At 38.8% G+C, this 72,089-nt stretch overlaps 3 protein-coding genes across 3 annotated transcripts; all 3 read right to left on the bottom strand.

Annotated features, from left to right (window-relative positions):
* Positions 1-5,729: 5,729 nt before the first annotated feature.
* LOC110803863 (GDSL esterase/lipase At5g45960) lies at positions 5,730-11,738 on the bottom strand. Its single transcript, XM_022009406.2, has 5 exons — positions 11,411-11,738; positions 10,882-11,012; positions 7,057-7,290; positions 6,449-6,710; positions 5,730-6,109 (listed from the first exon to the last, which is right to left on the bottom strand). The coding sequence occupies exons 1-5, from the start codon at positions 11,706-11,708 to the stop codon at positions 5,916-5,918; spliced, it is 1,119 nt and encodes a 372-aa protein (XP_021865098.2). The 5' UTR covers positions 11,709-11,738; the 3' UTR covers positions 5,730-5,915.
* Positions 11,739-30,372: 18,634 nt separating this feature from the next.
* On the bottom strand, positions 30,373-33,473 carry LOC130463009 (uncharacterized). The gene is made up of 4 exons (XM_056832022.1): positions 33,301-33,473; positions 32,867-33,019; positions 31,319-32,590; positions 30,373-31,057 (listed from the first exon to the last, which is right to left on the bottom strand). The coding sequence occupies exons 1-4, from the start codon at positions 33,471-33,473 to the stop codon at positions 30,373-30,375; spliced, it is 2,283 nt and encodes a 760-aa protein (XP_056688000.1).
* Positions 33,474-34,100: 627 nt separating this feature from the next.
* LOC110803856 (uncharacterized) lies at positions 34,101-35,720 on the bottom strand. Its single transcript, XM_056832023.1, has one exon. It carries the CDS (start codon positions 35,718-35,720, stop codon positions 34,101-34,103), a length of 1,620 nt encoding a protein of 539 aa, XP_056688001.1.
* Between the last annotated feature and the right edge of the window lie 36,369 nt (positions 35,721-72,089).

A 72,089-nucleotide genomic window follows, 5' to 3' on the forward strand; every position in this document is an offset into this window, starting at 1 on the left:
AGCCTACCACACAACCCGCGCAGGCCTTGCGGCCCACACAATCATGCGTAGCTCGCAGCCCACGAGCGCGCGCGCCATGCCTTGCTGGGCCTGGCCTTGCGCTGGGCCTGGCGAGGTATTGGCAGCGTGTGTGTTGGGCGCTTGGCTTGCTGGACGCGGGTCTGGCTTCGTGTGCCTTCGTCTAGCAAGTCTCGTCCGATGCTAATTCGTACGATGCGCTTCCGATTAAATTCCCGATTCCGGAATTCATTTCCGATACGAACAATATTTAACATTTCCGATTCCGGAATTAATTTCCGTTTCAAACAAATATTTAATATTTCCGTTTCCGGAATTATTTTCCGATTCCGATAATATTTCCGATTCTGACAATATTTCCGTTTCCGACAATATTTCCGATTCCGGCAATATTTCCATTTCCGATAATATTTCCCGATACGTACCATGTTTCCGTTTCCGACAACATCTACGACTTGGATAATATTTATATTTCCGATAGGATCCATATTTCCGTTTCCGACAATATCATCGTTACCGGAGTATTCATTTACTTGCCTTTGACGATCTTAGCTCCCACTGAAACCAGGATCCGTCGATTCCGAATATCCATAGATGGAGTATTTAATGCCATTAAATACTTGATCCGTTTACGTACTATTTTTGTGACCCTACGGGTTCAGTCAAGAGTAAGATGTGGATTAGTATCATCAATTCCACTTGAACTGAAGCGGCCTCTAGCTAGGCATTCAGCTCACTTGACCTCACTGAATTATTAACTTGTTGATTAATATTGAACCGCATTTATTAGACTTAACATTAAATTCATACTTGGACCAAGGGCATTATTTCCTTCAGGTGATTCGTCGTATACAAAACCACAAATAATATCCGGAACGATATTAAGTCGCGAATACGAAGAGCAGCCCACGAGTCGAATGCGCGAGGCACTCAAGGCCCATGGGCGCTCGGCACGCAAGCGACGCAACCACAGCAGCGCTGGCCCATGGCCGAGCAGCTGCGTGTGCGCGCGCGGGCCAAGGAAACAACACAGCAGCAACTGCGCGCGGCCCACGGCCCAGCAAGCTGCGTGCTCGTGTGTGTGTGTCGCATGGGCTTGCTGGCCGGTCGTGGCCCTTGTGGCTTGGCCGGTTAGCAAGGTTATTCTAATAACCTTCTAACCCAAGTTTTCCATAATACAATTCAGTCATACTCAAACCCTAGAGACTCAGAGAACCCTAATTCCCTCTGTGCCTCCAAAGTGAGTTCTTCCCAAAAGCAAACACTCTTGATCGATTGTCTAAGCTACGATTATCTAGACGGATATGATCGTGTCGGTGAACCAAGTAGAGGAACGACAAGTGGAGTTCTAAGTTCGTGTTCGTTGACAGATTACTGAGGAAAACACGCTTCAAACGTAAGTATGCTTAATCTGTGATTTATACATGCTTCCTGGGTTTGGGTATCGTTTCCGCACATGTTATTATGTTTAACTGTATTCCCCTACACCTACAACTAATGTAGCATTGCTCTGCTCCATTTTTCACTTGTAGGTCATTAGTATAGCCTAGCTTCCATCGTTTGAGTTATTACTGAAGTAAGAACCTCAAGCGGTATATGATACCAAGGAAGTTTGATTGCTAGGTTACTTTTCTTTAAACATAAACTTATAGGTAGAAAGGGAATCGTAAATTCCTTTCACTTGTTCCTTGTTTTCCTATTTCTTGTACCCATTCTTATAGTCTTAAGAATTGAATTCTTTAGTATTGACTTTTATACCTTGTTAGACATGTCCAATGTCACTCCGACAAAGTTCTTACCATTTTATTTATGTTGAATATTTTGCTTCAACTAAATAAACTTACCATAAGGTTCTAAAGTTCTCTAAGTTTCGATCTATTCGAATTTCTAGTAGATAGACTCATTCGAGAATATTAAATGGATAAAAGATATTAGGTTGTTAACCATTGATCAAGTTGATTGTTAAACTCAATGCTTTATGATCTCAAAACTACATTGTATTTTGAATTCACAAGCACCAATCGGTTTTCCATTCGACTTTGATACTCGAAAACAACCATAAAAGTCTCTATAAGAAACATACATTTAAATTGCTCATTTTCTCTCATTTCCGTGAATCGTTCTTGGATTTACTACCAATCGAGGAAACTTACTGTTACCTTTCTAAAAGGATTTACTGCAGTGCAAGATATTTAATTATAAACATTAGTTAAAACATACATTGAAGCGTTATTTTGGAATGTTACCTTTTAACTCAATTTTAAAGTTTGGAACTTAGGGCTCTTACTATGTTGGTTATATTTTAACTTAACTAAAATCCTTAATCATGCAACATAATCAAGCCACAATCTCATGCATGATATTAAGACATATTTAAAGTAATAAATAACTTAAACATGTATAAGATTTAAATGTGATATAGTATGGCCCGACTTCATCTTGAAGCTTCAACTTCAAACTCCGTCTTGAAAATGGATTGGAAACTCCGTCTTGAATTTCACCGTGGGAGGCGCTATTTCTTCAAATAGGATATGCTATAATTAAACTAATTACAACTAATTGATGGTACGCATACCATATTTAAATAAAAACTTTGGTGCATTAGACCAATTTTACATTCAAATTAATGGTACGCAGACCATATTTACTATCCTATTTGGGCCATATATACTAGTCACTTTCCACAACCTGCAAAACAGTGCCTTTACAACATACCATTCATCCATTCATTTATCAATGAATGGCCCACTTAGCAAGTTAGTAGAAAAATATGCATCACATAAACATTTGCAGCAACTAATTAAAGGTTCCAACAATCTACAAATTATTCAACCTTATTAGTTCTAATCGAGTTGTTTTAACCTTAAAGGAATAAAGACCTAATTAAGAGTTTAATGACTAAAAGCTCCCACTAAAACCAAGAATTTACTTGCTTTACTAATTTTAAACATAAAATTCTATTTCCTAGTCCAACCGGAAACTTACAAATTTAATGAAAATTTAAAGCTCAAATAAAATAATATTTAAATCCTTTAATTTTATTTTCAGTTGAATAAAATTAATTAATTATAATTTTACCAAGATTTTAATTTTATTAAAATAATTAGTATAAAATAAATTATAATAATTAAATTAATCAAAATTAAATTCCGAGAAAAATTAAAATTACGAAAAGAAATTAATTTAAATCTTTGTTCAACAGAAAAATTAAAACGAAACTCCCCAACAAACCAAGGCAAGGCCGTAGGCCAAAGCCCACGCCTCACCCAAGCAGTACAGCAGCAGCGCCCATGGGCCGCGTGCACGAGTGCAGCGCCTATGGCCTGCTCCGTCGATGGTCGTGTGGTGCATCGCAGTGAGCAACGCAGCAGCCAACGCTGTGCTTGCTCCTGTGCGCTGGGTCGTGGGCTAGGCGCAGTGGCACGCTAGCTCCATTGCTCAGCGTGATGCTCGCCCTGCCTCTTGCCTTTGCGCTTGATGCTCGTCGCCTTGCTCGATCACTCGCACGGCACACACCGCACAGGCCATGTGCCCGCGCGCGGATGCTCGTGCCTTGCTCGCTGCCTAGTACCGCATGGGCGACGAGCTCCCTTGCTCGTCGTCGCATGCCCGCACCATGCAACACCCCTTAAGGGTAACACTTAGCTTCCATTGCTTCGTGCGTGCAAGATTGTGAACGATTCCTAAAAATAAAAACTTTTATAGTTAAATTTAACGACAAATTAATAATATATTAATTTCACTAGATTTAAGCGAAAAATCAAAAATTTATTAATCAAATTAATTTCCGATTACATTATTTCTTAGGGATTAAAATCTAGGTCATAAAATTTTAAAAATTTTCAACTTTAACAAATTTCATGGTGGTTTTTAATCATAGATGCTAATTAAATTATCAATTAATTATGAAAATCAAAACAAATTCTAAATTAATTATAATTACGAATTAGGTTGTATAATTAAAAAAGTTAGACCTTAAAATTGTTAAACATATATAGTAGGTTAATCATAAATTCAAGATTTACATACAAGATTCGCAAATATTTAATTTAACATCATAAAAATTACAAATTTTGCATTCGAAAAACTAAAACCTCCGAAAAGTCATAGGTAGGCTTCGAATTTGGGAATTCTGGGTTCGGCATCAAATCGTTGATTTTTGTCAAAATTTTAAAACGTCATTTACATGAGAAATTCACTATAAAAACATAAGATTTCTACCATTATTGACAAAACTGCCGAAAATCCTGCGAACATATAATCAAATAATCGAGTTTGCTTTTAATTACAATCACAAAATTAATCACTCCTTAAATTTATTGCAAATTTATAAAATTTAATCAATGTTAACTATAATTGATTATGGAATTAATTAGAGGCTCGTGATACCACTGTTAGGTTATGAATAATACAAATAATATAATTCATGCGGAAAAACCATAAAGCCAGGGATCCAAATTAATTGCCACATAGTCAATTAGCAAAAGCAGAAAGTGCTTTAATACATGAGGTAAAACACTACGAACTACTGCTACGCTACTAAGTCTAGGACTACACTAAGCTTTATGGCTAAAAGCTTTGGAAATCTACGAAATTAAGAAGTGTTTTGTTTGTGTGTTGATGATGTCTTTCTAATGTTGTTTTTGATGTCTTTCTAATGCTGTTTTTGATGTCTTTCTAATGTCTTTCTAATGATGTCTTTCTAATGCTGTTGATGATGTCTTTCGAAACGGTGAAGAGCGGTTTGCAGGAGAGTGGGATTCATTACCGTAACTGCTTGGATGGGTGAGAGAGAAACCGGATAAAAGTAGCCACATCAGCCTTGCTCTTTTCCGCATTTCTTAAATCCCTTGTAACTAGCGCTGGTATTTTTCTTCCTCTTGGCTTCACATTTCTGTTGGGCCTTTTCTTTGTTTGGCTCCTTTACTTCTTTATTTCGGACTTATATCTTGACTAAGCTTGACTTGACCATTGACGCTTTGTTATTTTAGGGTCTTTGACCTACCATATACCCTTGCTAAAGGCAGATTTTAAAATGTGTACAACAGATATACGGACCAGGTCTTAGGAAGAAAGGAGTTGATAGTATAAAGCAACCCAACAATCAATCTCAAGAAAATGGACACGTGGATGGCAATCTATCAGGTGTCAAGGATCATGCAAAAAGAAAGATTTTCTTTGATTTTACTCCATCTGTATTTTTTTTAACTTGCATCACTTAAAGCGCCACACTTGTCAGCACATCATTTGACCATTAAATATCTCCAATTTTGTATTTTGTAAAAATTATAAAATGTGGATATTATTAAAATATGTATTGTGACTAGTCCAACAACATTTTACATAAAAATATTTGATTATTGTATATTGGTAAAAAATTCAAGTCAAAATTAGTCCATAAATCATGATAAAGTGATACAAGTAAAAAATATAAAATGTGGATATTATTAAAATATGTATTGTGACTAATCCAACATCATTTTACATAAGAACATTTGATTATTGTATATTGGTAAAAAATTCAAGTCAAAATTAGTACATAAATCATAATAAAGTGATACATGCCAAAATAAAAAAATTACGCAAAATAGAGGATGAATGGGCTTTTTATACGAAGTATGAGAGAGGAGAAGATGTATTAGTAAAACTGGGCCTTTGGTACATGAGTTCACGACTGGCAGATCCGCTTTCCCTGGCCCACACAATAACGATTGTGTCGATCTCTTGGTTGTTTATTCATAGTAGTATTATGCAATTAGTGAATTACGTACAATAAACAATTATGTATCATGCCGATGTCAAAAAAAAAAAAACACAATTATGTATCATGATACTAGTTAAGGGGATGAGATTACAAAAATATTGTTCTTTCTTTTCACAAAACGGCCTGCATTTTTCTATCTGTGAAGTATAAAATCAACAATTGGGCGAAGAGCCTCGAAGAGGAAGTAGTATGATCTTTCGGTTGGATGAACTGCATCCCAAAATAAATATTTCGATCGATCATCACATATTGGTGACAAGGAATTACATGCGAATGCTCCTTCAATTAATCCGGTTCCACAACATCCTCTATCAACGACCTCAAAACCTACATCAATCACAAGTCATGAACTCATATACTCCATCCGTTTCAGAATAGCCGACACTTTTAACTATTCAGAATAGTAGTTTCTTTTACTAACATAATAAAGACAAAATTTATCAATTTAAATATTATTAAACTTTTACAATTTTTGCTAGTATTATTTACTTACAATAATGATCAAATTAGTCATTGACATGTGTGCAAAGTTAGCTATGTCAATTATCTGAAACCTGTGAAGGTATGACATCAAATTAAGACACTTTATACGTACTCTCTTTGTCGAAATTAATATTGAACGTATAATGACAAAGACATGAAGAAGAACGTAACAACGTAACTAACCATATTTTTCAGGATTGTCGATTTGGTCTTGTAGAGGTGCAAATATTTCTCCGTAAGCAATAGTTGTATATGGCTGGGAAGCTTGCATGTTTTTCAATTCATGTTGGAGTATTTGGTTGTAACCGATCGCAATTGAGGACAAAGATTCAATACAACTCCGCGGTTGATGTATTAAAGAATGTGCAGTTATGATTATGGGTAGACAACCCACTGGCGGTAGACCCACTACCCCTATCAATCTTGCTCCTCGATCTATTATAGCCTACACATAAGTTATACACAATGAGTTTTAGGTGATATCGGCTTACTCTACCAATTGAATGAAACGTTAATTTTTAAAAAAATGAACAAAACGTTTGAGTCTCCAAAGCACCCCATGACATACTTGTTTGAATTCTTCCTCCCCCATTTTTAGTTTGTATTGTTCTTCTGACTCATTCTCACTAAAATATTTTGGTTGATTAGCATAATAAACATATAAAATATGTAGTAGGACACGAAAATTACATATTACACGAAAATTACGTAATAGGACACGCAAAATGTTAATTTTGTCTTACAAGTGCCCCGTGTGTACCACTTAATATAACATTCGTTTGGTAGGTTACCTGTAAGAACCATTTGCATTGTTGAAGCATAAACTGTTGGTAATTTGCGACATTGTCAGGCTGTAAAGGCAAAAAGTCGGGCCCATATGTGTAAATAATATCGTTAGTTCCGCAACTAATCACATATGCTGCATTCTTAATGATGTACTCCATTCTTTTCTTCCCAACTACACGTTGAAGTTTTTTCTTGTATTCATCAAAGTATTGTAGTTGTGTCGACATATCAACTACTTTCTGCATACAAAAAAGTACTTAGTAACAACAAAAGTTATGTGAAGTTTTATGTAACGAATTATTTAAGTACCATCATGTATTAATCATGTTCACTATATTATGCTAAATGTGAATGATACAGACTAAAAACCTCAGAATATTTGTGATGGCATGTCATGTGGTCATACAACAAATTAAATGACTTTTGATGATTTTATGTTACATGATTATGTACGTACGTTACTCTTAAGCTCTACTCCCGGGAAATAGGTGGAGAAGGAGTTAATTGGTCTACCAAATAAATAGCGGATTTTAGGTAGGGATGTTGATTGAGTAAGTAATTTACTGGATTCGGATTGAATGAAAATTTATCCACATCCATCCAATTTCCTATTTGATCAGCTTCACATGAGTCCACCCGTCACTTGTTTAACCCGTTGCTAAAATTCATATATATCTATATCATCCAGCCCGGTCCTAACATATTGTGGGCCCTAGGCGAAATAAAAATTCAGGGCCCCTTATATAAATGAGAAATTGTACTTTTTAATTAATTTTTCAGTAAAAAGTATTGTGTAAACTAAAATAAAGGAGTACTCCCTCCGTCTCTTTTTGTTTTTTACGTTTTCCTTTTTGGGTGTTTCAAAATGTTCTTTACATTTTCTTTTATATTATCACATAAATGATTTAATATTTTTTCAAAATTTGTGTCAGTTATTATATTAACTAATTAAATCCATTGGGTCATTTAATCCCTCACACTTTTCCATAAAGACATTAACTTTTTCTCATTTTCCCAATATCAGAATTTTGATAATAGTGAAAACATTATAAATAAACGTAATTTTCCTCGTTTACATAAAAAACTTAGAAGAATCTCAATGCACATTAATTAGTCGTTAAAACGCGTGCAAAATACCAAACGTAAAAAACAAAAAGAGACGGAGAGAGTATAATTTTATGAAGTACGTACAGAAAAAAAATATAGCAAACTACTAAAATAATCATAAAAAATTTAAGACAAATATTACTCCTATGTAGTGCGATAATTTCTATGAATTGAAGTACTTTAGTGTTTATAATTGAAAATGATGAATAACATTATGGAGTATGTTAGAGCATGTACATTGGTTGGCTTTTTAAAAGAGCTACTGGAGGACTCTCCCCTCTCTATCTACCACTATCTCTCTACAAGACACACTCAAGAATTCATTCTTAAAAACACCCAACATTGGTTGGTTACTCAAATGAGCTCTCCATTATCATTTTTACCATTTAGTGGTCCACAATTAATTGTGTTTTTAACCAAAGTTACTATCCAATTTTCAAAGTTACTCCCCACTTTTCTACAAGAATCAACTCTTGAAGGGCTCTTGGGCAAGAGCTACATTGAAGTAGCTCTCCATGAAGAGCTACTCAAGAGCCCCTCAAATACCACTCAAGAGCCCCAATGTTGGCCAAGAGATAGTTCTTGTTGGAGAGTTACTTGAAGAGCCACTCCAAGAACCCCAATGTACATGCTCTTAAAAGAAGAAGATCCTTACCCAATAAAAAAATAAAATAAAGAATCTAACAAAAAAATAAAAATATAAAGAGGACATTCCGAGCATTTTAAAAACAGTGCGTCTCCTGTGAGACCAGTCACACCATCAATTTGATGGTGTGACGAGTGCGAAACCAATAGCGTACCTCCCCTAAAACTATATAAAAAAAAAAAGTAACAGATCTAAACTATAGAAGTAACATACCTAAATTAAAAAAGTAACTCATCTAAAATTATATAAAAAAAAACTAACATGTCTAAACTATAGAAGTAACATACCTAAACTAAAATTGGACCTCCCCTAAAACTATTCCGTATAAAAAAAAGTAACATGTCTAAACTATAGAAGTAACATACCTAAACTAAAAAAGTACCTCATCTAAAATTATAAAAAAAAGTAACATGTTTAAACTATAGAAGTAACATACCTAAACTAAAAAAAATACCTCTTCTAAAATTATTAAAAAAAAGTAACATGTCTAAACTATAGAAGTAACATACTTAAACTAAGAAGGTATCTCCCCTAAAACTACTCCGTATAAAAAAAGTAACATGTATAAACTATAGAAGTAACATACCTAAACTAAAAAAAGTAATTCCTCTTAAATTATATAAAAAAAGTAACATGTCTAAACTATATAGAAATAACATACCTAAATTAAGAAGGTATCTCCCCTAAAACTACTCCGTATAAAAAAAGTAACATGTATAAACAATAGAAGTAACATACCTAAACTAAAAAAAGTACCTCCTCTAAAATTATAAAAAAAAATAACATGTCTAAACTATAGAAATAACATACCTAAATTCGCAAGTGTGAACTGGTCTCACCATCAGTTGATGGTGAGGACAGTCTCATATAAGAATTTGGGTTTTAAAAAAACAAAGGTGAAATAGGAAAAACAAGATAACAAAAACAGAAGAAGAATCGAGCCCAGTACTATTGATGTTTCCATTTCCAAAAAATTATCAACACCACTAGGACACAATGCACTATATGCAAATGTTGTTGCTAATAAAATAAATAACTATTTTGAACATTTCATATTTTGGGGTCTTTGTCAATTTTGGGCCCTAGATAGACGCACTCCTCACTTACCCCTTAGTATCGAGCCTGATATCATCTGCGGATGAAACAGGTGAATTGGAAAAATACCGGATGAAACAGTTGGTGTACCCAATAAATGTGTGTACGGGGTGGTTCGTGGTTGTGCTAATTCTATATTTCTAGGTCGGTAAGAGATTCTCTATCATTCTATGGTTTGTAGTGTGTCATTTATTTCGACATGCGAATTATGTATTTGGATAACACATTATTATGGGCCTACAAGTTTCTGAAACAGGTTGTAAGTTTCAGTCAGGGGTCCATGTTTTGGCCATGCTAATTAGAGCCAAGGCCCAACTACAAGTAAAGTACAATAAGTAACTTTTTTTTCTTAATGAGAATTAGAAAAAGAGATTAAGCTAGGCTTCAATAAGCCTTAAAAAGATATTTATGACGATTATTAATTCTCTTCCCTCCAATTCTATTGTTTAAACACGTACAGTATGCTATAAAGGGTGCTTTTAAAATTTCACTCTTGAATTTCATTATTTGTAAGAATCAACTCATATTATACTTTGCATTCGATCAATTTTATAGTACGTCCCGTTACTCATTAAGATGTGTTTATCTTTAGTAACACATGCACACCTTAATGTACATTATGAAATATTTAGATCAATCTAGAAAGTAGTAACAAGTACGGAGTAAGACTATTTCCTAGTATTTGTGTTTTAACGCAATTGCATTCTCTTATTTACGGCTATAAATTCTTTGGCATGAATGAGAAAATGATATAACTTTCACCTCAATAAAATTTTACAAAGAGAGAAAATACCAACAACTAATTATAAAGTTCAAGGAGTTATTTTGATCCCACTATCGGCACTTAGTTTAAGTGTGAAACTTGTATTAGTCTGAACTCTCCTCCTACGTATTGGGTTGCCCAACACGTACTCTAATAGGTTACGAAATTGATCGGGATTTTGTATCGTAGAGAATGTACGAAAGACAGAAATGTACTTACATTTCTTTCTGCTGTAAGTGGATCATAACCCGTACCCGCTGAACCAAAGCTTACTCCGGTAGTAAGATCCTCCAAACTAAGATTCGGGTCCAAATAAGCAGGGACATATTGTTTGACACCAATATATGAAGCTGCAACACACATACAAGTATATATATATATAAAACCAATTTTGCAATACGTACTAACATTCCGTTAGCTAACTTAATTGATAAAGTCTTACGTAGATGTAGTACATACGTATCTCATTACATACTACTACATCCGTTCCGCAATAGATGCATCATTTCTTTTTTCGCGTATCCCAACATGCTTCTTTGAACATTAATATCTCTAATTGCATGTAAGTAAAAATTATAAAAAAATTGATATTTGGAATACTCACATTGATACGAATTTAACAACATCTCACTTGACTATTTTTGTTTTTACATAATGTAAAAAAATAATTATCAAAGTTAGTTAATAAATATTGTCCAAAAGAGAAACGATGCATCTATTGCGGAACGGAGGAAATACATGTTATTACCTATAAAGTCTGTGGGAAGCCTTCCATTGGTGAACCTTCCCGGGGGAGCCTCTTCCGGCAAATCAATACCGTAAGGGGGGAAATTACTTCGAAAAAGGGTTTTTATGAAGTTGTTATTGCCTGGATCAACGGTTGAATCCCCAAAAATGTATATTGCTGGAGCAGATAATGAATCATTGGATGCCTTTTGTTTTGATAGATTATGTGCATTTACTATGGTTTTTGAAGTGGTGGCCAAAATAAGGAGAGGAAGTAAGAAATGTAGAGAACTACTACTATATTGCTTACACAACGACATGCTGAATTTAAGATGTCCTTGTATGCAACGTAACTTATATACTTGTATTTATGCATAGGTATCCTTTCAAGGGTAAGTATCGAGTATTTATGTAGGTCTTCATACGGAGTATATTTACCAAGTAATTATACTTGGCGTAGTTACTAGGAGTTTCACTTTATCATCTTAAGAAGGTTACGAGGTTCGATCCTAATCTATACTAATATATTAAAAGACATTTATGAACGTATATGTGCCACGTAGATCCCTCCTTATTACGCCACATCACCACTACCAAGTATCATGACATGTAGTTGACAACCAAAAAGCATGTAGCTAGGATTGAACACTAAACCTCTTGAATTAAAAGTTATCATTTTTACCATCTTAGCTAGCCACAATGATGTTATATATTTCTATTTAAATAATAAATACAACCTTTTTAAAATGAATAATAATGAATTAAAGGCAAAAAAAACAAAAGGGATTTAGTTACTTAACTTATAAATGTACAATTCTTCTCTTCTCAACTTAAGCTTAAAAAATAAAAAACTTAGGGTAATGGAGTGTAATTATGAGTGCGGAAGAGGGAAATATTGACAAGAGTATAATAATCAACTAATTATGAAGAAGAGAACTCGACTTTGTTTTGATTTTCGGATATGGGAAGGAAGTTTGTTGATCGGCCACTGATCTTGCATGGAAATAAGATAATAGCACCACATACCCACATATTTAAAATAAGTAAATCTCACTAAAAGTAAAACCCGGAGCAACGCCCGGGCCACAAACTAGTTGTACTATTAATTAACGTCGGAAAATTCCGTCACTGAACCATTAGTAGCGGGATTTCATGTCGCGAACCCATCATAAAAAGGGACGTTATTGATAGAAAGTTTCGCCGTTAGCACGTCGTAAAAGACTTTTGAGACGGTTATTAATTCCCGTCTTTATATGGGTACGGAATTTTTTAACTTTCATTATTGGATAGTCATTAATGATCCAAATTCTAGTAGCGATAGTTCTTAGAAGTGGGGTATTATGTTTTTATGTTACCAACATACTATACTAAATTACTCACATATTGTGAATTCAACACTTTGTATCTCAGTTAGACGTGATAAAGTTATGTGATTCAAATAAACCAACCCAAAATAATCTAGCCAAGACTCTCAACGTTAACAATAATTAGACATGATACCATGTTTTTATTATTTTTTGTAAAAGAAATCATAGACTCAAATTAAACTATTCTCACACCAAAAATGAAACGATGAAATGATTCATTTATAGGCGGATCTTTAGTATGGCCTGCCTCCCTCCCCCTAAAAAAATTTGATAGTACATTTTTAGTTCTAGCTAGCCCCTCTTAAAATTAGAGTGTAAGTATATAAATTCCGTACTATACTGCTTAACTTTTCTACTAGCTCTTCCAATAATGAATAAGTCATTATGTATACATCAATAGCAGATTCAAAAATTCGAGATAGCAGGGTCACTATTTAAAAATTGATGAAACTTTCACTAAAATTATGTATTTTTTAAAAAAAAAATTGAAATTTTAACTATAAAAAAGAAAAAAGAAAAAAAATTCAAGTGGGGTCAAGGACCCCCTAAGAGCACCGTGACTCCGCCATTGGTATACATGGTTGATTGGAATGTTCAATACGCTATCGACAACATCATGATCAGTCGATGATTGTGTAAGAATTGAAATTGGTTGCTATGAAGCATACAACCACATTGGGGCTTAATTTATTACGCCATTCTTGATTAAATGAGATCGAACAAGATCATATGCACCATGCATTATTTTTATGTCCGTTGAACAAATGATAACATGTACCCTTAAACAAAAATGATCAACAACAGCTTTCACAATTGGATATATATATGACGTGGCCTTCCCATAATCTCTCTTTTGTGTCTCCTCTTTGTGAGTGGGTGAGGAGGGGAATTAAATCTCCATAATTGTTGGGCCAACAATGTATATAACCTTGCTCAACCTCCCCCAAGACAACTTCTAAGGGGTTACCTACGTTCCTTTAGGGGCGAATCTAGAAATTTATAAATAGGGGTTCTAAAAAATTAATGATTTATTTTATAATTTTTCGTATTTGATTCTTTCAAGGAATTAAAGTTGAAAGGTAAGTAGTTAAAATATTATAAATGCTACTCCCTCCGTCTCTTTTTGTTCTTTACGTTTTCCTTTTTGGGTGTTCCAAAATGTTTTTTACATTTCCTTTTATATTATCTCATAAATGCTTTAATATTCTATCAAAATTTGTGTCCAATTATTATTTTAACCAATTAAATTCATTGAGTCATTTAATCTCTCACACTTTTCCATTGAGACATTAAATTTTTCTCATTTTTCCAATATCAGAATTTTGATAAAAGTGAAAATATTATAAATAAACGTAATTTGTCTTGTTTAAATAAAAAAAATAGAGGAATCTCAATACACATTAATTTATACTAATATATTAAAAGGTGTTCTTGAGAACGTATACATGTCACGTATTTCCCTCCTTATTACGCCACATCACCATTAATCAATAGTGGAAAAACGTTTAATTGCATCGCTGCATTTGCGTCGCCATTCTGAACATGTGATGCAAAAGACAAATATATTTTCGCATAAAATTTAGTCATTTGCGTCGCAGCTTTGTTAAGCTGCGCGGCAAATGACTCTAGGATGCTCCCATAGTCATTTGCGTCGCAGATTAGTAAAACTACGACGCAATTTAATCAATCAAGTGCGTCGCAGCTTTACTATTCGGCGAGGCAAATGACTCTGGGAGCATCCTAGAGTCATTTGCCACGCAGTTTAACAAAGCTACGACGCAATGTGTATTTTTTTTTTCTAATTCGCGCTTCACTATTCTGACTTAGGGTATTCGACAAACGAATTGAAACATTGCTTCTACTTCCCAAACGAAACCAACACTGCTTCTACTCCCAATTCCCAAACGAAACCAACACCAACACCAACACCAACACTGCTTCGTTCTCACCGGCGGCCGTCGTTCACTGCCGTCGCCCACTCCTTCAGTGCGTTCCCCTTGCGCTGCACTCCTTCCTGCTTCCCCTGCGGTTCTGCCATTCCCCTAAACTCTGCGGTTCCCCTAAACCCTGCTTCCCCTGCGGTTCTGTCGCTCCCTGTTTAGATCCGCCGCCCACGGCAGTCGCCCACAGCATGACCGCTGCCCACGGCAGTCTCCCACAGCACACCCGCCGCCGCCCACTCCGCCTCCATTGTTCATTGTCCTTTCTCCTCTCTTAGGTATTGAATTTTAAATTTGATATTTATTGAATTTTAATTGTGCATTTTAATTTTAATTGTAGACATTATGATTGAATTTTAATTATGCATTATAATTGAATTATAATTGTTGATATTATTTTTGTCTCAGATTTTTAATATTGATTGATTTTGGCTTTCTGGGGTTTTATAAGTTTTTGTTAATTTTGATTGAGTTTTTTTTTTGTCTAAAGTGGGTTTTGATTTTTTTGAATCGCGTTTGTTAATTTGTTTATGCTGTAGAATAATTAGTTCTTTTTTACTTTTATTTGGTGCAAGTTTTGTGACCTTTTGGCTGGATTAGCTCTTATTTTCCCTAATTTTAGTTAATTTGATTAATTTATGGTATAAATTTAGCTTTTTTAACTAACATAATTTACATTTAGTTATTGTACTTAACTTTTTTTGCATACTGTATTCCTCCAGGATTTATTATCGCACTAGTTGTCCTAATATTCCTACTACTAGTTGAGGTTGCTTCAGGGAAATAACAAGTTCAACAACTGGTTATATTGTGATTGTAAATGTCTATTATCTTATTACAATATCTAACAAATAGGAATCACAAGTTGTTGATGAATTCAAGTTCTGGCCTGGGTGCTAACTTGTTCTACAGTATGTTCAACTGGTGTATCATGCTCATCAAAGATAGATTTATGAGAACTATGTTTTGCTTGGTCTATTGTATTGTGTTGTATAGGTTTAGTGTTCAACTAATCATGTAGAGGTACTTGCAAGCTTCTGGAACTTAGCTGACTGTATCATGTCCATGAAGAATGAGATACATGATGCATTCTTGCTGACTATTCTCAGAAGTTAATCTAATGGCTTGTTGTTGCTGTCTTTTTGTTAGTATAGATGAATATAAGGATCGTTTGGATTCTCTTGTCTACAGTTACACTGTAATGATAGAGAGTGGTGTATCAGTAACTCTATAGCCATATCCTTTCCTATTATCTCATGTCAAGTAATTGAAGAGCTTCTTTAGGTATAATGCAAATACTTGTATAGGTGTATTAATGCTTTGATATATCGTTTTTCTGGTGCAATTTGGTTTTGTTATTTTAAGATGCTATGAATTATATCCTTTAAAAATGTCTGATTGTCAGTTAGGATTTCTTGATGGATATCTGATGACAAAGATGATCATATTTAGCTACTTCTTTTACATTGACAGGATGAGTTTGAAGATGCCGAGGGTGTATGGATCAGTGCTCTGCTCCTCTCTATACTATTCCAAGATGCTAGTGCTGCTTGTGACCCTGCAGTTGTCCGTGTCATACCTTTGCTTGCACTGATGCTGAAATCTGATGAAATGATTGACAGGTTATTCGCTACTCAGGCAATGGCTAGCCTTGTCAGCCATTGAAATAAGGGGATAATATTATATCTTCCCTATTTGCTTGTGTCACTCAAATAATCTCCTTAATTTTGTATTGCACTCCGTATGTTATAAGTATTTTACATAACTTTTTGTCAGGGTGTACAAATAAAAGTTATCCACTCTCCAAAGTCATTTTATCCATCTAAGAAAATTCTCTCTATAGACAAGAGAAATGTTAATAGTAAAGCAATGAAGATTGCTAATACAGTTCCATATTTTCTATATGAAGGAAATAATGCCCTTGGTCCAAGTATGCATTCAATGTTAAGTCTAATAAATGCGGTTCAGTATTAATTAACAAGTTAATAATTCAGTGAGATCAAGTAAGCTGAATGCCTAGCTAGAGGCCGCTTCAGTTCAAGTGGAATTAATGATATTAATCCACAGCTTACTCTTGACTGAACCCGTAGGGTCACACAAATAGTACGTAAACGGATCAAGTATTTAATGGCATTAAATACTCCATCTATGGATATTCAGAATCGACGGATCTTGGTTTCAGTGGGAGCTGAGATCGTCACAGGCAAGAAATGAATGCTCCGGAAACGATGATATTGCCGGAAACGGAAATATGGATCGTATCGGAAATATAAATATTATCCAAGTCGTAGATGTTGCCGGAAACGGAAACATGGTACGTATCGGAAAATATTATCGGAAATGGAAATATTGCCGGAATCGGAAATATTGCCGGAAACGGAAATATTGTCAGAATCGGAATTATTATCGGAATCGGAAAATAATTCCGGAAACGGAAATATTAAATATTTGTTCGAAACGGAAATTGATTCCGGAATCAGAAATATTGAATATTGTTCGTATCGGAAATGAATTCCGGAATCGGGAAATTAATCGGAAGCGTATCGTACGAATTAGCATCGGACGAGGCCTGCCAGACGAAGGCCCAACACGAAGCCGGGCCATCGCCCAGCAAGCCAGCGCGCCACAAACGCACCAGCCAAGGCTGCGCCAGGCCCACCGCAAGGCAGGCCCAGCGCGCGCCAAGGCTACGGCAGCGTGTGGGCTTGCGGCAGTGGGCTGCGAGCTCGCGGGCTGCACGCGCGCGCATGGCGCCCCTCGTGGGCTGCTGTGCGTGCGTGTGTGTTTGTGTGCTACTCGAATCCTAAAGCTACCGGGATTTGTCATATGATTAAATCTAATCCTAAAAGATTTAGTTTATTTAATTAGAGTCCTAGTAGGATTATAATTAAATAAATTAGTATCCTAATAGGATTCCAAATCCTTTTTCCATAAATCTATAAATAGGTGCCTAGGGTCACATATTTACATCGAGCATTCAAGTATTCAAAGTGAGTTTTTGAGAGCAAAATTCAGTCATACAATTGCCTATAAAGTGCCGAAAATTCTAAGTACCTTAAGGGCGATTCTAGTTGGTCAATCTTAAGGCGGATCCGGACGTGCTGTGGACTATCTACGGAGGGACGACACTTGGAGTCCTAAAGACTTGTTCTTGTTCGGTTCGGCCGCAGCTAGGGAGGGCACGCAACAAAGAGTATGCATCTAAACTATGCTAAATGATTATGTGTAAATAATATGTTTTCCTGGCTTTATGGTTTTTCCGCATGATTTATGAATTCTCATATGAATCATAACCTAACACTATATCAGATATATTCATGCAGTTAGTACGTAGTCCTTCCCTGCATCTAAAAGATCTTCCAGAATTCTTTATTCGGGATGGTAATACAGAATGAAGCCAATTTTTTCTTCTCGCCTCACTAAGCGCCTGGTCCGTGGCCATGAAGATGTCATGGTTTCTGCTGCTGCTTTAAATACTGTCACTATGGTTTTTAGTACACTCTAAATGAATTTTGGGTGCTACCAATTGTATGAAATCTTCTATTATAGGGTGTCTAGTTAATAATATATGTGTAAGTTCAGTTCCACTAAGCTAATCTTATATGGAAGTCACATACAACTAGTCTCGTTTACTGTTTTAGAGCAGATGTTTCCTGAAAGTTGTTACCTTTTCTTGGTCTGGCAAACATATATAAAATTGTAGAATCATACTCAATTTCTTTTGGTAAAAGTAGAGCATTATTCTGAACTTTTCTTCTTGAGTTAGGTGTAGAATTTGATGGCTCAATTCAACATGGTTATGATCAATTTTATTGTTTCTTCTGCCTATAATGTGCACAGTGAGTTTTATTCTTGTTTCTTTGTTCATGTTTCCTCACCTTCTAGCTTTCCAACCCCCATGGATTTCTTAAGAATGGTTGTTTCTCGTTGTGTTTCTAATAAATTTATGGTCTTGCTATTTCTATGCAGCGATTCTGGAAGCAGCAGTTTTGGGAGCAGCAGTTCTGACAGCAGCAAGTGTGATCTGTTCATTTTAGTTGTTATTCTGTTCTGTTCTGTTTCGTTCATGTTCTGTCATGTGTTGTTCTGTTGTTGTTCTGTGCATCCTATGCTGTTCATTCTGTTCTGTTCGTGCATTATGATACCGAGGCTCATTTGCGTTAGTTTGAGCACCTAATAGATCACGGCCTGACTAATAAATTCAAAGCTACCTTACAGATGGTTTCAAATCCTGTATTTATGAAAGTACATTCGCAGAATATTGATGCAATATCTGGTGGCTAGCTCACAGCGGCTGCTCATGACTTTCAATTTTGATATTAACAAAGAGTCATATAACCTTTTCCTAAAACAACTTGAGCGAGTAGTCATAGGTAGAATGAACATCTTCAAACCAAGGTGTAAGCCTAGATTTACAAATCTTGATTACGATAGCATGGATGAAACTATTTTCCTGTCATGCTTTAAATGTGAAATAATAGATTGTAAAGAGCCTTAGAACGACCCAATTAGCCTTAAATGTGAAATAATAGATTGTAAAGAGGCTTAGAAAGTTGTAAATATGCATATTAAATGTGTAATAAGTTTGAAAACATTCCTTCGGTTCTTTAGTTCAAAGTTGGGTTCGAAAACGCCATTTTTGCCCAAATATGACCTAGAACGGCCCAATTAGCCTTAAATGTGAAATAATAGATTGTAAAGAGCCTTAGAAAGTTGTAAATATGCATATTAAACGTGTAATAAGTTTGAAAACATTCCTTAGGTTCTTTAGTTCAAAGTTGGGTTCGAAAATGTCATTTTTGCCCAAATATGTCCTAGAACGACCCAATTAGCCTTAAATGTGATATAATAGATTGTAAAGAGCCTTAGAAAGTTGTAAATATGCATATTATACGTGTAATAAGTTTGAAAACATTCCTTAGGTTCTTTAGTTCAAAGTTGGGTTCGAAAACTTCATTTTTGCCTAAATATGACCCAAGGAAACAAGTAAAGTAGTGATATATAATTGCACTTACATGTAAAATATTCTTTGCATTTACATGTGTAAAGAAAGTATATATAATTGCATATTTTATCGAATGTGTAGTGCTTTTCGGAGTTACAAGAGACTAAGTGGACAATCTAAGGGAACTAAATTAACATGGATTCCAGCACAGGTATAATTAGTTTATTATTTACCTAAGAATCAAGTTTTTCAAAATTATAACATACAATGTGATAGAAATTTTACTTGTGTTATTTATTTTAATGTATGTAGTGTGCTCAACAACCGGGATCACTAGATTGTGGCTATTAAGTCATGCGTTTTATGTACGACATAATAATGAATCATGGTAATAGTCAAGATCTTACTAAGGTATGTTCTCATAAACTACGTACTTTATATAATAAATTGAAGTACACAAAACTATTATATTGATCGATCGTTGATAAATTGAATTATTTACACTTTTTTAGGATTTTTCAAGAACATTGCCTTATTCACCGGAGGAGATTAATGAGGTGAAAGATTTTTGGGCAGATTACTTCATGAACAATGTCGAATTTTTAGCTTAATTTGTAATATGAACTCGATCTCTAGCTAGCTACTTTTGTTGTAATAATTTTATGTTTGTTGTAACATGTTGGTTGATCTATGACGAATTTAATTGCCTTTTATTGGGAACGTTAATTACGTTGTAAACTTTGTGACAGGTATTATTTATAAATGTATTCCCGGTATTGGGAAGCGTCTAATTTCAAAGACGATCATGTCGGAATTTCCAACTAAAATATTAAAAAACAATTTTTTTTTTTAAATAAAAGTCATTTGCCACGCACGTTAGCTTAATGTGCGAGGCAAATGACTTAATTTTTTGGCACCAAAAATGTCATTTACGTCGCACATTAAGCTATTGTGCGAGGCAAATGACTTAATATTTTGGCGCTCAAATTGTCATTTGCGTCGCACATTAAGCTATTGTGCGTGGCAAATGACTTTTTTTTTGGCGCCTGAAAAGTCATTTGCGTCGCACATTAAGCTAATGTGCGTGGCAAATGACTTTTCAACATGGTGCCTGAAAAGTAATTTGCCACGCACATTTGCTTAATGTGCGATGCAAATAAGGGTCATTTGCGTCGCACAAATGTGCGACGCAAATGACTTTTAGTCATTTGCGTCGAGAGCTTTTACCACGCACAATGTGCGACGCAAATGCACTTAAATGTGCGATGCAAATGACCCTTTTTCCACTAGTGAATCATCATCATGACATGTCATTGACAACCAAAAAACATGTAGCAAGGATCGAACGCCAGACCTCTTTGTTAAATGTTGCACTTCCTACCATCTTAACCAACTACAACTTATATTATATTTTTTCTATATAAACATATATGTTCTTTTTACAATAAATAACAAATTGAATACAAAAAAAGGGAATGATTACTTCATTTATAAATGTACAATTATTATTTTCCTAGATTAAGCCTCAAAAATAAATAAAAATCCTGGGGTAAGAGAAGAAACATTTACGGTAGTTGAGTAATTATAGAACAATATACATGCACACGGGTGCACCGTGAACTCTCTCGTATTTTCTCCTTATATGTGAGGAGAAAATGTTATAGGGACCACCAATGGGTATAAAAGTTCCATTGGGTGGACGATGTACTGATAATATCCAGAGTAATGAATCAACTAACGATGAAGAAAAGGATCCGAATTTGTTTTGATTTTCGGATGTGGGGTTTCAGCTTGGTAAGGTTGCTAATCGGCCACTAATCTTGTGTCACTCCCATAATTCTATGACGACACCATTTATGTGGGAACATATTTACAACAAATAAATCCGAATAAAAGTCAAAACCCGGGGCAACGCCCGGGCCATACACTAGTTAGTAGTTAAAACGCGTGCAAAATACCAAACGTAAAGAAAAAAAAGACGGAGGGAGTACAATAAATTTTTGGGTGTCATAACAATAAAACTAAATATCAAATCCAAATTATAGGGTTAACTTAGCGTGATTTCAAATAAAATGAAGAAAAAAAATATGAGTATATACAACAAGTTTTCATACTTTGAAGGAAACTTTTTATTAGAATACTGAATAGATTGCACACAACGACACTAATAAGAAAAATAAGAGCATCATTTTCTATGTATGGGACATTATGCTATTATATAATTAGGCCTCTTAAAAGTTCAAAGAAACATGTAACTAGAAGTCTATAAAAATGGAGTATAAATACATTACTTAAATATCTTATGGAAATTACAAAATTATTTTGAAGAAAAAAATAAGGCTACTAATCTTTCGTACTTCCTCCGTCTTTTAATACTCGCAACGTTTGTTAGTTTCACGCATGCCAATGCACAACTTTGATAATTTATGTCTTAAATTCTCTTTATGCAAAAATTATAAAAAGTTGATATTTTGAAAATACACATTGAGACGAATCTAACAAAATCTCACATGACTATGTTTTATCTTATATAAAAAGCACTAAGAATAGTTAAAGTAGATTATATGAATAGGGGCAAAAGTCCAAACGTTGCGAGTATTAAAAAGACGGAGGAAGTATAAGCGAATTCATGAATCATTATAGAAAAAACAACAACAACAAAAAAATGATGGAGGGAAAACGACCAACAAATGGAGAAAACATGAAGAAATTAGATCGAGGATCCATATATAAAGGACAAGTAAAAGGCAATTTTTTTATCAAAAAACATAATTCAACATTCTCTTAGGATGATTCGAACCCAAGTATCTTATGCAATATAGTAATTAAGCAACCACTAAGCTACAAATAATTTTCATTGTCTTTATTATAAGTTATTATTAATATATTAAATATTCAAGTGCAATTAATTACCTCAATATTAGTTTAACAATTTTTATTTTTAAATAATGAAGGTCCCTTTAAACCCCTCCAAGACCATATAGGTCCTCCCCTACGTTCCTTGTCTTATTGGAAAAGATATGATCTAAGAGGACAATGACCTAAGGGTGAGTTTATCCCTAGTCTTGAAGGGAGTTTTGAGGTGAGTCTCAAGCCTAAATCTTGAGATGATGTGGTAAAAGACTACACCAAGTCTTGAATTGAGTTTGAAAATCCAAGACTCACTCAAGACACACTTAAGACTCCACTTTTTTCTTCCTCCAATCAAATCATGCCACATCATCAAACTTAATTTATCTTATTTCACCCAATTATATTATTGATGGTTTATGTATTATTTTGTTTCATTTGCCTTTAAATTTATGTTCTAGATCTTTTGAATTTAATATGTTGTATTATTGTTTCTAATTTGTACGGAATATATGTCAATTTCGAAATTAACATTTTCTTCTTTTTTTTCATTTTTTTTCTTGAATTATAAATTACTTTGTTTTAGAGTTGATCAACATGGGTCCGGCCCGACCCGATCCGACAATTACCGGGTTTTGGGCAGAAGATTTTGGCTCAATTTTTAAAAATAATTGCGGGCTCTGGACAACGCAAAACAACAGTTTTAGTTATAAATTTGGCCTGGGCAGAAATTTGTCCGAAAAGCCCGCTATTTTTTGCCCGAAATAGCGGGTTTTTGGCATATAAAATTGGCCCGAAGCTTGGCCCGACCCGGCCGACCGACATAATGGAAAGAATTCTATGCCCTTGGCCCAACCCGAACCCGGCGCGGCCCGCATGTTGATCATGTCTACTTTGTTTGTTTATAAGAAAATATAGTTTCAATATTATTTAAAAAATGTACTCAGAAAAAAAAAATATATACATAAAATATTATTTTAAGAGTTAGGTGAGTCTGGGGATAATGTGTAAAAATATGGTGAGTTTTGTGTGAGTCTGGATAATAAAAAAGTTAGTGGAAAGATGATGTGGCAGAGTCTGAAGATTGGAAGTGAGTCTGGTGATAAACTCACCCTAACAAATCAAATGACGGGCCTCTTATCTAATTGATGTATGTACCGTTAATTTGTACTCTCCCCGATGCTAAAGAAATTGCTTCATATTACTCTGTACTATAAATGGACATTCATATTTATTTATCTCATACCTTATTTGGAGTGTGGTCCTCACATTTCTCTCTCACACACTATTTTTTAATTTAACTAAAAGACAAAATTATCCAACCACTTGTTCTTTTAGTATAACTCATTTTTAATAAAGTGAACAAACACTTAGGGCAACATTTTAGGGACGGATGAAGTACATATTTACAATGGTTACCACAAAAGCGGCGGATTTAGGTTAAAATAACATGTGTAACAAAGGTTTGAAACTTCAACCTCTTGTGAAATACAAGTGCTTTGAACATTATGTAATACTACCTCCGTTTCATAAATATATTTACGGTTACTATTTGCACAAATATTAAGGCAAAAGTAGAAAACTGGTTGAATATGATAAAATATGGATAAAGTAAGAGAAATATATGAAAATGTGGGTTGGTGTAAGAAAAAAAATGAATAAAATAAGAGAAAGTGAGTGGAAAATTATAAATATCATGGGGTAAGAATGGTAAGTGGTGTAGGAGATTTCATTGTTGCTGACGTGTCACCCTTTACTACGAGGTATCAATTATGCGCTGGTACCATCTTCGTACAACCTTGGGATCTAGGCTATTTATAAGACTAGGATTTTAGGAATTTGTTCTAATATCCTAGTTATCTGATTGGTTAGACTTGAAGATGAGGACACGCGTCTTTGACAGATTTGGAGATAGAGGAGTTGAGTGGGCCGTTTAGTATTTGAGCCTCTTGTTGTCTTGGGTCATTCTTACCTTGTAATCCAATTAGAAGTTTTATAATATATCCAAAGTGTATGATATTGGTAGGGAAGGTGCCACATATCTCGTTACGAGTAGTCCAAGGTGGACAAGACTTTTTAACCACATCATTTGCCCCTCAAGAAGGGTGAAATTTCCTTACTTAGTTTTTATCCTTGTTTATTCCTTATCTGGCGTGGTGACGCATGGCCTGGGTCTTTTACTCTTACCCCTCTATATATATCTTGCCATTTTTTATTTTACTCCCTCTCATTTTAATATAATCTTTGAGAGTCTTTGGTGAAGGCGATTTTCGGCTTCAATTAACCACCAACAGGAGATTCTCGACCACCATGGAGTTCATACTTGTTCCTGAGAATCTTCAATCTTCCATTTCGCAAACTCAAGGTGAAGGAAATAATGCCCTTGGTCCAAGTATGAATTCAATGCTAAGTCCAATAAATGCGGTTCAGTATTAATTAATTATGGAAGTTAATAATTTAGTGAGATCAAGTGAGCTGAATGCCTAGCTTGAGGCCGCTTCAGTTTGAGTGGAATTAATAATATTAATCCACAGCTTACTCTTGACTGAACCCGTAGGGTCACACAAATAGTACGTGAACGGATCAAGTATTTAAGTGAATTAAATACTCTAATTATGAATATTCGGAATCGACGGATCTCGGATCCATTGGGAGCTGAAATCATCAAAAGGAAAAATATGAATACTCCGGAAACGATGATATTGCCGGAAACGGGAATATGGATCGTAACGGAAATATAAATATTATCCAAGTCGTAGATGTTGCCAGAAACGGAAACATGGTACGTATCGGAAAATATTATTGGAAATAGAAATATTGTCGGAATCGGAAATATTGCCGGAAACGAAAATATTACCGGAATCGGAAAAATTGTCGGAATCAGAAATAAATTCCGGAATCGGAAATATTAAATATTTGTTCGAAACGGAAATAAATTATGGAATCGGAAATATGAAATACTGTTCGAATCGGAAATGATTTCCGGAATCGGAAAACGAATCAGAAGCGCGATGTACGAAACGATCGTCGGACGAGCTTGCTAGACGCAAGGCCCAACACGAAGCGAGGCCCGCGCGCAGCAAGGCCGGCGAGGCCGGCGAGCAGCGAGCAAGGCACAACCAAGCCCGCAGCAAGCGAGCCAGGCGAGGCCCAACAACAAGCGAGCCAGGCGAGGCCCAGCAGCAACGCCCAAGGATGGGCCACGTGCTGCCAACCTGCCTTGGGCCGAGCCGCGCACACCGCCCCTCGTGGGCTGCGTGTGTGTGTGTGTGCATTGCTATGAATCCTTTGTCGTTTAGGATTGCTTGATTAATCATTTTCCTAATTCCACAAGAATTAAATGTTTTGTGTTTTATTAAACATTAAATTCTAATGGATTAATTCAACTAGAATTCTGATAGAATTGGTTATTTGAATCCTAGTGGAAATCTAAGTCCGATATTTCCTCCCTATAAATAGGTGATTCATAATCACAATTTATACATCACAATCAACAAGTATTCATATAGTTTAAGTTTAAACGAATTTAATAATTTGCCTAAAACTAATAACTAAGCTTTCGAATAAAACATAATACCTTAGATAAATATTCTAGTTAATTGAATCTAAGGCGGATCCGAACGTGCTGTGGACTATCTACGAAGGGGCGACTGTGAGGGGGTCGAAAAAGCACGAGGCTAATGCATGACCTCGTCCCTCGTGGGCGTGACGTTGTCAGATCAAGTGTAATTGGATTTCCTGTGAGTTTATACCCAATCGACTAGTAATATAAGACTCGCCATTCAGTTTTTAACGACAATGAGAAAAACTGACAAAACCCGGTTATCGTGACATAAAGGGAGTGCAATTATGTTCGACCACGACGGCCATAGGTTCCCTTGTGATCCCTGGTGTGGGGATCGCTCAACGTACACCCGCAGGGCAGAGATTGAGAGTTCGGGGGACTGTAACTACCGAGAGGAGTGTTCATCGATAACTCCAGAGGCAGGTTATCCTTACTAGCTCAGCATAAATAATTGAAGGGACATGCGTTTAAACTATTAAACTATTCTGAATTGATTTTAGCAATATGCAACACATAACACTAAATTGATCGTGATTGTTTATGCCAAATTTCGTCTAGAGGCGACCTTTGGCTCGGGTCGACACTAACTAAGCAAGAATCAAATAAAGAGAGACAAGAGAGACACGACATAGAGAAGTGTTGACGCGGAAAACCCAGGAATAAGGTAAAAAACCGCGGATAGCTATGAGGCTATCAATCCACTAAGTATCCTATCTGATTGTTTGTGTATTTTTCTAAAGATCAATGTAGCGAAATTAAAGAGCAAATACAAGAGTAATATGAATGCTTAATAGCTTGAGAGTATAAGTGCTTGAGTTAACGTGTCCTCTAATATCCTGCTGCTAAGCTTTTATACGCGGAAGATAACGGCTTCATCGGTTGGGAGAATCCCTATCCTTTAGGGATTTTCCACTGATCGTTCCCCATGACCGTTTCTGGTCTCCACCGTCTTCCGTATTCCTTGGCGACTTCTTGGACCCATTCTGCTTGTATGGCGGCGCCAGCTATCTTGGGCTTTGGGCTTCTGATCTTAACCTATCTTCACCTATCTTCTTCGTCGATCGTTACTACTTCTTTGTCGCTAGTATCCTGTCGCTAGTCTTATGTCGCCTGGACCTTTGTCGACTATTGTCATACTCGACGTGCTCATCTGACGCGATGTTTACCTGTGACACGACGATACCTGGAAGACACGACATGATCAAACGTCAAAGCAGTTATGTCGTTAGTACAAAAAGTGGGATAACAGTTTGCCCCCAATTGCGGTTTTGCGGAGTCGCATAGAGCAAAAGAGGCAATTTAATTTCAAAAAGTAAACCGACGGTAACCACCTCGATCGTGGGAAACTGCTGCGGAAATCTAAAGGCAATAAATAGAAGTTAGAGACATGCAATAAATTTTCGTAAGAGCTTTCAAAAAACGTTTCAGATCTAAATCGCAAGAGAGAGAAAAAAAGGGAGAGGAATCGGTTCCTTTGCTTCAAGCTAGCCGAACCCAGGTAAAATTCGTTCATTTCTTTTGATTTTCTTGTTGAAATTACTAGAGCGATGGTTAAATCCAAGTCGGTTGTGGTTAAGGGTAAGGGGGATGCTGAAGTTAGTCAGGTTAAGTCGCTCAACCCGATCTACTCTACTGTCGAGGATCCGATGGCTTTTATCAATCTCGCCGATCTGGCCTTGAATTTCCCAGAAGGTTATGTGGTTATGTATGAGTACCCTTTTACACTGGGGTTTTCGTTTCCTTTTACGCCCTTAGCTAGGTCCTTTGTCGAAGTGTTGCACTTGAGTCCAGGTCAACTGATGCCTCAGATCTGGCGTATTTTTACTGTGATACATAGGGTTACGTTGGGTTGGCGAGTGCCGTTTGACTTGGCCGATCTGATGTACGTCTATGATTGGTCGTTGAAGGACTGTAGTCGCTATATATTGGTGACAAAGAAAGGGAAAAAGAACTTGGGTGTCGGGTTGGCTGTGAACGATAGAGGTTGGCAGAGTCACTTTGTTTATGTTAACAAGGCGTCTCTGGGAGAGATAGGGAGTTTCTTAGTCGAAGGGTGGACGACGGAAGGTAATATATGTTTTATTACGCTTGTTTTTTGATATTTTACTGAACGTCGTCTTACTTGGCTTTGTTTTGCAGTTGTGAACACGTCGAGGAAAGGTCGTTTAGTCGCGACGGGGGTCGCTTGGAAGGTAGTCAGGCTGGAGACGTCGCCGAGGAAGAGGTTGAAGAGGAAACAGTTGGCCTAGTTCGTCCTCGAAGGAGGTTGGATTTGTTTGAGGAGGTAGTTGCGAATTCGTCGTCTGCGGAGGAGGAAGAGGGTGACATGGCTGATACTTCAGGTATTTTGTTTTTGTCTTTGGTATCTATGTTTGGGATTTTTTGTGTTTGGGTAGGTTTCTAATGGTATCGACTTTTGCTTGTCGAAGAACACACGCTTTCGTCCAAGCCGGTGTCGAGGATGTCGCAAAGCGAAATGATGGAACGGGCGAGGAAACGGTTGAGGTCGAACAGTGCTGTTGGTGGGCAAGGTTCGTCGGCTGCGTCTGGTAGTCAGGCGATGCCCCTTGTGCCTCGTTACTCTTCGATAGGTGCGTCGTTTGAGACGTCTGTTGTCATAGGGGGTGAAGGTTTTCATCCTCTTGCTTCTTCGTCGCCTCCGAAGCCTTTTAAGGTGTCGTCGACTGCTGTTGCTGCTGCTAGGCCTCCTGCTGCGTCGGCCAAGAAGTGTCCTGCTGACAAGAGCTTTGTCGAGGATACGGTTGTCACTCTGCCCCCGAACTTCTTGGGCGATGGCGAAGGTGCCGTCGTTTGGCCGTACGCGGATCGATTGATTCTGCCTTCGACGTATCAGCGCTATCATGAGGTCGTGCCTCTTTCTGTCGCGTCAGATGCTGCTGAACTTAGTCTGCGGGTATGTTTGTTTGTTTTTTGTGTAACTTTATTTAGTTTGCGGTATGTGGACGTTATTTGATGTCTAGTGACATACTTCTCTTCGCATGCATCTCAGGCTGCCTTGGCCGTGCATAGGCAATGTTCTTTGCTGTGCAATGAGCTTACCAATTCCGCGAATCAGGCGGCGGTGGCGAAGAAGGCGGCGGTGGCGAAGAAGGCGGCGGCTTCTTGGGAAGCTAAGTGGAGGGCTTCCGAGAAGAAGTCGACCGACCTTGCTATGGTGGTTAAGTCGAAAGATGAGCAGCTGAAGGGCAAGGATGCGCAGATTGCTGATGCGTCGAAGGAGTTAGAGAGAGTGAAGGGGGAACTGGCCTCGACTGTGGAGGAGATGGAAGGGCTAAAGATCTTGTACGACGCTTTGCAAGAGGAGTACAAGGATTGCGAGGCGTTGGCCGTGTGGAGGATGAGGGCGCAGATGATGTTCTCATGTTTGAAGGGGGAAACCAGTGTTTGGCCATGCCAGAAGGAGGTGGATGATTATTTGGCCAATGGTGGTACCCTCGACGAACTATCGGTGCCGGTGGTGGACGTAGAAGAGCTGGCGTTGGAGGCTGACACTGTTGGTACAAGCGTAGCCGCCGTTGACGTTACTCCTCTGGATGAGGGCGTCCCTTCTGCAGATCAAGGAGAGGAGGTTCTCATGGATCGACGTGAGGAAGATGTTCCTGTCGTCGTTCCTCAAGAGTTGATTTTGGCAGAGGCGACGGCTGTGGCTGACGTCGTCGTGCCCCCAGTCCAGGAGCAAGAGACCTCAACTCCTGCCCAAGAAGAGCAAGTGTAATGGCTGGTTGGTTTTTGGCCCTTTTGTGTAATATTTGGTAGTTTGGATAGTTTGCTTTCTGTTTTCGTAGCTCGAATGTTTTTACTCGTCGTCGATGGCGGCGACGAGGTGTTTGGATATTATGCGTGTTTGTGTTTTGTACTTTTAAAGGTCGTGGCCTCAGGGGTCGCGCAGTTTGCTGCCTGTTATATAAGTGTTCCTTTTTCACTTGTGCGTTCCTTGTGACTTTTGCATTTGTATTTCGCAGTTTTTGTCGCGTATCGTGTAGCGTGTGTTTTACGAAAAGCAGATATTGAAGATGGTAGAACTATATGTATGTAAAACAGTACCTGTGTTGTTTGTTCATCGTTTGTTACTTGGGATTTGCTTTCCGTCGTACGTCGTCGATTCTAGTTGATATTCGTTATGTGTCACCTTCTGCAAAAGAAAACATGGGTTGCTAGGAGGATTGGCCGTTGGGGATGCCAACGGCCCCCCGATGCCTAAGTCAGTAAAGGTTCCGAAAAAATAAAGCGATAAAAAGTAACGAAAAAGGTAGAAACGATGGCACGACAACTGATAAAATTGGCTACGACGAATATTTAAAAGTGATAGAGTTTAAGATGTGTAGCATTCCAGCTTTGGGGGACCGACTTGCCGTCTTTGGTGACGAGTGTGTATGCCCCCTTTCCGACGATTTTATCGACCAAGTACGGTCCTTCCCAAGCTGGTGCGAGTTTACCCGCGTTTAGTTCTTTTGTATTTTGGAATACCTTGCGCAGCACCCAGTCGCCCTCCTTGAACACTTTGATTTTGACGTTCTTGTTGAAGCATTTTGCCACGATCTGTTGCTGCGACGCCATCCTTATCAACGCTGCTTCTCTGAAGTCTTCGGTGTTGTCGAGATTTTCACCAAGTTCCACGTCGTTCTGCTCAGGTGTCATGAGTCCATATCGTGCACTGGGCAGTGTCACTTCAGGGGGTAGTATTGCTTCGCACCCATAAACGAGTGAGAAGGGAGTCTGTCCCGTCGCCGTCCTAGGCGTCGTCCTATTGGCCCACAGGATGGATGACAGCTCTTCTGCCCATCGTCCATTCTTGTCGTCCAGCCGCTTTTTTGGCGATGCGATGATTGTTTTGTTGCTGGATTCCGCCTGTCCATTTGCTTGGGGGTATCTTGGCGTCGACGTCTTTAGCTCGATGTTCCCTGTCTTGCAGAAAGCCCTAGTCTTGTCGCTGATGAATTGGGATCCGTTGTCGCATATGATTTTTGATGGTACTCCGAATCTGCATATAATGTTAGTCCATATGAACGAGCATACCTCTTTGTCTCTTACTTGTTGGAACGCACCTGCTTCTATCCACTTAGAAAAATAATCTGTTAGAGCTAACATGAAGACCTTTTGTCCTGGGGCGACGGGTAGTTTACCGACGATATTCATTCCCCATTTCATGAAAGGCCACGGAGTTAAGGTGGGGTGTAAGAATTCAGATGGTTTGTGCGTCATACCTGCGTGTCGTTGACACTTATCGCACTTAGCTACGTACCTCATCGCGTCTTTGAGCATTGTTGGCCAATAGTATCCGTTTCTCTTGATCTTGGTTGATAAGCTTCGTCCTCCTTCGTGTCCGCCACATTCTCCTTCGTGGTATTGCTTTAGTAATCCTTCCCATTCTGTTTTTTCTGCGCATCGCATCAACATACCGTTCGCTGACCTTTTAAATAGTATGCCCTGCAAAATAACATATCGTGATGCTTTGAAAAGTATCTTCCTGGCTTTGAGCTTGTCGTCGGGTAAGGTTTCGTGTGCTAGGTAGTCGAGAATGGGTTTGGTCCAACTATCCGCGTTTGTGGTAGATAGGACGAGGCTGGCGTCTTGTGGTATGTCTTTTTCAATAGCGGGCGACAGTAGGTGTACCAGAGGTATGGTCGAGAAATGTGATTTTCTGAGTGCGGATCCTAGGTTGGCAAGGGCGTCGCCTTGTGTGTTTAAGTCTCGTGGCACTTGTTTAATGGAGAAGGGTTTAAATCTGGAGGTAAGCTTTTTTGCTTTCTCGAGGTATAAGGTCATTTTTAGGTCTTTGGCCTCGTAGTCGCCGTTAATTTGGTTGAAGATTAGTTGTGAGTCGCTGAAGATGTTGAGTCCGCTTGCCTCTAATTCTTCAGCTAACGTCAGTCCAGCAATTACCGCTTCATATTCTGCTTCGTTGTTTGTCGCCTTGAAGTCGCAGCATATGGCCTGTGCTATCATGTCCCCTTGTGGCGATTTTAGTACGACGCCTAGACCTGCACCACGAAAGTTAGCTGAGCCGTCGACGAAGAGTGTCCATACTTCTTCTACGTTGTTGATGAGTTTGACTTCGTCGTCTGCTGTCTTCTCCAAGTCGGGGCTAAAGTCTGCCACAAAATCTGCTAGGGCCTGCGACTTTACGGCCGTCCTCGGTTGGTATTTGATGTCGAAGCTTCCTAGCGCCATTGTCAATTTCTCCATTCGACCTGTTAGTTCTGGTCTACGCATTACAGACTGGATTGGATAATTAGTCATCACCGCTATTTGGTGGGTTTCAAAATAATGCCTTAGCTTTTTGGCCGCAGTAACGAGTGCTAAAACGAGTTTTTCGAGGGAGGAGTACCTGGTTTCTGCTTCTAGCAGTGACTTACTGATGTAGTAAATAGGCAGCTGTTGCGTTTCGTCTTCGTGAGCTAGGACCGCACTGACTGCTGTCGAGCTGACGGCTAGATAGAGTTGTAGGACTTCGCCTTCTTTGGGCTGGACAGGAGGGGTGGTGACATCATATATTTTTTGAGGTTTTGCAAAGCTGTTTCGTGGTCGTTGGACCAGTTAAAACCCTTGTTTTTGCGCAAGACGTCGTAGAATAAAAGACACTTATCCGGCGACCGCGAAATGAAACGGTTTAGTGCCGCCACTCTCCCTGTCAAGCGTTGTACCTCTTTTATGTTCCTGGGGGATTGAATGTTGATGATTGCGCGCACGTGGTCGGGGCTGGCCTCGATTCCTCGTTGGGTGACGATGTAACCTAAGAATTTTCCTGCGGACACTCCGAAAGAACATTTAGTTGGGTTAAGCTTCATACCGTATTTCCTCAATATGTCGAAGGATTGTCGTAGGTGTTCTACGTGGTCGTCCGCCTTCCTTGATTTTACTAGCATGTCGTCGATGTAGACCTCCATTGTGTCTCCAAGTTGGTCTTTGAACATCTTGTTGACCAACCGTTGGTACGTCGCACCTGCATTTTTAAGACCAAAAGGCATGACTTTATAACAATAAATTCCTCTATCTGTTACAAAAGATGTTTTCTCCTGGTCGCCTGGGTGCATAAGGATCTGGTTATATCCTGAATAGGCATCCATGAATGTGAGTAGCTCGTGTCCGGCTGTGGCGTCGACCAAGGCGTCGATGTGCGGCAGGGGGAACGGATCTTTGGGGCATGCTTTTTTGATGTTTGTGAAGTCGATGCAAACTCTCCATTTTCCGTTTTTCTTGCTGACGACGACGACATTCGCTAACCAATCTGGATACTTGACTTCCCTGACTTTCCCGGAATCTATCAGTTTTTGAACTTCTTCGTCTATGATTTTATTCCTTTCAGGTGCAAACTTTCGTCGTTTCTGTTTCACTGGCTTAAAGCTGGGGTCGACATTGAGTTTGTGGGTGATGACGTCCGGGCTGATTCCTGTCATATCTTCGTGCGACCAGGCGAAGCAGTCCAAATTTGCTCTTAGGAATGACACTATCTGACTTTTGATGTTGTCAGGTAGCGACGCTCCGACTCTTACGATTCGGTCTGGCTTTGTCTGGTCTAATATTACCTCGTCGATCTGTTGGTCGTCGGGCTCGTCTACCGTCGACCCTGATTGTAATTGCTAGATAGATGACTTTGATGGTTTCATCGCTGTTTCGTAGCATTTCTTCGCTTCTCTTTGTTGTCCTTTGATTTCCATGACCCCCCATTTGGTTGGAAACTTGATTGACTGGTGGTATGTTGATGGCACTGCTTTCATTTTGTGGATCCAAGGTCGTCCTAGGATGACGTTGTACGCTGATGGGAAGTCGACGACGTTGAACTTGGTCATCACATTAACACCTTCTGCGTACGTGGGCAGCGATATCTCCCCTACTGTCGGTAGTGACTCTCCACTGAAACCTACTAAGACCGTCGACCTTCTGATTATATTCTTTTCTTCAAGTCCCATTTCCTGTAGAGCCTCTAAGAACAGTACGTTTGCTGAACTGCCGTTGTCGATCAGTATCCTTTTGATTAGAGCGTTGCCTATTGGGAGCGATATGACTAGCCCGTCGTGATGTTCCTATTGTGCGTTGGTTGAATATGAGTCGTCGAAGGTGATTGTCATTGCTGCTAATGATTTTTCGAGTGCCATTTCGTCTTCGGTCTGCCCCTCTATGACAGCTTCAGATTCGCCCCTGTTGATTTTCTTAGCTGCAGAAGAAGTTAGCCCACAGATATCTGAACCACCAGAGATAACATTTACCACTTTTTCGAACATGAGAGGGGCCGGTCGGTCGCCGCCTGGTGCTGGGCTGGGCTGGGTGTTGCTGTCTTTGTTGTACGTCTCCTTCCCTTTGTCGCTCAGCAGTTCCTTCAGGTGTCCCCTTTTTAACAGATATGCTACCTCCTTTTTGAGGGGGATGCACTCCTCGGTTGTGTGGCCGTTGTCGCGGTGGAAGTCGCACCACTTGCTCATGTCCTTCATGGAATCTGGTCTGTCGCTCTTCTTAGGCCATCTGACGGTACCACCTACACTTTGAAGGGCGTTCACCACGCCTCCGATGTCGACGTTGAATCCATACTCGGAGATGGGGGGATAAACGACCCGTTCATTCCTGTATACATTGTTAGTATCATCATATTGATTGACATTTTGTACCTGGATCTGGCGGTTGTACGGCTGGTGCCTCCAGTTGTTGTTCCTTGGGGTGTACGACCTCCTGTCGCTACTGCCCCCTGTTGGTCGCTGAGAAGCCATTCGTGTAAACTCGTCGTCTTCAATCCGCATCTGGGCAGTGGCTCTCGATCTGACCTCCTCGAAGGTTGCACAGGGATATTTGGTTATTTCCCTGTACAGCTCCGAGTTGGGGATGAGACCTCTCTTGAATGCTTCGATGGCTGTCCTGACATCACAGTTTTTTATACTAATTTTCTCACAATTAAAACGGTTAAAATAATCGCGTACCGACTCGGTAGGTCCTTGGACCAACCGATAGAGGTCACTTGTCTGTTTCTCCAACTGGCGACTACTTGGGAATTGCTGGTAGAAGGCGTTGATGAGGTCGGAAAGGCAGTAGATGGATCCTGGTGTTATGTTCATGAGCCACTCCAGAGCCGCTCCGTCGAGGGTTCCTCCGAATGATTTGCACATGACGGGCTCGACCAGGTCGTAGGGGATGCCGATCTGCCAAATTTGCTGCTTGTAGACGTTGACGTGTCTGTATGGATCAGACGTTCCGTCGTACAGGGAGGTCCAGGTAGGGAGTCGGAGCTGGTGTGGGACCGTCACCCTGGCGATTGCTTCACAGAACGGCGATGCTGCGTACCCATCGGTCGGTTCGGTTTCCACGGGCGTGGGTGCCCCTGGCAGCTTGGTCATCAGCTTCAGCATCAACGAGCATTGCTTCTTCATGTGAGTTTCCATTTTATTCATACGCTTGGTGACGGGGTCCGGTGTTGTTTCATCCTCTTCTCCATGTGGCTCTTCGCCGTCGGATAGGTCCTCGGAGTCGTCAGTCATCTCGAATATCAACTTCTTTGGTTTTGCACCTGGCTTGTAACGCGACTGATGCTTGGTACTTTTCACGGACTCGAGCTCCTTCTGGAGGTTTTCAATGGAGGCCCTTTCTTGGGCCAACTCTGCATGGGCCTTTTCGTAGGCTGCTTTCATCTCTGCTAGCGTCATCTCTTCAGTAGTCATGGTGTGGAGGGTGATTTTGTGTGAAACCTAGTCAATGTCCCCACAGACGGCGCCAAACTGTTTATGCCAAATTTCATCTAGAGGCGACCTTTGGCTCGGGTCGACACTAACTAAGCAAGAATCAAATAAAGAGAGACAAGAGAGACACGACACAGAGAAGTGTTGACGCGGAAAACCCAGGAATAAGGTAAAAAACCGCGGATAGCTATGAGGCTATCAATCCACTAAGTATCCTATCTGATTGTTTGTGTATTTTTCTAAAGATCAATGTAGCGAAATTAAAGAGCAAATACAAGAGTAATATGAATGCTTAATAGCTTGAGAGTATAAGTGCTTGAGTTAACGTGTCCTCTAATATCATGCTGCTAAGCTTTTATACGCGGAAGATAACGGCTTCATCGGTTGGGAGAATCCCTATCCTTTAGGGATTTTCCACTGATCGTTGCCCATGACTGTTTCTGGTCTCCAACGTCTTCCGTATTCCTTGGCGACTTTTTGGACCCATTCTGCTTGTATGGCGGCGCCAGCTATCTTGGGCTTTGGGCTTCTGATCTTAACCTATCTTCTTCGTCGATCGTTACTACTTCTTTGTCGCTAGTATCCTGTCGCTAGTTTATGTCGCCTGGACCTTTGTCGACTATTGTCATACTCGACGTGCTCATCTGACACGATGTTTACCTGTGACACGACGATACTTGGAAGACACGACATGATCAAACGTCAAAGCAGTTATGTCGTTAGTACAAAAAGTGGGATAACAGTGATTATCTTATTTAGATTGATTTAAGGTACCTAGCATGATAATTCAATTGTCCAGGGTATTATCTTATTAGGCGTGATAGATCAATCAAGTTAATAGTTTGACAATTTTATAAAAGGGTGATGAAAGAAATTAAATCATATGAGGGACACATTCCAACGCACCCTTGAGAGATGCGTTACGGTTCTCAGAAAACTAACCACTTGGCTTTGCTATTTCTCCTTTTATTTAACGAATCTCGGGTTTCCAAGCAATGTTCCAGTATTTAGGCTTAATTCATCAGCTACAAGGGACAGGATGCGTTCTGTTCGACTTTTAGGTCGATTGCGACAGAACGCCGGATCAATTTCGCAGCGTGAGGCTAGGCTTAAGGCTAGAGTCAATACTCAGGTTATGGAATTGTGTGTTTTTCACGTCGGTCTTAGGCTGTATTTATAGGGAAAGAGTTTGTGGAAAGATAGATTTTTAGAATACGAATCCAAAAAGAATTCGGAGACGACACGTTCCCAGGTATTTTCAGCGCCCAGGGCTGGGCGCCGAAGATTTCGGCGCCCAGACCCAGGCGTTGAAAATAGGATCTGAGCCGAGCCTTTTTGTCAGATTTGGACTCTTAAACACGGAGCGTTTGAGACTTATCCGAGTTTCTTAGTGCGTATTAACTTATGACGGAGTGCGTCTGGGCCCGTTACGAAATCTGGGTTCGTTAGGAATTTAATTAATACGTGACTCTTATTTTCGAATTATAGCAGGAATAGAATTCCTTTTGCCAATTCTATCTCTTTTAGGACTTATGTTGGAATGCAACACCTAATTCTGACAGATTTCTATCTTTTATGACTTTGCCACTTTTAACAACTACTTCTTACGGCAGTTGCTATTCTTAGCAGGTTTCTATAAATAGCAGTCTTGGTTGTAATGAAAGGGTGATTGAGATTCGTTATTTTATAGGAGATGCGTTGCCAAGTGGAGATTTATGTTCTCATCATCGAACCTTCCCTTTCGGGAATGGGGACAAAAGTAGGTGTCTACAGTTAGCCCCCACTTTGACTGAGTCTTGGAGTAAGACGATGGTCAAAGTATTAGACGGAGTGCGTCATACAAGCCATGGTGTATGTGACCTGTTTTGCGAGGGTCTAACGAGCCCCCGAGTGATATCATTTGACTTAAGGGTCATCACTTGAAGTGTTAACACATTCCTCACGTGTCATTGGAATTTGTTAAGTATAGAAACTCACTCACTTTGTCATTGGAAGTACCTACAGATGTATAGAAACTCCCTCACTTTGTCATTAGAAGTATCTACAGATGTTTTCGAAATCAAAGCTATAAAGTGTAAACAGGCCTGGCCAAGCCCAATCACGAGGTAAAAATGTTTTTAAAGATTCTCATTTTCAGGGTTAGCTAAACGAGAAAACCCCCTTGTTTTTATAGGACGTAAAATGAAGGAAAATCCAGCACGTCACTCTTTTTTGGAAAAGCGGAAAACGAATTTTTTGACTTTTGAAAAGAGAAACGGTCCTTTCATTGTTGGAAAAGGAAACCATCCTTTGATTTTTGGAAAAGGGAAACCATCCTTTGATTTTTGGAAAAGGGAAACCATCCTTTGATTTTTGGAAAAGGGAAACCAGGAAGAGTTATCGCTGCAGCGACTAAGGACCTGCGCGGTTAGTGACGCAGACCCCGCCCGCTGAAGGTGGGCGAGCCTGTCCTGCTGAGGGTGGACGCCCCGTCCGATAGGAGTGGACGAATCTGTTTAGATGTTTTGAAAATAAGGACCTACGCGGTTTGTGACGTAGACCCCGCCGGCTGAAGATGGCGAGCCTGTTTTGGTTTTTAAAGATTTTATTTTATTTTTTCGTTTTCGAAAACTGAGGACCTGCGCGGTTTAGTGACACAGACCCTGCCCGCTGAAGGTGGGCGAACCTGAATTCGTTTTTTTGATTTGGGACTCGCATGGTTCTGACGCGATCTTGCCTGATCGAGGTGGGCCAGAACCTATTTCATTTATCCTTGGGATTTCTTTTGAGAATTTTTTTTATTGATTCTTGTAAGAGCGAGTTCTTTCAAGAGATGCTCGGGTTTATTTGTAACCTGAATGTGGGTTGGCAACGTGTCTAAACGGACCATCGTTTCGTGGTCGTCTGCCTTTCATGGTTTTGAACAAGTCTTTGCGGCCCATAGGATGTATGTCACCGTTTAGAACTGGCCTAGTTATGCCATTACTTGGGTCCTTGCGAAATGACTGGTGGGACCATATGCGAATGTTAACGGAGACCTTTGCTTTGAGGTCGAGTCCGTTTTTGAATTTGTCCAAGCACGGGACGCAGCCTGGAAGCGTTGTTTCAACTTTCATCGTATATCTTCTTTCTTTCAAGCCCCCAAGCATTCATACTTGGTGGTCGCTCTTTGCCAAGAAAAGTGCGTATTTTATAACGTTCTTGGTCGTGTTTGGAATCGTGCTCGTAAGTGTGAGAGACTTTTGTAGTGGTATGCTACTTTGATGAAATCGTGGAGTGCGACTTCATTTTCCGGGTGACAAAGTTTGCTTCATTTTTCAATGATTAATACATCGAGCTTACTTTGGCCCGGATTGATCTTTTTGACAAATAAACGCTTTTAATTTGAGAAACCAACGACATAATGATTTTTTTTTGTTTCGAAGAATGACCTTGATTATTATACGTTTTTTTTATATTGCTTTGAAAAATATACACATATTTTTTGAGACGAGTCTAAGTTTCGACATTTGCTTTCACTATTTGGGCTCTAAAAGTGCTTTGGGCTTGATCTTGATTAAAACAGGGCCCCGTGTCTACTAACACGGTTTTAGGTATTTTCCTGGTTCGCGTTTTGAAAGATTTGGGCCTTGGGCTACATTTTCGTCGCCCCAGGCCAGGCGTTAGATATTTCGGCGCCCAGCCTTGGGCGCTGAAAATGCTACCTTAGCAGCCCTTTTTTATTTTTCCAGATTTCTCAACGCGTTTCCGAATGGGATCAGGATGATTTTGTGTATATATAGGGGGTTAAGTACGTCTTTCTTTTTCACTACTGCCAACTTCTTCTCTCCTACAATTATCTAGCTTTATTTTTTCTACTCTTGCCATGTCGATTCCTCCTTTGTCCCTCCAACGAGTCGTTAGGCGCTGGCTTAGAGCCCTTAATTCCACAGAAAAGGTTTTGCTGAAAGGATACCATTTAGAGGCACTTTTAGGCTTACAACAAATTAACATTTATTATAACTTTCTGTATGCCGCCCTAAACTTTTGGGATTCTAATCACCATGTTTTTGTTTTTCGGGGCAATGAGGTATGCCCTTTGCTAGATGAATTTGCCGTAATCCTTGGTTATCCTACCAATGCTACTCCTGCTACCCCTGGCACTGTTGAAGAGGGTAAAACAACTGTAGGGGCCTTCCTAGGACTAGATGATGACACGCTTGCTGAGATCGTTGTGGGTGATAAGGTTAATTTGGCGAAGCTTGCAAAACATCACTTTAGGCCTAGTAAAAATATGACTGAGCAGAAATTGAATATCCGGGCACTTGTATTCTGCTTGTTGAACCACTATTTACTGTCGAATAACAATGGTGAGTTTGGTGACATAAGGTTGATTCCCCTGATCAGTCACATGGAGAGTTGCTATTCCATTATGCCGTTGATTGTTGTCGAGACCTTGTTGGGTGCGGATGAGTTAAAGAAGGATGCCAAGTCTTAAACTTTTAAGGGGAGCCCCCTATTGCTGCAGGTAATTGATCGTTTATTTGCGCGCATATAATTTTTATTATTATTTTTTTCTTTTCGTTTGCCTCTGCCTGGAGCTGATTTTCAGCGCCCAGGGCTGGGCGTCGGAGTTTCTGGCGCCTGGTCCTGGGCGTTGAAAATGCGTCCCAAGCCTTATTATTTTTCTGATCGTACCCGTTTTTTTTTCCGCAGACTTGGCTCATGGAACGACTTAGGCTTCTAGAAGCTCCTGCCGATCCTAAACATTATCGCCCTATAGCCTTAGGCAACCGAAAGTATTTGCACCAAGGCCAGGACGAGGCCGAATGGGCCTCCAATTTTACTCATGGCATATGCTCTATTAAGTGGGTGGTACCGTGGTGGGGTTTGACTAATATGACGGGGGGTTCCGAGACGTTAGTTCATGTTTCTTTGTTGGGATTATCTCGGCCTGTTTACATCTTTCCTTTTCGAGTCATGCGACAATACGGCTTAAGGCAGACTATCCCGTTTGCTGATACGGTACCACCTAAAGTAGCGGTCAGTTCACGATCACGGGTTCAAGCGTGGGCTATGTATTATGGTGGCCTCCCGCGTTGGACCGTGACTACAGATGGCTTTGTGGGTCTTTCCGATAATTATAAGTTGTGGATGAGTTCCGATGATAAGGGTGTGAGAGCTAAGGCTCGAAATGAAGAGCCGGCTGAGCTTTTGATGCCTCGAGGTAGGGCTAAGTATGAAAACCGTAATCCTGCCAACCCTCGCGACAATGGCATTAAGATTGTGAAAGCTCGTCCTGATCGAAAGCGAAAGGAAATTCTTCCCTGTTCCAGTTCTAGGCCTAAAAAGGTACCTAACATGAAGGGGCCTGCTGTTCGCAAAAGAAATGCAAGCTCTCGCGGAGATCGTCGCCGGAATAATGTATGGGTTAGGAAAGTTCAGCCCCCAGTAGAACCAGTGGCTGATCCAATTGATGTCTATAATTCTTCCCCTACTATTGTTTGTGCCCTTGAGGCTGAGCGGGCTATAGCTGTTCAGAATGAAGATGTGTCCGAGGCCTTGGCATCCTTGGAAGTTAGTGTCAAGGAGCCTGTTCTTATGGAGATCGACATAGGGGCAGCGCAGAAGCCTGTGGTGGTGGACCCTGCGAACATTGCCCTCTACAAAACTCTATTTGATGACCCGGAAGAACTCGAGTAGTGTAGTTCTTGCTAGGGTGTAGGTGCCCTTTATTTATTTCAGTTGTGTTTGTTTTTCATTCCTTAGCACTTTTGTTTTCCTTCTTATTATTTTTAAATATTAATAAAGGCGTAATTTTATTTTTTTGGTTTCTTTGCTTTCTTGTTCTTGCTTTGCTTCTCTTTTTTATTCGCTCATTTCCAACACTTATGCACATTATATATTTTTTTGATTGGACCGAATCCGTAAATAGGATTGCCTACGTATCATTGTTAAATAACTTTAACTTAGAATCAGGTCGCGCGTAGTTCTAGCTAGAATGAATTCTAGGATGCCGAATTTGATAAGTATGTTCTGAGATGGAAAATATTATTTGAAACGGTAGAATAGGCGAAGTTTATTTTAATCTGCTTCTTTGCCGTAAGTCAAAATTTGCTTTATGATTTTTTTTTGAGTACATGTATTTTGCGCATCGTTTTTTCATGTATTTTTTTTTGTGGTATGTATATCTGAATACGTGAACACGTGCTGTATCCCCCCCAAGTGTTTGTTATTTTTCCGTGTATGTGCGGATAAAATGACAAGCACTTCTGGGTAAACTTCGGCAAGCAGAGAGTTTCAACGCCCAGACTGGGGCGTTAATGATTTCGGCGCCCAGCTCTGGGCGCTGAAAATGATTTCTGGGGTGATTTTTGGCGCGTTGCTTCTTTTCTTTCACATGTTTCTTGCTTTTATTTCTTTTTCTTTGTTTTGTTTTGCTTTTTATTCGTCAGAAATCAATTTTGACGCTACTTCAGAAGCTTTTTGGACTGTTAGTGTGAGATGCATTTGCGTCCGGATTAATTTTATCTATTCGTGACTCAAAACGGCTTTGAAAATGGAGTTAGGGTGCGAAAGATGTGAAGATCTTTGTGTAGGCTTTTGGATGGGTTGAGGTGCGTGTTGTTAATGAAGGGTATGGTGGGGTTACTTTTTTATTAATTTTCCTTTTAAGCAACATTTGCATTTGTTTTGGATTTGATTTCCTTTGGTTTCTTTGGGTTGCACGGGTTAGACCCTTATATGTTTTGGAAATATGATGGGGATGGTGTGGTTTATTTCGGGATTTTCGGGGATGGGTTTCGATGTCACGATTCAAGACCGAGTGGGCCTTGTTATTGGGCCTAGAGTGGGCTACTTCCTTTGCAAGTATGATTAGTGCTTATTTAATGTTAGAATAAAAGTTTTTAGGAGAAATTTTACGCCTTTATTAATTTGGAAAGTAAGGAAAACACACTGAAATAAATTAGCCTATAGTCTAAGGGGTCTTAGGACCATCTCTAGAGATTTATTTTTTCTATCATCTAAAGAACTACTAGGCGTTTTGCTAAAGTGCTCTCTATGGCTCAAGCCTTGGGTTTAGTCTCGTAGAACTTTGGTCATTCGCCTGTACTCATCTTGAACTCTATTCCCTTTGCATTGACCCACTGATATATATCTTCACCCATCCGTTCTCGGTCTCTTCTGGTGTTGATGTAGGAGTGATTAACCGGGTTGGATTGAAACCTTCATCTTGCAAGGCTAGGGTGGTTATTACAGTCTCGTCCTCCATAGGCATCAATTCGTTAAACGATGTCCATAGAGCTTGATTGTCTAATATTTCAGCTGTTTCAGTCTTGGTGAGGTGAGGTGCCTCATCCATAGTATGACAGTCATGGAAAATCTCAAATCCGGGTTTTAGCAGGCCATCCTGAACAAAGGGTTCAGGGAAGTCGCATCATGGGTGTTCTTCTCCTTCTCGGACAAACATACCGTTAAGGGTTCTTTGGTATGGGGGAAGAAGGGTGGCTTGTTTTGTTTTGTTTTTGTGAGGTCATCCTCGATCTTTATTCCTACATCATAAACCCTCTTGAAGGTATCAAGGCCCAAGTATCTAAGATGTTGTTTATAAGCTGGGTCCAGGTTGTCAATGAATTTTTGGACCAATTCAGTTTCAGGAGGCCTATTGATTAGTTGGGCCGCTTGGTCCCTCCATCTAGCGAAGTAGGTCGTGAAACCTTCATTTTTCTTTTGGAAGAGGACTTCCTGCTCGCGCATGGTGACTTGAAAATCCATGTTTGACGAGTATTGCTTGATGAAGACTTTGACAAAGTCCTCCCAAGTGGGGAAGATCTTAGGGTCCTGGTGGTAGTACCATTTGAGTGGCACAGGTTCCAAGGACAAAGGAAAGGCAGGCAAATACATGGACTTGTCCACATCTTTCAAGTTCATGGCATTCACAAAGCTCAAGAGATGATCACGGGGATTTTCCGTGGCTTTGAACTTCGGTAATTCGGATGAACTAAACTTTTCCGGTAGTTTGCCGGGAAAAGGTTCAGGATCGAGGGAGAAATACTTGTTCCCCATAGTTTGCCGCAGAACCATTTTTTCGATCTTCTTCTCGTTATCGAGGTCATGTTTGGCTTGCGCAGCCGCTAAGGATTCGTTTTCCATTTTCAGTTGATTCATAAGTAGGGTCATTTGGGCCATTTGGTCCCGCAGCTCTTCCATGGACATGTTTGAGGGTGCGAATCGAGGTTGGGGAATCGGAGATCCTTGAAAGGGGGAGTGACGGATGGAGCTTGGAGTTGCTAAACCTTGTGTTGGTGATGTATTTTCGAGACGTACTAACCTTTGATTTTCAGATCGACGCCAAGTGGCAGAACCAGCCCTATGCATAAGACAAGCTAAAGTTTAGGCCCAAAGTTAAGCATTACTTAGTCTAGACTTTTGACTATTCCTATTGGTTTTCTATTCTCACTCTTCTTGGTACATTTGGCTTTTCTTTTGGTCATTCTTTAGATTTTCGAAACACTTGCCCGCGTGACATTCAAAGTTATATTAATTGGCATGCTTGGTTTTGGTGCCGAACATTGTCCTCATAGGAGGCCTAATGACGACGCAAGGAGTTATTTATTTTATAATTCGTTCTTAGAATTGAGTGCCTTTTTCATACGTCTCCGTAGCAAATTTGTTACGAATTTTTTATTTACTACATATTTTGTGCGCGGGCACCGAGGCTGCGGTGCCTGGCAAAAGGCCAAGCAGCAACTTCAGCGCCCAGCAGGGGCGTTGAAATAATTGGCGCCCAGCCAGGGGCGCTGAAAATGCGTCCCTGACTGGTACTCATATTCTGTTCGCGTATCCTTTTTTCGTATATACGACTTGATTTTGCGTGCTTGCCCAATAACGTCCTTTGCGCGTTATGCAGCGTCGTGGGATCCGTTATAGGCCGTCCTGGGCGTCGCTTATTTTTGTGGCGATCGCCCGGGATTGCGGGACACGTGTTTAGGTATAACTCTTTGCCCAATTGGTGTTTATGAATGTTTGGTCAATTTTTAGGGTCGTTGGTTTTCTAACGTTATTTGTCATACACAATCACAACACAATCACGTAATTCGCTACACATAACTAACCTTACAACATGAAGCAAAAATAAAATCTCACGTAGTTTATGATAGGCTTCTATGGGTAATATTTGCGCCGGCTTGGTACCGCTTCTATCGTAGATCCAACACATGCCCCGGTCGAGGTAGTGCATTCAACAGACGAACTTCGTCCCAAGAGGCCAATCACGATGTAAGCCAAGGGGGCATGCACCAATGAGAGGGACCTTAGTGGGCGAGCGATTGGGTTTGGGACGGGTGTACTACTAGCGAAAAGTGCCGAGTGGACAACATTCGAAGCGTATGCACCCCCCGGTTGGCGATGGGTATCCTTAGTCCCGACTCCCGAGATGAAACATGCCAATGGAGCCGAGATTCGTTATGCAGTTCTGTCCGTTCACATTAATATGCTGATTTTCAGGTCGTCCCAACTTGATAGGGAAATAAACGCGGGGTAGGATCGTTTCACCCTTCGGCTATTTTGATTACCTACGAGCATGGGTATTTCATTAACGTCCCCAGTGGAGTCGCCACTGTGAGGGGGTCGAAAAAGCACGAGGCTAATGCATGACCTCGTCCCTCGTGGGCGTGACGTTGTCAGATCAAGTGTAATTGGATTTCCTGTGAGTTTACACCCAATCGACTAGTAATATAGGAGTCGCCATTCAGTTTTTAACGACAATGAGAAAAACTGACAAAACCCGGTTATCGTGACATAAAGGGAGTGCAATTATGTTCGACCACGATGGCCATAGGTTCCCTTGTGATCCCTGGTGTGGGGATCGCTCAACGTACACCCGCAGGGCAGAGATTGAGAGTTCGGGGGACTATAACTCCCGAGAGGAGTGCTCATCGATAACTCCAGAGGCAGGTTATCCTTACTAGCTCAGCATAAATAATTGAAGGGACATGCGTTTAAACTATTAAACTATTCAGAATTGATTTTAGCAATATGCAACACATAACACTAAATCGATCGTGATTATCTTATTTAGATTGATTTAAGGTACCTAGCATGATAATTCAATTGTCCAGGGTATTATCTTATTAGGCGTGATAGATCAATCAAGTTAATAGTTTGACAATTTTATAAAAGGGTGATGAAAGAAATTAAATCATATGAGGGACACATTACAACGCACCCTTGAGAGGTGCGTTACGGTTCTCAGAAAACTAACCACTTGGCTTTGCTATTTCTCATTTTATTTAACGAATCTCGGGTTTCCAAGCAATGTTCCAGTATTTAGGCTTAATTCATCAGCTACAAGGGATAGGATGCGTTCTGTTCGACTTTTGGGTCGATTGCGACAAAACGCCGGATCAATTTCGCAGCGTGAGGCTAGGCTTAAGGCTAGAGTCAATACTCAGGTTATGGAATTGTGTGTTTTTCACGTCGGTCTTAGGCTGTATTTATAGGGAAAGAGTTTGTGGAAAGATAGATTTTTAGAATACGAATCCAAAAAGAATTCGGAGACGACACGGCCCCAGGTATTTTCAGCGCCGAGGGCTGGGCGCCGAAGATCTCGGCGCCCAGACCCAGGCGTTGAAAATTGGATTTGAGCTGAGCCTTTTTGTCAGATTTGGACTCTTAAACACGGAGCTTGTGAGACTTATCCGAGTTTCTTAGTGCGTATTAACTTATGACGGAATGCGTCTGAGCCCGTTACGAACTCTAGGTTCGTTAGGAATTTAATTAATACGTGACTCTTATTTTCGAATTATAGTAGGAATAGAATTCCTTTTGCCAATTCTATCTCTTTTAGGACTTATGTTGGAGTGCAACACCTAATTCTGACAGATTTCTATCTTTTATGACTTTGCCACTTTTAACAACTACTTCTTACGGCAGTTGCTATTCTTAGCAGGTTTCTATAAATAGCAGTTTTGGCTGAAACGAATGGGTGATTGAGATTCGTTATTTTATAGGAGATGCGTTGCCAACTGGAGATTTATGTTCTCATCATCGAACCTTCCCTTTCGGGAATGGGGACAAAAGTAGGTGTCTACAGCGACACTTGGAGCCCTAAACTTGTTTTTGTTCGGTTCCGGAGCAGCAAGGGAAGGCATGCGTCACATGTATGTATCCTAAATTATGCTAATTGACTATGTGGCAATTAATTTGGATTCCTGGCTTTATGGTTTTTCCGCATGAAATATATGAATTATATTTGTCATAACCTAACAGTGGTATCAGAAGCCTCTAATTCATTCCATAATCAATTACAGTTAACATGGATAAATTTTATAAATTTGCAATGAATTAAAGGGGTGACTAATTTCGTTGTATGTAATTAATTGCAAATTCGTGCAATTATTTGATTATATGTTCGCAGGATTTTTAGGCAGTTTAGTCAATAATGGTCGGAATCGTATAATTTTATAGTGAATTTCGCATGTAAACGACGTTTTAAAATTTGACAAAAATCGTTGATTTGATGCCGAAGCCAGAATTCTCAAATTCGAAGCCTAACTATGACTTTTCCGAGGTTTTAGTTTTTCGAACGCAAAATTTATAATTTTTCTGATGTTAAATTAAATATTTGTGAATCTTGTATGTTTTGAATCTATGATTGACCTACTGTATATGTTTAACAATTTTAAAGCCTAACCTTGTTAATTATACAACCTAATTTGTAATTGTAATTAATTTGTTGAAATTCGAATAATTTAGAATTTTTTTTGATTTTCATAATTATAACAATTTAATTAGGATCCTATGATTAAAAACCACCATAAAATTTGTTGAAATTGAAAAGTTTTGAAATTTTATGACCTAGATTTGAATCCATGAAAATAAATATAATCGGAAATTAATTTGAATAATAAATTTTCGCTTTTTGCCCGAATTTAATGAAATTAATATGATTTATTAATTCGTCTATTAAATTAAAGTATAAAAATTTATTATTTTTTATAAAATCGATCACCAATGTTGCACGCACGAAGCAGTGGAAGCTTAGTGTTACCCTTAAGGGGTGTTGCATTGTGTGGGCATGCGACGACGAGTAAGGGAGCTCGTCGCCCAAGCGGTACAAGGCAACGAGCAACGAGGCATGCGCGGCAGGCAAGGCTGTGCCGTGTGGATGGTCGAGCAACAAAGGGCATCGATGCAACGTAGCGCCAGGCACGAGGCAAGGCAACAGCATACGAGCAAGGGAGCTCGCATGCGCTGCGCATGCCAAGGCCCAGCGCTGGCAGCCATAAGCCAGCAGCGAGCCGCAAGGCAGCGAGCAGCAAGCACAACCGGAGGCTGTACGCAACGATGGGCATCACTTGGCGACACAACGCGGGCCTCGGCGCTGCTTCGTGCACGCGGCCCATGGCGCTGCCGCTGTGTTGTGCTTGGGCTAGGCTTGGGCTTCGGCCTAACGCCTTGCCTTAGTACGTAAGGGCCGTTTTATTTATTTTTCGGTTGAAAACGATTTTAATTAAATTTAAATTCGTAATTTAATTTTTTCTCAGAATTTAATTTTGATTAATTTAATTATTATAAATTTATTTATACTAATTATTTTACTAAAATTAAAACCTTGATAAAATTTAAATTAATTAATTTTAATCAACTGAAAATAAACTAAAGGGATTTAAATAATATTTTATATGAGCTTTAAATTTTAATTAAATTTGTAAGTTTTCGGTTGGACTAGGAAATAGAATTTTATGTTTAAAATTTTTAAAGCATGTAAATTACTTGGTTTTAGTGGGAGCTTTTAGTCAATACACTCTTGATTAGGTCTATATTCCTTTAAGGTTAAAACAACTCGATTAGACCTAATAAGGATTGAATAATTTGTAGATTATTTGGAAACCTTAATTAGTTGTTGCAAATGTTTATGTGATGCATAATATGTTCTACTAACTTGCTATGTGGGCCATTCATCGATAAATGAATAGGTGAATGGTATATTGTAAATGTACTGTTTTGCAGGTTATGGAAAGTGACTAGTATGGCCCAAATAGGATAGAAAATATGGTATGCGTACCATTAATTTGAATGTAGAATTGGTCTAATGCACCAAAGTTTTTAATTTTAAATATGGTCTGCGTACCATCAAATAGTTGTAATTAGTTTCAACTATAGCTTATCCTATTTGAAGAAAATGGCGCCTCCCATGGTGAAATTTAAGACGAAGTTTCCAATCCATTTTCAAGACGGAGTTTGAAGTTGAAGCTTCAAGATGAAGTCGGGCCATACTAGATCACATTTATATCTTATGCATGCTTTAAGTTATTTATTGCTTTAAATATGTCTTAAATATGCATGAGATTATGGCTTGATTATGTTGCATGATTAAGGATTTTAGTTCACTTAAAATCTAACCAACATAGTAAGAGCCTTAAGTTCCAAACTTTAAAAATTGAGTTAAAAGGTGCCATGCCAAAATAACACTTACTTGGATAACCTTTACATCAATCTTAGTAATAGTTTTCCGCCAAAGCGAGGTGTTACTTATTGATCCTAAAGGGGTAAGGTATACAAATAATTGTGAGTACATGTTAGTTTTGGTGAAACTCAACTATATAAGTAAGGAGTCCTTTTATGTCATGACAAACGGGATAGGTTTACCTAATAAGTTCTTAGACGTACCTATCAATGAAGAGTAGTTCCTAGACTATTAGCAAAGGATTTTCTTATCTAAAATATTTTAGAATTGAGCCTAAATACATAATGTGCTTAATTCTTCGATGGTTTTCGGATCTTGGTTCATTTTATTCACACCTGCCGGAACAATAAATTCGAATAAAATGCCAATGACTTGTTTAAATTGCATGATTTCTTTAATTTTAAAGTTATTACTCATGATAAATGTTTAGACTTTACATGCTTCAATGTATGTTTTAATTATTATAGATAATTAAATATCTTGCACTGCAATAAATCCTTTAGAAAGTTAACAGTAAATTTCCTCGATTGGTAATGAATCCAAGAACGATTTACGGAAATGAGAGAAAATGAGCAATTTAAAATGTACGTTTCTTATAGCGACTTTTATGGTTGTTTTCGAGTATCAAAGTCGAATGGCAACCCGATTGTTGCTTGTGAATTCAAAATACAATGTAGTTTTGAGATCATAAAGCATTGAGTTTTAACGCTTAACTTTACCAATGGTTAACAACCTAATATCTTTGTCCATTTAATTATCGAATGAGTCTAGTCCCTAGACATTCAAATAGATCGATGCTTAGAGAACTTTAGAAGCATCTGGTAAGATCATCTAGCTGAAACAAAATATTCAACATAAATTAAATGCTAAGAACCTTGTTGGAGTGACATTGGACATGTCTAACAAAATATAAAAGTCACAACTAAAGAAGTCAATTCTTAAGACTATAAGAAAGGGTTCAAGAAATAGGAAAACAAGGAACAAGTGAAAGGAATTTACAATTCCGTTTCTACCTATAAGTTTATGTTTAAAGAGAAGTGACCTAGCAATCAAACTTCCTTGGTATCATATACCGCTTGAGGTTCTTACTTCGGTAATAACTCAAACAATGGAAGCTAGGCTACAGTAATGACCTACAAGTGGGAAATGAAGCATGGAAATGCTACATTAGTTGTAGGGTCATCTATATTGTTTTAAGACCTTTCAAGGCTGGAACTAATGGTTATTTTGTTCCATAATCAGCATACTTAAATTTCTATTTCAAACACAGAAAGACTCACATTCAGAAGAACAAAAACAATGTTTGTTTGTTTGTTTATTTGGATGAAATGGTCATTTACAGGTTGAGTCAATATGCTTGATTAAAACATACAACTCTTTAACAATAAGAACTTTACTAGGTCCAAATCAATCTCTTGATTTGAGTTCCACAAATCTTTGTCATTGTTGCTTAGACCATATCAACAAGTTAACATTCTAAAGCTCTATTTTGATGGACTTTTGAAAGTTGATTGATTTCTAGATCATTCAAGACAAGCTGGTCTTACTTGTTGAAAGTAACAAAAAATATGAACTATTGTTAGAACACCTAGACAATAGAGTTCACAGCTAAAGAAAGATTTTATGACTTTATTATTTCACCTAGGTTTGAGTTAATATTGGTTTATTTACTCAATATGATATAAATTTGAATCTATTTGGCTAGTTCAAAGATTCAGAAGTATAAAATCCACTTGGCAAGGAATCATAAAGATCAAGGTTAGATCATGACGATGATTACTTTAAGACCAAAATTATCATCAATGATTGTGTGTTGTAATTTCACGATCTAGCTCCAAAAGATATGGCATATCTACGTTGGAATAATCGAAGTCAATTGGTACTTGATTCGATCAATGATGAATCATAAAGATTTTTCCTATAATTTCTATAAACAAAATGCTCAACTATCACCAAACTAAACCAAATTCGTCAAAGCTATTGAAAAGTAATTTCAGAATATCTTTTCAATAATATATATCTAAAGATTTGCTAAACTCAGTGGGAGCTTAGTGTTTGTTATTCAACAAACTAAGACCCAAGTATAGATATATGTTTCATGGTGATTTATTCAAATGAGACACAAGGGTCACGAATTTTTGAGAAAATAATATTTGTTTGCTCGAAATAATGTCCTTTTGGATATTCGTTTCCAAAATGACAAGTGGGAGAAGATAGACCTCGAAAGTCTTCGAGGCGAACAACAAATATAAACGGACATTCCGGAGGCTTTTAGAAGTTCTTCAGAAAATCCGAACACTTATTCTTTAAGGACTTTAGAAGTGGCTTTAAAAAATAGACATCTCTTAGAAGACTTTACAAGTGCTTCAAGGAGAACAGAATATTCAAAGGACTTTCAAGTGGCTATTGACATTCTATTGTTTGATGTTCTATACCTATGTAGGCATAGAGTTCAAATCAATGAAACTATGAGAATCTTCTATTAGATAGTGAAGAAACCTACAATTTGCAGTCAAACTATTATCAAGAATGGTAATGAGTTTGTGGCTTGTAAGAAAGCTATGACGAAATATAGATTCCCTAAAATGGTTAGAGGCCATATATAGACTTAATTTTTAATTGAGTAAAGGACATAAAATATACTTAGTGTTTTGATGACAAAATTTAAATTTTGTTGATTTGCAAGAATAGTTTCACACCTATTGGTTGCAAATTGGTTTTAAGGATAAAAAGCATCAAACTTGGAATTGTGTCTTCACACACAAAGCTAGATTAGTTGCTAAAGGTTACAAGCAAATTCACAATGTGGATTGTGTTGAAACTTCATGCATAATCGTAATTCTCAAGTCTATAAATCAAGCAATGATTGCATATTGGTACATATGGCAATTGGATGAAAAAACGTATTCCTTAATCAAATGTTGGAAGAAACTATGTACATGATCCAAATAATGCTTGAAAATAAATGCCAGCTTATGAAATTCGGTGTTTAATCAAGCAATTGGGAATTGGAACTGTATTTTAGTGAAGCTAATAAGTATTTTAGTTTCATAAAACGTACATGATTCTTATAGATATTAAAGAAGTTTAGTGGGAGTACGAAAACTTAATTGTTCCTATGTGTATCACACACATATCTCTCTATTGTGAAATATTATTCAAATCCTAATGACTTTAGATTTGAAATTATTCATCAATGATGGACCAAGGCGAAACTTAATACATACTGGGTATTAAGATCTATTTACAAAGATCTTATAATATTGTTTTAGATTAAGTAATGGCATTTACTAAATCAAACACGAAAGACTCCATTGGAGATATTCGACCCATATGAATAAATCTAAGTAAAGAATGTTTGAACTATGTATAAGCATTTACTAAGTTAAACATCAAAGAATCTAATGAGATTCTTCACCTATATTATATGTCAAATAATTTAGCTGGATTCAGTATCTACTGAAATTGAATGAGCTAAAGTTACATGAATAGAATTCAATTGAGAATAATTCTGCAAAAGAATTTATCATGTATGATATAATACGAGGATCGCCAAAAATGTATCTTATGGCTTTAGACATGACGAACATATACCAATCTCTATTGGTCTAAGTAAAGATCAACTACATTGAGATCAAGAAAAACTTATGGTACTTGAAAAGGTACATAGGAATAATTCTTGATTCAAGGAAATAAAGATATGCTAATATTGATTCTACACGCATTAACACTGGCAAAGGATCAAGCAAGATCCTATGGAGTTAACCATTGGCAAGGACGAGCTATAGAGCATCGTGTTTTGAAATGGCAACATGGATTAAAGACCATGAGTTGTTGCGTGGGAAATTAAACATTAACTTCTATGTTCTAAGATACAACTGGAAAGTGTTCCACATATCTGTGAACTGTTTGGATAAGTAAATCCAAACAAAGCATCACTAGCAACCTAAACAGTTGAAGTAAAAGTACTTATTGCCTAAGAAGCAATAAAACAGATTTGTTTATGTTAAAGTGTTCTTCACTGAACTTGGGTAGATCACATGTCTGCTGACTTGATGGTTCTTCATTGGAAAATGCGTAGAACCACTATTGTAGCAAGAAAGACTAGATCACAAAATAAATACACTCAAAAGATCTTATCATCCTGTCTCGAAAAACATTCGATGAAAAGGATATTAAGTTTGGCAAAGCATGATAACTAAACCTATGCAACATGTGAGAAACAACACTCACATTGTGGCATTGGAAATCAAGCATAGCTTTGAATTCCATTAATTGTTTTAAAGATGGGTTCGAGGCCCATGGTTGTAAAACATTCGGATTGAACATTTATCATATATGAAATATAAATTCATTTTTCCATTTAATTTGTGGTTTATTAAATGATGAGTCCTTTCAATTTGACGTAATATTCAAGATAGACTGTCAGGACCAGTCCTGTGACTAAGAAATGTCTATCAAGTGAACTTGAATGTCAAAAGTTGTAAAAGGTCCCTGGTCGGAATTTTCTATAAAGGTGGACGCATAGAAAACGCTAGAAGACTAGAATACAAGATGACTAGTAGTTCTGTTTCTTGAACTATGTGGACATGGCAATGTCGCAATCATTTGCATAGATGCTTACTTTGAGAAGATTAGTATCGGACATACCTATGAAAATTTACTTTTGTAGACGCCTACTTTTGTCCCCATTTCCGAAAGGGAAGGTTCGATGATGAGAACATAAATCTCCACTTGGCAACGCATCTCCTATAAAATAACGAATCTCAATCACCCTTTCATTTTCAGCCAAAGCTACTATTTATAGAAACCTGCTAAGAATAGTAATTGCCGTAAAAGGTAGTTGTTAAAAGTGGCAAAATCATAAAAGATAGAAACCTGTCAGAATTAGGTGTTGCACTCCAACATAAATCCTAAAAGAGATAGAATTTATTAAGGAATTCTATACCTCGTATAATTCGAAAATAAGAGTTACGTATTAATTAAATTCCTAACGAACCTAGAGTTCGTAACGGGCCCAGACGCATTCCGTCATAAGTTAATACGCACTAAAAGACTCGGATAAATCTCCCAAAAAGCTCCGTGTTCTAAGAGTCTAAATCTGACAAGAACTCGGCCCAGATCCCATTTTCAACGCCTTGATCTGGGCGCCGAAATCTTCGGCGCCCATCCCTGGGCGGTGAAAGTGCCTGGGGCCGTTTTATCTCCGGATTATTTTTGGATTCGTATCTTAAAATCTATCTTTCCACACACTCTTTTCCTATAAATACAGCCTAAAACCGACGTGAAAATAACACACAATTCCATAATCTGAGTATTGACTCTAGCCTTAAGCCTAAGCCTCACGCTGCGAAATTGATCCGGCATTCTGTCGCAATCGACCCAAAAGTCGAACAGAACGCATCCTGCCCCTTGTAGCTCGATGAATTAAGCCTAAATACTGGAACATTGCTTGGAAACCCGAGATTCGCTAAATAAAAGGAGAAATAGCAAAGCCAAGTGGTTAGTTTTCTGAGAACCACAACGCACCTCCCAAGGGTGCGTTGTAATGTGTCCCTCATATGATTTAATCGCTTTCATCACCCTTTTATAAAATTGTCAAACTATTAATTTGATTGATCTATCACGCCTAATAAGATAATACCCTGGACAATTGAATTATCATGCTAGGTACCTTAAATAAATCTAAATAAGATAGTCACGATCGATTTAGTATTATGTGTGTCATATTGCTAAAATCAATTCAGAATAGTTTAATAGTTTAACGCATGTCCCTTCAATTATTTATGCTGAGCTAGTAAGGATAACCTACCTCTGGAGTATTATCGATGAGCACTCTTCTCGGTAGTTACAGTCCCCCGATCTCTCAATATCTGCCCTGCGGGTGTACATTGAGCGATCCCCACACCAGGAATCACAAGGGAACCTATGGCCGTCGTGGTCGAACATAATGGAACTCCCTTTATGTCACGATAACCGGGTTTTGTCAGGTTTTCTCATTGTCGTTAAAAACTGAATGGCGACTCCTTTATTACTAGTCGATTGGGTGTAAACTCACAGGAAATCCAATTACACTTGATCTGACAATGTCACGCCCACGAGGGACGAGGTCACGCATTAGCCTCTTGCTTTTTCGACCCCCTCACAGTGGCAACTCAGCTGGGGACGTTAATGAAATACTCGTGCTCGTAGGTAATCAAAATAGCCGAAGGGTGAAACGATCCTACCCCGCGTTTATTTCCCTATCAAGTTGGGACGACCTGAAAATCAGCATATTAATGTGAACGGACAGAACCGCATAACGAATCTTGGCTCCCTTGGCATGTTTCATCTCGGGAGTTGGGAATAAGGATACCCATCGCCACCCAGGGGGTTCATACGCTTCGAATGTTGTCCACTCGGCACTTTCGCTAGTAGTACACCTATCCCAAACCAAATCGCTCGCCCACTAGGTCCCTCTCATTGGTGCATGCCCCCTTGGCTTAAATCGTGATTGGCCTCTTGGGACGAAATTCGCTCGTGAATGCACTTCCTCGACCGGGGCATGTGTTGGATCGACGATAGAGGAGGTACCAAGCCGGCACAAATATTACCCATAGAAGCCTATCATAAACTACGTGACATATTATTTTTCTTCATGTTGTAATGTTAGTTATGTGTAGCGAATTATGTGGTTGTGTGTGACAAATAACACTAGAAAACCAACGACCCTAAAAATTGCCCAAACATTCATAAACACCAATTGGCCAAAGAGTTGTACCAAAATACGTGTTCCGCAACCCCGGGCGATCGCCACAAAAATAAGCGACGCCTAGGACAGCCTGTAACGGATCCCACAACGCCGCACAACGCGTAAAGGACGTTATTAGGCAAGCACGCAAAATCAAGTCGTATATACGAAAAAAGGATACGCGAACAGAATACGAGTACCAGTCAGGGACGCATTTTCAGCGCCCCTGGCTGGGCGCCAATCATTTTCAACGCCCGTGCTGGGCGCTAAAGTTGCTGCCTGGCCTTTTGGTCAGGCACGGCAGCCTCGGTACCCGCGCACAAAGTATACGTAGCAATAAAAAATTCGTAACGGATTTGCTGCAAGGACGTATGAAAAAGGCACTCGATTATAAAAACGACTTACAAACTAAACAACTCCTTGTGTCGTCATTAGGCCTCCTATGACGACAATGTTCGGCACCAAAACCGAGCATGCTAATTAAAATAACCTTGAATGTCACACGGGCAAATGTTTCGAAAATCCAAAGAATGACCAAAAGAAGAGCCAAAAGTGTACCAACAAGAGTGAGAATAGAAAACCAATAGATGAAGGAAATAATGCCCTTGGTCCAAGTATGCATTCTATGTTAAGTCTAATAAATGCGGTTCAGTATTAATTGACAAGTTAATAATTCAGTGAGATCAAGTGAGCTGAATGCCTAGCTAGAGGCCGCTTCAGTTCAAGTGGAATTAATGATATTAATCCACAGCTTACTCTTGACTGAACCCGTAGGGTCACACAAATAGTACGTAAACGGATCAAGTATCTAATGGCATTAGATACTCTATCTATGAATATTCGGAACCGACGGATCTTGGTTTCAGTGGGAGCTAAGATCGTCACAGGCAAGAAATGAATACTCCGGAAACGATGATATTGCCGGAAACGGAAATATGGATCGTATCGGAAATATAAATATTATCCAAGTCGTAGATGTTGCCGGAAACGGAAACATGGTACGTATCGGAAAATATTATCGGAAATGGAAATATTGCCAGAATCGGAAATATTGCCGGAAACGGAAATATTGTCAGAATCGGAAATATTACCGGAATCGGAAAATAATTCCGGAAACGGAAATATTAAATATTTGTTCGAAACGGAAATTAATTCCGGAATCGGAAATATTAAATATTGTTCGTATCGGAAATGAATTCCGGAATCGGAAAATTTAATCGGAAGCGCATCGTACGAATAAGCATCGGACGAGGCCTGCCGGACGAGGCCCAGCACGAAGCCAGGCCATCGCCCAGCAAGCCAAGCGCGCCGCACAAACAGCAAGGCCAGGCCCAGCAGGCTGCGCGCAGCGCGCACAGCGCGCACAGCACGCGCAGCGCACAGCGCGCACAGCGCGCGCAGCGCGCAGCGCGCGCGGGCGCTGAGTGGGCTGCTGCTCGCGCGCACGCATGAGGCCCATCGTGGCTGTCGTGCGTGTGTGTGCAAGTGTTTGTGTTCGTGCACGTTTCCTAAAACATGCAGAGTTCGGTTAATGATTAAATTCCTAATTCTATTTGAAAATTAATTAAATTAGAGTTCTTGTAGGATTCTAGGTTTGATTAATTTGTATCTGAATAGGATTTCGATTCCCTTTCCATACCGCTATAAATATGAGGCTAGGGCTCACAATTTATAACACAAGTTTCAAAGTATTCAAAGTGAGTTTTTGAGAGAAAAATTCAGTCACACATTTGCCTATAAAGTGCCGAAAATAATAGTACCTTAAGGGCGATTCTAGTTGGTCAATCTTAAGGCGGATCCGGACGTGCTGTGGACTATCTACGGAGGGACGACACTTGGAGTCCTAAAGACTTGTTCTTGTTCGGTTCGGGCGCAGCTAGGGAAGGCACGCAACAAAGAGTATGCATCTATTCTATGCTAAATGATTATGTGTAAATAATATGTTTTCCTGGGTTTATGGTTTTTCCGCATGATTTATGAATTGTCATATGTATCATAACCTAACAGTGGTATCACGAGCCCCTTATTATTTTCATAATCTAAATTGCATAAACATGGTTAAATATTACAAATTTGCAAGAATTAAAAGGGGTGATTAATTTTCGTAATTGTTAATTAATTGTAAATTGCGTTTATTTAATTATACGTACGCAGTTTTTCGGCAGTTTCTTCGTTACTCATCCAAATCGAGTGATTTTTGTGTCAATTCCGCATGTAAAAGGCATTCTAAAATTTTGACAAAAATAGTATTTTTCTGCCGAACCCAGAATTCTCAAATTCGAAGCCTAACTATGACTTTTCGAAGGTTTTAGTTTTTCGAATGCAAAATTTCGTAAATTTAAGATGTTAAATTAAATATTTGCAATTCTTGTTGATAAATCTTGAATTTTTGATTGACCTACTGCATATGTTTAACAAGTTTGAATGCCTAGTCTTGTTAATTATGCAATCTAATTTGTAATTATGATTAATTTGTTGAAAATTAGAATAATTTAGAATTAATTTGATTTTCATAATTAATTGTAATTTAATTAGAAACCTATGATTAAAAACCACCATAAAAATTGTAAATTTATGATAAATTTTAAATTTTTATGACCTAGACTTGAATCCATAACAACCGGAAATCAATTGGATAATAAATTTTCGATTTTTCGCCCTAAAATTATGAAATTAATAATATTTATTAATTTGTCATTAATTTTATAAATTTTAAATTTTTTTTATGCGATTCGTTCATATAACTTGCACGCACAAAGCAATGGACGCTTCGTGTTACCCTTAAGGGGTGTTGTATAATGCGGGCATGCGACGACGAGTAAGGGAGCTCGTCGCCCGTGCGGCACGAATGCAATGAGCAAGGGCGTAGTGCACGAGCACAAGGCAGCAGCCCTGCCTTGTGTCGTGGGCCACAAGCAATGGACGAATGGGCATGGGCGAAGGGCGAGCCAAGGCAGTCGCGTGTGGGCAGAAAGCGAGCTGCGCCACAACGCGCACTGCCTCGCGCAAGAGCGCGCAGCCTCGCGCGCAGCGAGCGCAAGCTCGCGTGCCACGAGCGCTGCGCCCAGCGATGGCTCGCGCGCACAGCGAGCGATGTCGCGCGCACAGCGAGCGATGTCGCGCGCCCAGCGAGCGATGGCTCGCGCGCACAGCGAGCGATGTCGCGCGCACAGCGAGCGATGTCGCGCGCCCAGCGAGCGATGGCTCGCGCGCACTGCGAGCGATGGCTCGCGTGCGACGAGCCCTGGCGCGCGCGCAGCAAGCACCACAGCGTGCGATGGCTTGCGATGGAGATGCAGCAGCTATGCGACGAGCGCATGGGCTGCGCGCACATGGCCAGCGATGGCTGTGTGTGTGCGGCCCATGGGCGTGCAATGCGTAGGGTGTTTGCGTTACGATTAGATCGTTTTGAATGTTTAATTTGAAAATTTCAGTTCACGTAATTTTAATTAATTTTTAAAATTAATAATTTAAATTATTTTCTTGGATTTTAATTTTGAATATTGTAATTATAATAAAGGCTATTTATTCTAATTATTTTACTAAAATTAAAATCATGAATTAATTTAAATACGACTGAAATTAAATTAAACTTTTTGGATTCAATTATAAATTTATATGAGCTTTAAATTTTAATTAAATTTGTATGTTTCCGGTTAGACTAGAAATACATTTTTATGTTTAAAATTAGTAAAGCATATGAATTTATTGGTTTAAGTGGGAGCGCTTTTTAGTCATAAACTCTTGATTAGGTCTACAAATCCTTAAGGTTAAAACAACTTGATCAGAATTAATAAGGACTGAATAATTGGTAGATTATTGGTGCCCTTGATTAATTGCTGCAAATATTTACGTGATGCATAATGTGTTTTACTAACCAGCTAAGTGGGCCATTCATGATAATGAATGGGTGAATGGTATATATTGTATATGTACTGTTTTGCAGGTTATGAAGTGACTAGTATGGCCCAAATAGGATAGAAAATATGGTCTGCGTACCATTAATTTGAATGTAATTGGTCTAAAGTACCAAAGTTATTTTTCAATTCAAATATGGTCTGCGTACCATCAAATAGTTGTAATTAGTTATAGCTTATCCTATTTGAAGAAAATGGTGCCTCCCACGGAGATTTTCAAGACGGACTTTGAAGTTAAAGCTTCAAGATGAAGTCGGGCCATACTAGATCACAAATATCTTATGCATGTTTTAAGTTATTTATTGCTTTTAAATATGTGTTAAAATGCATGAGATCAAAAGCTTGATTATGTTGCATGATTAAGGATTTTAGTTCACTTAAAATCTAACCAACATAGTAAGAGCCTTAAGTTCCAAACTTAAAAATTGAGTTAAAAGGTGCCATGCCAAAATATACACTTGCTTGGATATCCTTTACATCAATCTAGTAATAGTTTTCGCTCAGCGAGGTGTTACTTATTGGTCCTAAAGGGGCAAGGTACACAAATAATTGTGAGTACATGTTAGTTTTGGTGAAACTCAACGATATAAGTAAGGAGTCCTTTTATGTCGTGGCAAAATCGATAGGTTTACCTAACAAGTTCTTAGACGTACCTATCAACCAAGAGTAGTTTCTAGACTATTAGCAAAAGGCTTTTGCTTACCTAAGATGTTTTAGGATTAAGTCGACAAACTGTGCTTAGTTCTTCAATGATTTTAGGGTCTTGGAATCATTTTATTCACACCTGCCGGAACAATAAAATCGAATAAAATGCTAATAACTTGTTTGAATTGCATGGTTGCTTTAATTTCAAGTTATTATTCATGATAAATGTTTAGACTTTGCATGCTTCAATGTATGTTTTAATTATTGTTTATAATTAAATATCTTGCACTGCAATAAATCCTTTTAGAAAGGTAACAGTAAATTTCCTCTATTGGTAGTGAATCCAAGAACGATTCACGGAAATGAGAGAAAATGAGCAATTTAAAATGTACGTTTCTTATATCGACTTTTATGGTTGTTTTCGAGAATCAAAATCGAATGGCAAACCGATTGGTGATTGTGAATTCAAAATGCAATGTAGTTTTGAGATCATAAAGCATTGAGTTTAATACGCTCAGCTTTACCAATGGTTAACAACCTAATATCTTTGTCCATTTAATTCTCGAATGAGTCTAGTCCCTAGACATTCGAATAGATCGATGCTTAGAGAACTTTAGAAGCTTCTGGTAAGATCATCTAGTTGAAACAAAATATTCAACATAAATTAAAATGGTAAAGAACCTTGTTGGTGACATTGGACATGTCTAACAAAGTATAAAAGTCAACACTAAAGAATTCAATTCTTAAGACTATAAGAAAGGGTACAAGAAATAGGAAAACAAAGGAACACATAAAAGGAATTTACGATTCCGTTTCTACCTATAAGTTTATGTTTAAAGAGAAGTAACCTAGCAATCAAACTTCCTTGGTATCATATACCGCTTGAGGTTCTTACTTCGATAATAACTCAAACAATGGAAGCTAGGATACACTAATGACCTACAAGTGGGAAATGAAGCATGGCAATGCTACATTAGTTGTAGGGTCATCTAGTTTGTTTTAAGTCCTTTCAAAGGCTGGAACTTAATGGCTATTTTGTTCCATAATCAGCATACCTAAAATTCTGCTTCAAACACAGAAAGACTCACATTCAGAAGAACAAAAACAATGCTTGATTGTTTGTTCATTTGAATGAAATGGTCATTTACAGAATGAGTCAAAATGCTTGATTAAAACAAACAACTCTTTAAAGAACTTTACTAGGTTCAAATCAACCCCTTGATTTGAGTTCCACTAATCTTTGGCATTGTTGCTTAGACCATATCAACAAGTTAACATTCAAAAGCTCTATTTTAACGGACTTTTGAAAGTTGGTTGATTTCTAGATCAACTTAAGACAAGCAAGTCTTACTTGTTGAAAGTAACAAAAGATATGAACTATTGTTAGAACGCCTAGACGATAGAGTTCAAAGCTAAAGAAAGATTTTATGACTTTATTATTTCACATGGATTTGAGTGAATATAGGTTTATTTACTCAAATGTGATATAAGTTGAATCTGTTTGGCTAGTTCAAAGATTCAGAAGTATAAAATCCACTTGGCAAGAAATCATAAAGATCTAGGTTAGATCATGTTGATGATTACTTGAGACCAAATATGATCATCAATGATTGTGTGTTGTAATTTCACAATCTAGCTCCATAAGATATGGCATATCTAAGTTGGAATGATCGAAGTCGATTAGTACTTGATTCAATCAATGATGGATCATAAAGACTTTTCCTATAATTTCTAAAACAAAATGCTCAACTACCACCAAACTAAACCAAATTCGTCAAAGCTATTGAAAAGTAATTTCAGAATATCTTTTCATAATATATCTAAAGAGTTCTTAAACTCAGTGGGAGCTTAGTGTTTGTTATTCAACAAACTAAGGTCCAAGTATAGATATATGTTTCATTGTGATTTATTCAAATGAGACACAAGGGTATTGTTTCTACCACGAATTTTTGAGAACATAATGTTTGTTTGCTCGAAATAATGTCCTTTTGGAGATTCGTTTCCAAAATGACAAGTGGGAGAAAATAGACCTCGAAAGTTTTCGAGGCGAACAACAAACATAAACGGACATTCCGGAGGCTTTTCGAAGTGCTTCAGAAAATCCGAACTTATTCTTTAAGGACTTTAGAAGTGGCTTTAAAGAATAGATATCTCTTAGAAGACTTTACAAGTGCTTCAAGGAGAACAGAATATTCAAAGGACTTTCAAGTGGCTATTGATATTCTATTGTTTGATGTTCTATACCCAAGTAGGCATAGAATTCAAGTCACTGAAACTATGAGATTCTTCTATTAGATAGTGAAGAAACATAGAGATCAGGTCAATGAAACTATGAGATTCTTCTATTAAATAGTGAAGAAACCTACAACTTGCAGTCAAACTATTATCATGTAGATTAATGAGTTTGTGACTTGTAAGAAAGCTATGACGAAACCCAGATTCCCTAAAATGGTTAGAGGCCATATATAGACTCAAATGTTTTAAATGGTTAGAGGCCATAAAACATACTCAATGTTTTGATGACAAAATTGAAATTTTGTTGATTTGCAAGAATAGTTTCACACCTATTGGTTGCAAGTTTGTTTTAAGGATAAAAACCATCAAACATGGAATTGTGTTCACACACAAAGCTAGATTAGTTGCTAAAGGTTACAAGCAAATTCATGGCATGGATTGTGTTGAAACCTCATGCAAAATCGTAATGCTTAAGTCTATAATTCAAGCAATGATTGCATATTGGTACATATGGCAATTGGATGACAAAACGTATTCCTCAATCAAATGATGGAATACAATATGTACATGTTATGTCATAGAGTTTGTGGATCCAAATAAATGCTTGAAAAGGAAAGCTAGCTTATAAAATCTAAGTACAGATTTAAGCAAGCAATTGGGAATTGGAACTGTATTTTAGTGAAACTAATAAGTATTTTAGTTTCATAAAATATACATGATTCTTATAGATATATAAGAAGTTTAGTGGGAGTACTTAAAACTTAATTGGTCCTATGTGTATCACACACATATCTCTCTATTGTGAAATAACATTCAAATGCTAATGACTTAGATTTGAAACTATTCATCAATAATGGACCATGGCGAAACTTAGTACATACAGGGTATTAAGATCTATTTACAAAGATCTTATGATATTATTTTGGATTAAGTAATGGCATTTACTAAATCAAACACGAAAGTCTCCATTGGAGATATTCGACCCATGTGAATAAATCTAAGTAAAGGATGTTTGAACTATGTATAAGCATTTACTAAGTTAACATCAAAGAATCTAATGAGATTCTTCACCTATATTATATGTCAAAGAATTTAGCTGGATTCAGTATCTACTGAAATTGAATGAGCTAAAGTTACATGAATAGAATTCAATTGGGAATTATTCTACAAAAGAATTTATCATGTATGATATAATATGAGGATCGCCAAAAACGTATCGTATGACTTTAGGCATGACGAACATATACCAATCTCTATTGATCTAAGTGAAGACCAATTAGATTGAGATCAAGAAAAACTTATGGTACCTGAAAAGGTACATAGGATTACTTCTTGATTCAAGGAAATAAAGATATGCTAAATATTGATGCTACACGCATAAACACTGGCAAAGGATCAAGCAAGACCCTTTGGAGTTAACCATTGACAAGGACGAGCTAAAGAGCATCGTGTTTTGAAATGGCAACATGGATTGAAGACCATGAGTTGTTGCGTGGGAAATTAAATATGTTCTAAGATATAGCTGGAAAGTCTTCCACATATCTGTGAACTGCTTGGATAAGCAAATCCAAACAAAGCATCACTAGCAACCTAAACAGTTGAAGTAAAAGTACTTATTGCCTAAGAAGCAATAAAACAGAGTTGTTTATATTAATGAGTTCTTCATTGAACTTGGGTGGATCACATGTCTGCTAACTTGATGATTCTTCATTGCAAAATGCGTAGAACCACTATCGAAGTAAGAAAGACTAGATCACATAATAAACAAACTCAAAAGATCTTATCATCATATCTCGAAGAACATTCGATGAAAAGGATATTAAGATTGGCAAAGCATGATAACTAAACCTATGCAACAAGTGAGAAGCAACACTCACGTTGTAGCACTGGAAATCAAACATAGCTTTGAATTCCATGAAATGTTTTAAAGATGGGTTAGAGGCCCATGGTTGTAAAACATTGGGGTTGAACATTTATCATATATGAAATGTGTTTTCATATTCCATTTAATCTTGGTTTAGTATTAAATGATGAGTCCCTTCAATTTGACAATATATTCAAGATAGACTGTCAGGACCAGTCCTGTGACTAAGAAATGTCTATCAAGTGAACTTGAATGTCAAAAGTTGAAAATGGTCCCTAGTCGGAGTTTTCTATAAAATTGGACGCATAGAAAACGTTAGACGACTAGAATGCAAGATGACTAGTAGTTCTGTTTCTTGAACTATGTGGACATGGCAATGTCATAATCATTTGCATAGATACTTACTTTGGGAAGACTAGTATCGGACAAGACCTATGAAACTTTACTGTAAGAGATGAAAATCTGTCATAAGTAAATTTCATTAAAATTATTAGACACTAAATCCTCAATACCTGAGTGATTTGAGATTACTTGTTTGAGAACTGGTTGCTTTGACGTTGACCAACCGTCGCACCGTAAAAGGAGGCTATAAAGGCAACGCTCAGGTAATCACCTATCAAACGAAGTCTAATCTCAAGATCGCAAGATTGGGATTGTCCTCCCATAAATCGGGATGAGATGCTTAAAAGTTGTACAAGGCCACTCGGAGAGCTAGAAACTGTGAAATGCATGGCCGTGCTCGGATGAATCATAGGCTATGATTATCTGTTTATTTGATCAGTTGAACTCTGAAACTGAGGAACACCTCTGGACATAATAAGGATGACAACTCTTACCTTATGTTCAAGAGCAAGCATCGAGCGACAAAGGAATTAGGAAATGCACACTTGTCCCTAAGGACAAGTGGGAGACTGAAGGAAATAATGCCCTTGGTCCAAGTATGCATTCTATGTTAAGTCTAATAAATGCGGTTCAGTATTAATTGACAAGTTAATAATTCAGTGAGATCAAGTGAGCTGAATGCCTAGCTAGAGGCCGCTTCAGTTCAAGTGGAATTAATGATATTAATCCACAGCTTACTCTTGACTGAACCCGCACACAAATAGTACGTAAACGGATCAAGTATCTAATGGCATTAGATACTCTATCTATGAATATTCGGAACCGACGGATCTTGGTTTCAGTGGGAGCTAAGATCGTCACAGGCAAAAAATGAATACTCCGGAAACGATGATATTGCCGGAAACGGAAATATGGATCGTATCGGAAATATAAATATTATCCAAGTCGTAGATGTTGCCGGAAACGGAAACATGGTACGTATCGGAAAATATTATCGGAAATGGAAATATTGCCAGAATCGGAAATATTGCCGGAAACGGAAATATTGTCAGAATCGGAAATATTACCGGAATCGGAAAATAATTCCGGAAACGGAAATATTAAATATTTGTTCGAAACGGAAATTAATTCCGGAATCGGAAATATTAAATATTGTTCGTATCGGAAATGAATTCCGGAATCGGAAAATTTAATCGGAAGCGCATCGTACGAATAAGCATTGGACGAGGCCTGCCGGACGAGGCCCAGCACGAAGCCAGGCCATCGCCCAGCAAGCCAAGCGCGCCGCACAAACAGCAAGGCCAGGCCCAGCAGGCTGCGCGCAGCGCGCAGCGCGCACAGCACGCGCAGCGCACAGCGCGCACAGCGCGCGCAGCGCGCACAGCGCGCGCAGCGCGCACAGCGCGCGCAGCGCGCACAGCGCGCGCAGCGCGCACAGCGCGCGCAGCGCGCACAGCGCGCGCAGCGCGCAGCGCGCACAGCGCGCACAGCGCGCGCAGCGCGCAGCGCGCACAGCGCGCACAGCGCGCGCAGCGCGCAGCGCGCGCGGGCGCTGAGTGGGCTGCTGCTCGCGCGCACGCATGAGGCCCTTCGTGGCTGTCGTGCGTGTGTGTGCAAGTGTTTGTGTTCGTGCACGTTTCCTAAAACATGCAGAGTTCGGTTAATGATTAAATTCCTAATTCTATTTGATAAATTAATTAAATTAGAGTTCTTGTAGGATTCTAGGTTTGATTAATTTGTATCTGAATAGGATTTCGATTCCCTTTCCATACCGCTATAAATATGAGGCTAGGGCTCACAATTTATAACACAAGTTTCAAAGTATTCAAAGTGAGTTTTTGAGAGAAAAATTCAGTCACACATTTGCCTATAAAGTGCCGAAAATAATAGTACCTTAAGGGCGATTCTAGTTGGTCAATCTTAAGGCGGATCCGGACGTGCTGTGGACTATCTACGGAGGGACGACACTTGGAGTCCTAAAGACTTGTTCTTGTTCGGTTCGGGCGCAGCTAGGGAAGGCACGCAACAAAGAGTATGCATCTATTCTATGCTAAATGATTATGTGTAAATAATATGTTTTCCTGGGTTTATGGTTTTTCCGCATGATTTATGAATTGTCATATGTATCATAACCTAACAATAGAAAGAGTCAAAAGTCTAGATAAGTAATGCTTAACTTTGGGCCTAAACTTTAGCTTGTCTTATGCATAGGGCTGGTTCTGCCACTTGGTGTCGATCTGAAAACCAAAGGTTAGTGCGTCTCGAAGCTACATCACCAACACAAGGTCTAGTAACTCCAAGCTCCATCCGTCATTCCCCCTTTCAAGGATCTCCGCTTCCCCAACCTCAATTTGCACCCTCAAACATGTCCATGGAAGAATTACGAGATAAAATGGTCCAGATGACCCAACTTATGAGTCAACCAAAAATGACCTCGATAGCGAGAAGAAGATCGAAAAAATGGTTCTGCAGCAAACCATGGGGAGCAAGTATTTATTCCTCGATCCTAAACCTTTTCCTGGCAAACTACCGGAAAAGTTTAGTTCATCCGACTTACCAAAGTTCAAAGCCACAGACAATCCCCGTGATCATCTCTCGAGCTTTGTGAATGCCATGAACTTGAAAGGTGTGGACAAGTCCATGTATTTGCCTGCCTTTCCTTTGTCCTTGGAACCTGTGCCACTCAAATGGTACTACCACCAGGACCCTAAGCTCTTCCCCACTTGGGAGGACTTTGTTAATGTCTTCATCAAGCAATACTCGCCAAACATGGATTTTCAAGTCACCATGCGCGAGTTGGAAGTCCTCTTCCAAAAGAAAAATGAAGGTTTCACGACCTATTTTGCTAGATGGAGAGACCAAGCAGCCCAACTAATCAATATGTTAGGTTATGATACATATGACAATTCATAAATCATGCGGAAAAACCATAAAGCCAGGAAAATATATTATTTACACATAATCATTTAGCATAGTTTAGATGCATACTCTTTGTTGCGTGCCTTCCCTAGCTGCGCCCGAACCGAACAAGAACAAGTCTTTAGGACTCCAAGTGTCGTCCCTCCGTAGATAGTCCACAGCACGTCCGGATCCGCCTTAAGATTGACCAACTAGAATCGCCCTTAAGGTACTATTATTTTCGGCACTTTATAGGCAATTGTGTAATTGAATTTTGCTCTCAAAAACTCACTTTGAATACTTGAATGCTCTCTATAAATATGTGACCCTAGGCACCTATTTATAGAGTTATGGAAAAGGATTTGGAATCCTATTAGGATACTAATTTATTTAATTATAATCCTACTAGGACTCTAATTAAATAAACTAAATCTTTTAGGATTAGATTTAATCATATGACAAATCCCGGTAGCTTTAGGATTCGAGTAGCACACAAACACACACGCACGCACAGCAGCCCACGAGGGGCGCCATGCGCACGCGCGCAGCCCGCGAGCTCGCAGGCCACTGCCGCAAGCCCACACGCTGCCACAGCCTTGGCGCGCGCTGGGCCTGCCTTGCGGTGGGCCTGGCGCAGCCTTGGCTGGTGCGTTTGTGGCGCGCTGGCTTGCTGGGCGATGGCCCGGCTTCGTGCTAGGCCTTCGTCTGGCAGGCCTCGTCCGATGCTAATTCGTACGATACGCTTCCGATTAATTTCCCGATTCCGGAATTCATTCCCGATACGAACAATATTCAATATTTCCGATTCCGGAATCAATTTCTGTTTCGAACAAATATTTAATATTTCCGTTTCCGGAATTATTTTCCGATTCCGATAATATTTCCGATTCTGACAATATTTCCGTTTCCGGCAATATTTCCGATTCCGGCAATATTTCCATTTCCGATAATATTTTCCGATACGTACCATGTTTCCGTTTCCGGCAACATCTACGACTTGGATAATATTTATATTTCCGATACGATCCATATTTCCGTTTCCGGCAATATCATCGTTTCCGGAGTATTCATTTCTTGCCTGTGACGATCTCAGCTCCCACTGAAACTAAGATCCGTCGATTCCGAATATCCATAGATGGAGTATTTAATGCTATTAAATACTTGATACGTTTACGTACTATTTGTGTGACCCTACGGGTTCAGTCAAGAGTAAGCTGTGGACTAATATCATTAATTCCACTTGGACTGAAGCGGCCTCTAGCTAGGCATTCAGCTCACTTGATCTCACTGAATTATTAACTTGTTAATTAATACTGAACCGCATTTATTAGACTTAACATTGAATGCATACTTGGACCAAGGGCATTATTTCCTTCAGTCTCCCACTTGTCCTTAGGGACAAGTGTGCATTTCCTAATTCCTTTGTCGCTCGATGCTTGCTCTTGAACATAAGGTAAGATTTGTCATCCTTATTATGTCCAGAGGTGTTTCTCGGTTTCATAGTTCAACTGATCAAATAAACAGATAATCATAGCCTATGATTCATCCGAGCACGGCCATGCATTTCACAGTTTCTAGCTCTCCGAGTGGCCTTGTACAACTTTTAAGCATCTCATCCCGATTTATGGGAGGACAATCCCAATCTTGCGATCTTGAGATTAGACTTCGTTTGATAGGTGATTACCTGAGCGTTGCCTTTATAGCCTCCTTTTACGGTGCGACGGTTGGTCAACGTCAAAGCAACCAGTTCTCAAACAAGTAATCTCAAATCACTCAAGTATTGAGGATTTAGTGTCTAATAATTTTAATGAAATTTACTTATGACAAATTTTCATCTCTTACAGTAAAGTTTCATAGGTCTTGTCCGATACTAGTCTTTCCAAAGTAAGTATCTATGCAAATGATTATGACATTGCCATGTCCACATAGTTCAAGAAACAGAACTACTAGTCATCTTGAATTCTAGTCGTCTAACGTTTTCTATGCGTCCAATTTTATAGAAAACTCCGACTAGGGACCATTTTCAACCTTTGACATTCAAGTTCACTTGATAGACATTTCTTAGTCACAGGACTGGTCCTGACAGTCTATCTTGAATATATCGTCAAATTGAAGGGACTCATCATTTAATAAACCACAAATTAAATGGAAAAATGAATTCTTTTCATTTATTGTGAATGATTAACCAATAATGTTTTACAAAGATTAAAACTCTAAAACTTTAAAACATTAAACAGGGTCATCCAAGCCATTCTCCAATATGCTTGATTCCCATAGCTGCAGTGTGCGAGTTGTGATTCGCCTGCAGCAGAGGTTTAGTTAATGGATCTGATATGTTGTCATCAGTTCCAATCTTGTTTATCTCGACTTCTTTTCTTTCAACGAACTCTCGTAGAAGGTGAAATCTACGAAGTACATGCTTGACTCTCTGGTAGTGTCTAGGCTCCTTTGCCTGTGCAATAGCTCCGTTATTATCACAATACAGGGCTATTGGTCCTTTAATGGAGGGGACTACACCAAGTTCACCTATGAACTTCCTTAGCCATATAGCTTCCTTTGCTGCTTCATGTGCAGCAATGTACTCCGCTTCAGTTGTAGAATCCGCAATGGTGCTTTGCTTAGCACTTTTCCAGCTTACTGCTCCTCCGTTGAGGCAGAAGACAAACCCAGACTGTGATCTGAAATCATCTTTGTCGGTTTGGAAACTTGCGTCCGTATAGCCTTTAACAATTAATTCATCATCTCCACCATAGACCAGGAAGTCATCTTTGTGCCTTTTCAGGTACTTCAGAATATTCTTGGCAGCAGTCCAATGCGCCTCTCCTGGGTGTGACTGGTATCTGCTCGTAGCACTGAGTGCATACGCAACATCCGGGCGTGTACATATCATAGCATACATTATTGAACCAATCAATGATGCATATGGAATCCCATTCATTCGTCTATGCTCATCAAGTGTTTTTGGGCACTGAGTCTTGTTTAGAGTTATTCCATGAGACATGGGTAGGTAGCCTCGCTTGGAGTCCGCCATCTTGAACCTATCAAGCACCTTATTGATATAAGTGCTTTGACTAAGTCCAATCATCTTTTTAGATCTATCTCTGTAAATCTTGATGCCCAATATGTATTGTGCTTCTCCTAGATCTTTCATCGAAAAACATTTCCCAAGCCAAATCTTGACAGAGTTCAACATAGGAATGTCATTTCCGATAAGTAATATGTCGTCGACATATAATACTAGGAAAGCAATTTTGCTCCCACTGACCTTCTTGTATACACAAGATTCGTCTGCGTTCTTGATGAAACCAAAGTCACTGACTGCTTCATCAAAACGTATATTCCAGCTCCTGGATGCCTGCTTCAATCCGTAGATTGACTTCTTTAGCTTGCATACCTTTTTAGCATTCTTTGGATCCTCAAAACCTTCAGGCTGTGTCATGAACACAGTTTCTGTTAAAACGCCGTTTAAGAAAGCAGTTTTGACATCCATCTGCCATATTTCGTAATCGTAATATGCAGCGATTGCTAACATTATCCGAATAGACTTTAGCATTGCAACTGGTGAAAAGGTTTCATCGTAATCCACACCGTGGACTTGCCTGTAACCTTTTACAACCAATCTAGCTTTGAAAACTTCAAGTTTCCCATCCTTGTCCTTTTTCAGTTTGAAAACCCATTTGCTTCCAATGGCTTGGTAGCCATCTGGCAAATCGACCAAATCCCATACTTGGTTTTCAGACATGGAGTCTAATTCAGATTGCATGGCTTCTTGCCATTGCTTGGAGCTAGGGCTCTTCATAGCTTGTTTGTAAGTCGCAGGTTCATCACTTTCAAGTAATAGAACGTCATAGATCTCTGTTCGTCAAAATACCTAAGTACCTTTCCGGTTGAGATCTATATCTTTGCGATCTACGCGGGGTAACATTTCTAGATTGACCATGATTCTCACCAGATTCTTCTAAAGATCTCTGAGTTTCATCCTGAATGTCATCTTGAGCATTCTCTAGAGTTTGTTGTTCGACTCGAATTTCTTCGAGGTCTACTTTTCTCCCACTTGTCATTTTGGAAATGTGATCTTTCTCCAAAAAGACACCATCTCGACCAACAAACACCTTGTTCTCAGATGTATTGTAGAAGTAATACCCCTTTGTTTCCTTTGGATAGCCCACAAGGATACATTTGTCAGATTTTGGATGAAGTTTGTCTGAAATTAATCGTTTGACGTATACTTCACATCCCCAAATCTTAAGAAAAGACACATTTGGAGGCTTTCCAAACTATAATTCGTATG

This window comes from Spinacia oleracea, chromosome 6, assembly GCF_020520425.1.
Source record: "Spinacia oleracea cultivar Varoflay chromosome 6, BTI_SOV_V1, whole genome shotgun sequence".
NCBI lineage: Eukaryota > Viridiplantae > Streptophyta > Magnoliopsida > Caryophyllales > Amaranthaceae > Spinacia > Spinacia oleracea.

Bases quoted from the DNA above. Each gene is read 5' to 3' on its own strand.
- LOC110803863 (XM_022009406.2), bottom strand. From the start codon at position 11,708: ATGTCGTTGTGTAAGCAATATAGTAGTAGTTCTCTACATTTCTTACTT. The intron at 11,013-11,410 runs GTAATAACATGT...TGTGTGTTGCAG, and splicing joins GCTTCCCACAGACTTTATAG to CTTCATATATTGGTGTCAAA. The intron at 6,711-7,056 runs GTAACCTACCAA...ACTTATGTGTAG, and splicing joins AATGCAAATGGTTCTTACAG to GCTATAATAGATCGAGGAGC.
- LOC130463009 (XM_056832022.1), bottom strand. From the start codon at position 33,473: ATGACAGGAATCAGCCCGGACGTCATCACCCACAAACTCAATGTCGAC. The intron at 33,020-33,300 runs GTTAGCGAATGT...TTAAAAATGCAG, and splicing joins GAAGTCAAGTATCCAGATTG to GTGCGACGTACCAACGGTTG. The intron at 31,058-31,318 runs GTACGTAGCTAA...CATTATATGCAG, and splicing joins ATGCTCAAAGACGCGATGAG to ATTCGGAGTACCATCAAAAA.
- LOC110803856 (XM_056832023.1), bottom strand. From the start codon at position 35,720: ATGACTACTGAAGAGATGACGCTAGCAGAGATGAAAGCAGCCTACGAA.